The sequence below is a fragment of the Dreissena polymorpha genome, chromosome 13 (assembly GCF_020536995.1).
Source record: "Dreissena polymorpha isolate Duluth1 chromosome 13, UMN_Dpol_1.0, whole genome shotgun sequence".
Taxonomy (NCBI): Eukaryota; Metazoa; Mollusca; class Bivalvia; order Myida; family Dreissenidae; genus Dreissena; species Dreissena polymorpha.
Window position 1 is genome coordinate 21,984,513 of NC_068367.1, and position 68,707 is coordinate 22,053,219.

General features: G+C 34.2%; 3 protein-coding genes across 4 annotated transcripts; all 3 read right to left on the reverse strand.

Annotated features, from left to right (window-relative positions):
- Positions 1-29,932: 29,932 nt before the first annotated feature.
- Positions 29,933-36,555, reverse strand: LOC127856568 (E-selectin-like). 2 transcript variants are annotated; one of them, XR_008038123.1, is made up of 6 exons: positions 36,454-36,555; positions 36,039-36,141; positions 35,401-35,516; positions 33,661-33,696; positions 32,603-32,782; positions 29,933-31,251 (listed from the first exon to the last, which is right to left on the reverse strand). XR_008038123.1 is itself a non-coding variant. In XM_052392864.1 (6 exons), the coding sequence occupies exons 1-6, from the start codon at positions 36,283-36,285 to the stop codon at positions 31,208-31,210; spliced, it is 492 nt and encodes a 163-aa protein (XP_052248824.1). In that variant the 5' UTR covers positions 36,286-36,477; the 3' UTR covers positions 29,933-31,207. The 2 variants fall into 2 exon arrangements, 1 of the variants encoding a protein (XP_052248824.1); XM_052392864.1 differs by having other exon boundaries at positions 36,273-36,477.
- Positions 36,556-47,059: 10,504 nt separating this feature from the next.
- On the reverse strand, positions 47,060-59,583 carry LOC127856420 (sushi domain-containing protein 4-like). Its single transcript, XM_052392618.1, has 9 exons — positions 59,523-59,583; positions 58,411-58,510; positions 57,975-58,090; positions 57,678-57,713; positions 54,017-54,196; positions 53,590-53,790; positions 53,135-53,305; positions 50,233-50,397; positions 47,060-49,815 (listed from the first exon to the last, which is right to left on the reverse strand). Exons 1-9 carry the CDS (start codon positions 59,542-59,544, stop codon positions 49,631-49,633), a joined length of 1,176 nt encoding a protein of 391 aa, XP_052248578.1. The 5' UTR covers positions 59,545-59,583; the 3' UTR covers positions 47,060-49,630.
- Positions 59,584-65,220: 5,637 nt separating this feature from the next.
- On the reverse strand, positions 65,221-67,852 carry LOC127855762 (uncharacterized). The gene is made up of 3 exons (XM_052391565.1): positions 66,902-67,852; positions 66,273-66,524; positions 65,221-65,943 (listed from the first exon to the last, which is right to left on the reverse strand). Exons 1-3 carry the CDS (start codon positions 67,768-67,770, stop codon positions 65,499-65,501), a joined length of 1,566 nt encoding a protein of 521 aa, XP_052247525.1. The 5' UTR covers positions 67,771-67,852; the 3' UTR covers positions 65,221-65,498.
- Between the last annotated feature and the right edge of the window lie 855 nt (positions 67,853-68,707).

Consider the following 68,707-nt stretch of genomic DNA (forward strand, 5'->3'; position numbering starts at 1 on the left):
CTTACATTCTTTTACGACATTCTCATTTGGAATTAGTTGCTCTTTCAGATGTAACTATATTTTAACTATTTCAGTGATTTATAAACAATTATTCAAGTGTGTCGATTATACCGCAAAGATAGCGTAGAATGTCCTTGAAAATTAGCGCACATTGTTGTTAAAATGCACATGTATGGCAGATGGCCAAGACATGTGAATATAACCCGCCTCATGGTAACAACATAACCGGTTTAAAAAAATCTGTCTGTTTGTAGAGAAAATGTTGTCAAAACAGCATTACATTGTGTAATATATTTTAAATGCTAGCAATATCGACACTGAACTGTAAAATGTGTTTGACGTCTTAAATTATCGATTACGTCCGACTTTTTACTTCTGACCATGGATTATTCGACAATTACCAATTATATACAAGTAGTTTCGCTTAGTTATCCATTGGCTAATTGATTATCTGCTCACAAAAGAAAGCAATTTTTCACGAATCAATAGTTTTACGGTTGAAGATCTTAACGTTTATAGCGACCATACACCAATTAGTTTTTCGATACATGCCAATTTTGATTATCCGGAAGGGATAAGTGAAAATTATGTGAAAATACAATGGGGTGTATCTAAACGGGATAAATTCAGAAGTGCTATTATTAGTCGACTAACCGAACTTAATAACTTGACATGTAGTCATAATAGTAATCTACAAAACAGGGAGTCTATAAATATTCTGCTTAACTCTTTTACAACAATAATGCGTGAAGTAGCCGATCCGTTGTTTTTAAACCATTCCTCGCATAAGAATGTTTCTTATAATGATGCAGCACATGTTAAGCATGCTGACAAACTGGTTCGATAATGAATGTGTTCAAGCTAAAAATATATATTTACAAGCGCTGCGAAATTTTAATTTCTGCAGAACACCAGAGAGTAGGCATTTACTTTGCGCACAAAAAGCAAATTATAAATCTTTAATAAATAAAAAGAAACGGTTGTTTGAAAATAATAAGCTTTGCGAGTTAGAGAAATTAAAGCAGCCTAAACCTCGAGAGTTTTGGAAGCATTTTAAAAACAATAAGAGTAGAAAGAGTAACAACATTTCTAATGATGATTTCTTTAAATATTTCTCTACACTAAGTAATGATATTTCGCAATGCTCAAATGACGAGGCTGAGCAATTTTGTCGCACAAATGATTTTAATAACTGTGATGTCTCGTTTCCGGAACTTGATAAACCAATCACCACTGACGAAATTGTAAATGCCGTTATGTTTTTGAAATCGCGCAAAGCATGTGGATATGATAATCTGCTTAACGAGTATTTCATGGAAAGCGTTGATATCATAGGATCACATTTGTGTGATATATTTAATGCTGTTTTAAACTCTGGGTATTTTCCCGATAAGTGGACCGAGGGGGTAATTGTACCTATACATAAAAAGGGGGATACGGAAAATGCTAGTAACTACCGAGGTGTAACACTTGTAAGCTGTTTGGCTAAATTATTTACAACTGTAATAAACAAGCGCGTTGAATCTTTTTGTAACGAAAATAATAGTATTTCGGACGCTCAGTTCGAATTTCGGAAGGGAAGATCAACAGTTGATGCCGTTTTTATACTCTTGTCGGCCATTCAAAAATATCTTAACCAAAATAAACGTCTTTATGTTATTTTTGTCGATATGTTTAAATGCTTTGACTCAATCTACCGCAATGCCGTTTGGTTAAAAATGTACAGATCCGGAATTCAAGGTAAATTGTTAAGAATCATACGAGATATGTATCAGAAAGTAAAATCTTGAGTAAAATCATGTAGCACCTATTCCGATTTTTTTGAATATGCAGTTGGCCTGAGGCAAGGTGAGGTACTCTCGCCGATTTTGTTTTCATTCTTTGTTAATGACCTTGAACTTTATTTACAAAATGAACCTAATTCTGGTTTATTAATAGACGATATTGTGTTAATGCTTTTACTTTTTGCAGATGATATGGCAATTTTTGCGAAATCGCCTGAGGAATTACAAACCAATATAAATCTTTTGCACTCATATTGTAAAACATGGGGACTTATTTTAAACACAGACAAAACAAAAATTATGGTTTTCAGAGAGAGGGGCAGACTGTAAGCAAATGCAAAATGGAGCTTCGATGGGAAAGAATTGATGGTTGTAGACGATTTTAATTATCTTGGTACTGTTTTCAACTACACTGGGAATTTTAAGCTGAATCAAGAATATCTAGCAGGTAAAGCTATTAAGGCATTGAATATACTACTGCAACATTGTAAAAAGTACGAACTGAAGCCAAATATATTGTGCCAACTCTTCGTTTCATTTGTTGGTTCTATTCTTAACTATTCAGCAGAGGTATGGGGATTTAAACAATCAAAAGAACTAGAGAGAATTCACCTTAAATTTTGCAAACGTATTTTAAAACTTAAAACTAATACATCTAATGCGGGCGTATATGGGGAATTAGGTCGGTACTCTCTGTTCATTTCTAGGTATCTAAAAATTATTAAATACTGGAGTAAAATTATACATACGGATAATATTATTATTAAAAAGGTTTATGAGCAAGCCAAGGAAGATTGTAACAATGGTTTTACAAATTGGGTTTCTAATGTAAAGTTATTGCTGAATAATTATGGTTTCACTTATATCTTCGAAGATGCTGACAATGTCGATTTTAAATCTTTTATCATCATTTTCAAACAACGTTTCATAGACAATTTCATTCAGGAATGGTCCCAGAACATGCAGACAAACCATGTTCTTACTAATTATGTCCTCTTTAAAAACATTTTCAACTACGAATCATACCTAGATTTACTACCAAGCAGCTTTAGACTGTTCTTTTGTAGACTAAGACTGTCGGTCCACCCCCTAAGAATACAAACGGGTAGATATGGTAGAAATAGAATTTATAGGGATCAGCGTTACTGTTTATGTTGTAATTCACAAGATATTGAAGATGAATTTCAGTTCATGCTTATATGTCCATTCTTAGATGAGATTCGCAAAAAATATGTACCAAAGTACTATTACCAACGCCCATCGATGTTTAAATTTTGGGAAATGTTGGGCATTGATAACTAGACCAAATTAATTAAAATTTCTATTTTTATTAAATACGCATTAAATAAAAAGAACACATTGTTAAATGTAAGTTCATCCTCTTAAATAATGAAACTTAAAAATTCTGAACTAACACAATTTATTTGATTAAAATATTCAAATGTTATATTTTTATAGTAAAGACCAGGTATACCGTATGTACTTTGCTACACACCGTATGTGCTGAAATAATATATTATATGAAGTAATGTACTTTATTGTATACCGTTTGTACTAAAACTATGTATTATATGAGTAACGTGACATGAATCTAAATCATGATTTGTTTTTTGTTATACTGACGATGTACATTGTGCAAGTCAAAATAAAACATATGTTCTGTTCTGTTCTAATTAATGGTTATGCATGAAGACAACGTGGTGTGGCTGCAATAATGGAGGCATCTGTGCATCAAGAACTATTTGTCTTAAACAATACCAAACACCAGTGATTTGTGAATGCTTTTTCAAGAAAAGAATATTATGATAATGTGATAATAAATGAATAAGGTAATATAGCGAATGCATATTATTATTATCGGCATTATCAATATTGTTAGAAAGTTTATTTTAATGAATTCCAATATAGTAATAGGAATGATTTTAATTTGTAAGAACATTCAACTTTGTTTTCTAATCTTATGCATCGTATACTGTATCTTATGTATTATTATTGTATTCTTATTATTTTTATCATTATTTTTATCATTATTATTATTATTATTATTATTATTATTATTATTATTATTATTATTATTATTATATTATTATTATTATTTTTTTATTATTATTATTATTATTATTATTATGTTAATTATGTCCAAATTGTATTTTGGGATGCATATTTTCAATCGGTCACATGATGGGAGATAAAATATGAAATGTTATGATACGCTCTTATCACTTACTGACATTTTTAAACTAATCATTTTTCGGGTGTGTACCATGCGAATGATAAACTGAAACGGACTAGCAATTACTTAATAGTAAATATAAGTGAATTGAGAAAATCGAAACATCGTTTTAATTGATATGATTGCTCACCTGCCTTAAATAACTAGAGTACAATTTTCTCATTTTAAGGTCACCTGTGTTTTATAATTACTGCTTGCTGAATAGTAGACCAACTGTTGTTTATGGTTGAACATAATCATTCTGTTTAAAACTACTCAATTTTCGTATTTATTTTGTTTTTGTTTTTTAATTAAAACATTGATCAGACAATTTATATACATTTATAATTGTAATAATTGCTAACCTTCCTTACGGAATATTGCCGCAATTACAGGGTTTCAATATAATTTTTAGGCTACATTTGGTCTACGTACAGAGGCTCATGTGTATATGTTAAGTACAATGGAATTATATGTATTTTTATATGCCCCCCCCCCCTCTCTCATTCCCGAAAGGAAGTAAAGGAAGGTTAAACGGAACTGTCATGGCCGTCTGTCAGTATGTCTGTCCGAATGTCTGTTTGATGATTCAAACTTGCTAGACGGCTTTTTCCTACACTTTAAAACGTACAACATTCCAACTTTAGTTCCTTCTTCCAAACATATACATGTGCGATTCTCAGCATCCTGCGTTAAAAAATTACAAAAGTTACCCATTCTTCAACTTAGAGATTCTATAATATTAAGATTATTAATATACTTTTTTTAGAAAATTTACTTTACTCAAACCGCGTTATGTTTGGTTTGTTATAAATCCCAAAGAAATACTATTTGGTATGTAACTACTTTTGCTGAAATATCATTATTACATCATGAAATTGTAACAGAAATTTGAAGAAGTTTCTTACAACATTAAATTATTGTTTATCCTTGTAAATAACGTTAGAAGTTGTACTTTAAACATTACTTGTAAATTTATATATTTATTCAAATCACATGTATGCAGACTATGAGCTTGTGTAAGCTTTATTGCTGAATGTATGTTGTTGTTGTTGTTTTATACAGTTACTTTTTTTTCTTATACAATCAAACTTTATTTAACTATTTTGTTTTCCAAAAAATATCTTACATTATTCATATACTTGAATTGATGTGTGTAAGTGTAACGATTACATCTAAACCATAGACCATTATCTTATTTTTTCTTAATGTGTTGTTCTGATATGTGCATCGCATGCGTTTATATTTATGCCTTAACGACCATATAAGTTGTTAATATATATTTTGTATAAGTATACATTTTATGAAATTATATACACATTATGTACTATAGTAAATAGTAGACGAAACGAATGCACATAGAGAAACTAAAATAAACATGATTTTAATTGTGGTTCAGCTCACATGGGCATAGATTGCTAAATGTGATCTATTGTTGTCAGTCTGTGTTCGTCGTGGCACGCCGTGCGTTGTAAACAGTTTGCATGTTTGAATATTTGATGCCTCAATTATGACATATTGTTTATTTAACATGTTCAGGCCGAAAGTGTAGCAAAAATGCAGGTCACAAGGTTAAAAATAGAAAAAGCCTTGATAAGGCAAATGTATCATTTAAGCGTGATCAATATTTATTTCTATATATTAAGCAAAGGATGACCTTGGGTCACATCGAATCAAAAATGAGATACCCCCGTTAAAATCTTGAAAACCTTATAATCAGATTACCAGGTCAAATATTTGCCTTAATCTTGATAAAACTGGCCTGTTTTTTAAACATACTTTTACGTTAAACATACCATTATTAAATTTTTGTCAAGTGGAATTAAGGGGTGAATTCCTTGGTCATTAGGTCAAATCTTAGGGAAAAAACACATTATAAACACGATAGGGACTCATTTGTTAATTAGTCTGAATGTTTGCCTTGATAATAACTAAGACAAATTTAATACTGGGTCACATGATATATAAGAAAATGTTTCGAGGCCAAACCAAAGAATTAGTGTACAACTTGACCTCAGGTAGGCGTTTAAGAGCCTTTAGGAACTTATTTGTGTGTGTGATTATGTAGGTTTGACATGGTATATAACTGTATAAATTCAATTATATTATGGCATACAGATATTTAATTAATAATAATTAATGTTGTAAGCGAACACATGGATGGGACCTTAGAAAATAGTTTACAATATGCAAAGAACGCGCTTGTTTATATGGCTTGGCAATGATAACCTTATTTTATTGAACTCTATTGCTTACTTCATGAGCATAGATTACACACTTGAAATGTATCTCTTATTATTTCTCAGTTTCACGAATGTCGCTTGATTAATTACAAAACTAACAGTAATTAAGTCGAAATAATCTGAAATTTATTTGACCTGATTTATGTGTTCATCATGTAAAATGTTCATGTATAAAATTCAGTGTCTTGTTAATGTTGTCGAGTTTTAATAAATTGTATAGACTATCTAAACTTATAATATATGTTTTCTTTATGATAATAGCTATGATTTGTATATTTACTAAATGAAATCGATAAAAAGTTAAACACATGTGTATAATTGATAATACTGTTATTTAAAAATATTTTTGATAGAGTTTAGAAATATTTGAACATATTAGTGTTTTTTCTATTTTGCTACAGCTGCCAAAATTTTAGATACTTATAAAACAATACTATTTTCTTGAAAATTATAAAGCAGCATTGTCGTATTTTCAAACGTCATTTTTCAAATGATATATTTAATTTGTTGTGTAAACTGAACGGAATTATGCACTTTAACAAAACATCTAAAATGAATTATTTGTTTTACAAAAATTGACTTACATTATTATCACACATAGCTATCCATCCATATTTAGAAATGCATTTGGGTTGTATTGATAAATTCGATAAAATATATTGTCAGACGAATTGTCGACTATTTGAAGAAGTTGTTTTAGTTTACTTGTCCAATGAATAACCATGTATAAAGGTGACCAATTTTTTCACAGATCAATGTTAATGTATCGAAGAACACAACAGGTTAATGTTCTAGTTATTTACAACTTGTTTCTCTGCTATCCCGCGTTGCAAGTGTTCATTCTTATTAAAATTAATTAATATTTGTATTTAAAAAAAGTACTTGTTAAGTAATTTTATAACGTTTATTGATAAATATTGCAACAATTCAGTCCAAGTAGATTGTATTATATTTTGATAATATATGGAACGTAAACATGCCCCGCCATCACTGATTTTACGTCCAATGGTGTTTTCAATGTCCGTGTGTATATGCATGTATCTTTTTATTAAACATTTTTCGTATGTTCTGATTCTTGACTTGAAAACCACGCTGTAAAGAAGAAAATAATCTTCAAATTACATGACAGGTATCCTAAGAATTATGAAACAGTTTAAGGGCACAAGCACCATATCGCTATGTCCTGATATGAATATCAGATATCAAATACAAGCGCATTATTTATAAAGCTAGAATGCGGTTTGTCGCACATATGAAAATATTATAATTTAAGGCAGTAACATAATCCGATGGATTGTGTCATATTACATGTGACATTGTGTGTCATGCGAACGAACTTACAAGTTTCCCTAATAAAGGCCCAACTTAAAAGTTAAATGTCAAATCTAAGAATAAAAGCTATATATGTTGTCTCAAACAGGAAATGTTGTATGTGCTAATGGTTATTATTTTGAGCGTCCCATGAAAAGAACATGGCTTAAAGTTTACGGTCAATGCCACACTTAAAATCGTATCAGATATGGAATACAGTCGTTGATCATATTTTGAGTTTAATTTCCCTAAAGGATGGACGGATTTTAAACTTGGCAAACTGCTGTTCGCAGTGAAAAAAGAGACAGAAAAATCGGGCTCCTAGGTCTTATATTAATGTCAGATTTAAAAGTGAAATACCAATAACATACATTGAAACTTAAGACTTCAAGACATTTTTATATGACATGTTCTAATGCACATTCATGTTAATAATCCGTTTTTGCACCAGGTTATATTTTATGTCAAATATCGGACTAGGATCTTTTGAATTTGATAGACGCATTATAATAGGAACCTGGTCTGTAGTTGGTCAAGGTCGAAAGTAGGCTAAAATAGCAAATAATTGCAAGAGCATAAAAAAGAATATTTGGATGTTTAGATAAATTAACATAGATGATCATTGTCGAAAAAAAATTCTTAAGAACCTTGCAATCGAAGTGAATTAGTTCATGTTATTGTTGTGCGAAAACTAATAACATTATTTAAACATGATCAAAGGCAGTTTATTTTTTCACATAATAATTTAAGATGGCTAGAGCAAGTTCAGCATACAAGAACCATAACTGCGCATAGTCCAAATGTTCATTTATTATGCGCATAGTTGATTTGATTGTCATGTTTTAAACTATTTATTGAAACTTTGAGATGCTTTATTGAGCCAACAAGAACATGTGTTCATAAGCACAGAATGTTCTAAATAAAATGACAAATATTGTTAACCACAATAATAATTAATACGTGATGAAAGCAGTTACAAATGATCAGGTTTTTTAGGCGGGGAAACACATGTCGGTGGAAACATTTGTAGCTGCAATACAAATTTTAGTTTTTTGTACGCATATTTCTTTATCAATTGTTTACAAAGAAATATATTTTTCGAAGAATAATACTATAATCAATTTGTTGTCACTAACTGTTTACATTAAAGGGACCGTCCAACAGATTAAAGCGTCGATAGACGCGAATCGATATTTTGGGGAACTACGAGGATTGCTTAGATAGCTAAGTAATACCTCTTAAGTTGACGTGAGCGTGGCAGGTCGAGTGGTAAAGTCGGGAGACATTTTACTCCAAGACTCCATGACTCTAGGGGTCAGTGGTTCGAGCCCTGTGGAGGTTAACGTTTTTTCTTCTTTTTTAAATTGTATTCGTATTTCTTACTGGAGATTTTTAGTTCAAATGTTTAAATTTATCAATATAAAGCAGTTAATGACAAGCTTTAATGCATCCCAAAATCTCTTGAACGGCCCCTTTAAGAATTGTTATTATGGCTTATATATGTGTGCAAGCTTGATGAATATAAAATAAATATATTTTTCTATGAATTGTTTTATTCGCATATGAATTCGATTTTCAGTATAGTTCATACAAAAAAAACAACGCTACACAAGATAACGCAAATAAGCGATCACTCACCATAGTATGTGTATTTCAATAAAGGGCAATATAAAAGCAGTAACATTAATTTTGATAAAAGTGTTTAAAGGATAAGTTTTACGAGTCTGTTAGTATGTCATATAGTAAACAATTGAAACGTTCTATGTGTTTATTTCATACAGTTATATATGCTTTAATTTTAAGGTCATATTAAGAATAAGATTCACGTATGAATATGATATCCGCATACATACGCTTTTACAGGCTTTGGTTAACATCCATTAGTGCATGTATATTATTTATAGAAACCTCAAGAACGTGGCGTAAAATTGTTTACCATTAATAACTATCGTGTGCCATACCAATCGACCGTTATAAATCATTTGAATCATTGAACGCATAAAGAATGTTCGTCTCAATAAAGATGTTCAATTAATCACATTTGCCTCCGGTGTGGAACTTCGAATTAAAAATGTAAACCGTACAGCTAAAGGTATTTGATTGCATCACACGCTTACGGCACATATTTTCATCGACTTTAAACCAAATAGTTTGAAACATTACCTCAGCTAAGCATCTATATAAGGGGGCGAAGAAACAACGAGCACTTTAAAAAAACGACACCATTTAATTAAACGAGCCCTTTCTACAATCAACGTTATAATATCGCGATCAATCGTGTGGCCAAAAGATGTGTAAAGATTTTGAGGTTGACGGACATGTAATATAACTTTGGTTTTTCGGTTAAAAAAGAATATACAGAAAGACTCGTGAAACGCATGTCAGAAATGTCCCAACGACTTTCGATGCGAAAGAAGCCCTGAAAACCTTAAGTTCGAGTTTTTTTCCTCTGACGGCCTTAACGTTGACCACCTTCTAGCGGGCCCCGGAGCACAATCTTGCACAGAGCGTCGAGACTGGTGACGTTTCAAGACCAATTAAAGTTTAGTCGTTTGATGGTCGCGTTTGATGGGGGTTGCCAACAAGGGCTACGGTTATGTTCGGGACGTTCTTGTTGGTCGGGTGATCTATGTAGAAGATGCGGAGCTGTCTTTAGACTTCGTACATACTTTATACCGTACAAGTAATTTACCGAAAGACATTTGATTTCACTGATTAAAACTTGCTAGATGCCTGTTGGTAATATGTCGAGCCGATTGTCAAAAATGCTTATACTTATTTGACGAGCTGTTTTTAGTGTGACAATGATCTAAGACCATGGAGTTATAAACCTTCTCAAAAGTGTGATAATTTAAGATTAACTATTTAAAAATTGCATGATGAATGATAAAGTTACAGTCATGACAAGCGTTATTTTGCCAAATATAAGCTTTGAACATAAATGTTACTTGAACCTATCAGATAGAGAGACGGTTCTTAAAACAATGGACAGTTTCCACATTGTTTACATTTGCGGTTAAACTTTTAAACTGCATGAAGAATAATTAAGTTTAATTTTCTTTAATATTCATTCATAGCTAAAAAAAGGGGTGGTTCGGGTGAACACAATTCGTAAGGTCGTAAGGATGCACACACGCATAACACTATTTACATCATGGTGATGTCAATTGTAATGCTCTCTTATTTCATTACATATCAAATAGTTTAAACCTATTTATTTTAGCTCGATTGCATCGAAAGCCTAAGGCTTATATAAACGCTCTCGAGTCCGTTTCCTGGGCCTAGAACCAGTACTTGGTGTCTTTGGGGGAGATCTTAAGAACGCTCCCACGGTGGGGATCGAACCCGTGACCTCCCGGTCGCTAGGCGGACACCATATCCATTACACCACGGTGACCTTAAACGCATGTATGCAGGTCAATTGCATATTGAATAACCCGATCATTCAACGAATTTAGGAGAAGTTGGCGAGCTTATTAATGAATAACATGGACGAGTTAAAAACATTAATTGTGTTTCTTTTTAAAATACTTTTTTCAAATACAAAACGTTGGGTATTTTATTCTGATGTTCTGCACGAAAACAACGTCTATGTGTACCAGATATTATAAGTTGACTGTATGGTAATACACGAGAATCGCTTTCGTTTCCTAGCCCGGAACAGCATGAAAACTAGGCTTATACGGCCAACGTCGCTAGCTACTTGAATATCTAGGCCAATACAACATTTGACCGATCAAAAGTCAAGATAAGCTCGACAAATACGATATTGGCCAATCGAATTTGGATATGTCCCGGCCAAGAGTAAAATTTTAAGACGCCATTTTGAGAACGCTTTTCATGCAATATGGTATAGAATTCCTCTGATAAGTTTGTCAAAATCATGTCTCTGGGGTCACAATTGGCCAACACCTGGTGGTAACTTGTTTTTATGATTTCTCTGCAACGTTTAAAATGTATTCCAACAATAGTTCTGCCATGTTCGAAAATGGTTTAAGAAACAACACAAAACCTTCTTAGAATAGGCTAGTTTTCAGACGTCTCAAGTAAGCGACTTATGGCTGTGGCCCTCTTGTTTTCACTCTTTAAAGTATAATTGTTCTTTCGGATTTGGTATTTCATATGGTTCAAAAGTGTTAATGTGATCAAAGCGTGATTGTTTCGGACTAATTTTCGTGTTAAACTTGTCTTGTTTATTTCATATTGGTAGTTTCATATATATATAAAAACTGGTTATATGGATCAAATCATTGAACTTTTTTTTTGTTGCCACTGTTTAGCTTTAATTTAAAATATCAATGCAATTACATGTAAATGGTATTTATATTATAAAGTACGATTTATATTATTTAATGTATTTGGGAATTTAATAGAAAAGTGTTGTTGATTTATTAAAGCGATGCTGTTCCAAGCGTACATGCTTACACGTTTCTTTCAGGGCCGTGGAGGGAATTAATTCCAAAACGATAAAATGTATAAATAACAAGTGGTTTTTTTCATGGAAACGTGCACATATTATTATTTACAAATTTTACACAATTTACCAGTAAAATCCTCCTACGTGCTCAAATCACAGGCTGGATATTGAAATACAAATGACTATTATTGCTAGGAAGTTAGAGTGTAACAAATGATGGGATAGCAGTAATCGTACAGCTAATGTAAAGTATGCATTATTTCGCCAACTTTTTGGTTTCTCTTGAATATACGGGTAATAACAGATATGTACTCAATACCATCGGACTCGCTTTGCCCTTTTGAGCAATGCGAAGGGGTTAAAGGGGCATCCTGACCCAAGTTTTTTATACAAAGAAACACTAAGGCGCGCATGGCATCTGGAGGATTACAGATTTAGACATTAATCCAATTAATTTTCTTGTCATTTATGATGACAGCTGTTATCGCACACTCTTTTCGTGTGCTTGATTATCTGTTTTTAGGGCGTTTCCAGTGTTATTTGCCTTAATGTTATTTTCTCAAGAAATATAGTTTTATATATAATATGGATATTGTCAATAGTATTTATGTTTTAAATAAACCCTTAAATAAAACGTGAGACGCAATGCGCATTAAATCGTTAGAACACTTCCTTGTTGATGTGTAAAAAATTATTGCCTCATAAAATTAACTTCCCAACGCAAAAGTCTTGTCATCTTTTTGACAGGGGTCAGATGCTGTGGCCGTATGTGTAAAAGTGCTCGGCAACCAGGTCTTTGTGTCAAGTCCGTATCCGGGACAGGTTAAGGAGATGTCGTTGGTACAGGGTATCTCCCGTTTCCCATACATTTACAAAGGTCTTACAGCGTTCGCAGTGCACAGCGTAGACTACATTGGCGGATTTGCAGGTGACCTCATTCCGCACATTGCAGGCTTTGCCGGTGGAATCGCTGAACTTTTCGGCCTTCATCATGAACGGACAGATTGCTCACCTCTGTTCCCCACAAGGTCCTCTCCTGTATATACTCCAACTACCAAGTGTACAATTTGCTGTGTAACATTAACAATGTAAAATAAGCCCACTGTATTGTTATAAGCCTGTGCATGTGCTAGCTATATTTCACATAAACACATACACACGTGAGTTAATTCGTGTCTCAAGTGTAGGTACATTTAGTACTAAGATTTAGTAGGTTGCAGTGTGATCATCACATACAAGTATTTTTTTTAACTTTGAATCAATATTCGTGCGGTCAGTTCTAAGCTAGTAAATATAAGGCTCACAATATACTTCTTCTTGTCTTGCCTCCTAAATGTACTCAACATTCTTAACGACCGAATTACTGCCGAGTGTGTCACGTTAAAAATAGCTCCACTTTAAACTGTTCCTTTTAAAACTTTCCTATTGAAAATATGAAAATAAATATAAAAAACGAATCAAGAATGTGATATTTTTCTTGGTAAAAAAAATGAGAAAAATGCAGCAGCAAAACAAAAACTAAATATTATTTACCTTAATGCCAACTTTAGTCCATTGCTTATAAAAATAAAGTTACAACGATATCTACAAATCCATTTTCTGTTCTTCCATCCATTTGTCAAAATCCATTTTCTGTTTTTCCATCCCTATTATCGAATTGTAAACTTTAAACCACACTATTTTTGAAAGCGTTTGTATTAAATGTTAACCTTTCTGACCGAAAACCCGATTTACAAAATCGTAATCCTGTCGCAGCGAATTAGATTTTATTCCTATATAAGTTAACAATTATGAATGACCCAATTCGAAATACGTTTATGATTGGTTCGATACTTTTAAAATATTTATAAAAAAATACTGTTAAAACCACCGCGTCAAATGTGTTATCCCTAAAATACTGAGAGAAACAAGATTATGTGATAGTATGTTTCGTCTGAGAAATGACGTCACACTAGATACGTCATAAATTGCGTAATAAAGTAAATGAATATGATAAATACGGAAAGCCGGCTCGGAAATATATTTTAAAGAAGAAAAAAGAATGATATATAATAAAACGATAACATTCATGATGCGTCTAAATAAGGTATTTGGTATTTTATTAATCGACAAAAGTAGTCCGTCACCGGAGAGCGACTGACGGATATTCGAGGTCACGTGGTCATCTAGCCTAATATCTTTTGGGATATTAGGTTACCTTGTTATCGGGCTGAGTTAAAAGCATGTAACAGGATAAGTCATGTTACGTGAACAAAGATACCAGATTTTAAGAGATCATTGCTCAATCAGGAAATGTATCTCAATAAATGCTAAAATTCCTAATTTACCAGAAATGATTGGAAATTTTGAATTTTAATATCATTTTCCTGATTATTAAATACATTTATTATATAATAAGCAGTTACATTTCAACATTTACTGTTCATATTTTTAACGTGTCATTGCCACCAATATCGACCATTTGTTATTGTCCGTTATCATAAAGCTACAATTAATCGTCTTTAAATAGTGTGACAGCATCCCTAAGACTACGATCGCAAGTCATGAACTATTGAAATAATAAAACCCAACTAAATATACGTTTAAATAAATTAATTTAAACCAACACATGTGTACCCCTAATGAAAATGTACTAATAAATGTAACTGATTGGAACTTTGGATATATGACACCCTATGTGCCAAACGTTCAATGTCGTTTAAGGTTTAAAGTTCAGTTTATTTACCAAATAGGTCAACGTAATGTAAATTTACATGACGAACGAACTTGAGGAGACCAGGTTGGCGACGTAAAATCCTTGTTCTGGTATGAATTCATTACAGGCATCAGTTTAACATCCATAACACTAAATCTTAAACACTAATGCGCACTAAAGTGCACTTATGTGGCGAAGGGCATTAGTGAACGCAGTGTGATAGGCATGTGGTGGCAATTAGTAAATAAAAAAGCAATAAATCCCTTAAATAGTCATAGTAGTTACGTAGAAATTACTGAAAATTCTTACAAGGTAGGCGCCATCATAATTATTCCGATTAGTGACTTGAATACCGTTTGGGTGGGGTCAGATTGAGCAAAATCGAACCATTCATCATTCAGATACCGGTTTCACAATGTTATCATTATTTATTTAGATGATGTTTTCCAGTTCACTGCCCTTATATCCGTAAAATGCACTCCATACAGCATCCGTCCAACGTCCGGACCTGCTGGTCAAACGGACAGTTCACTGCCGGACACTTCACGCTAGTGCAGGCGTAGCGACCGCCTTGCAGACATTCGCATGTGAGGCAAGGGTTCACTGGGTCCATGAACGTGCTTCCTGTGAATTAAAATGTACAAACGTGAATGTTTAGAAACATGAGTTTAGTCAAAAAAAAATTTTGCTTGTGTATATGAGAATACTGTCTAAAGAAGAAAATTATGCCGATTAGATGTTAAAAACATAGTAATCAAAATACACAAATACAAAGAAGGATTCGCTTTGCGACTATCTAACTTATGCACTTGAACTAATAAAGCAATGTGACTGCCCAAATACATGCAATATAAATGCATACGTATTTACGACTCATCATATTTTTATGTAATTAAATGTTTGAATATTCTAATGTTTGATATTTTTGTTTAATGCATCAACAGGTTATTCAAACGTAAAACTAACGTGTTTGCAAAATAACAATATTTTATAGGCAAACCTGTTTCGAACCCTTGACCGGCCTTGTAACAGCGCTCACTGTCGGCAGGTTTTGGCGCGAGGCTTAGAGTCTCCAGGCCCGCAGTAAAGAGCAGCGCCACTGCTACTAACAACAGACGTCGCATGGTGAGATATCCACACTTTTTAATGACCGATTAATAAAAAAAAGCCGTGTTTGAAGGGCGCGGTATGATAATCAATTATATGCGTGTCCTGATATTTTGCAGACGTAGTTACATTATGTAACGAATAGCGACAAACTTCGTGCTGAATATAACAAATTGAGACCTAATCTATATGTTTCGTCACGATGCGATTTACATCCTATAAAGGCATTAATTTTTAATCAACAACCAGTGAAGGCGCATCACTTGATACATTTGCACTATGAATGATACAATATGTTCGCTAATACACGGAAACAACGCGTAACCAGTAAATTGTAGTTCAGTAGTCATCCGATATTTTTCTTGAAACTTAACAAACATGTGTTATTAAATAAAATTTTCAATTTTTGCTCCGTATTTAATTGCGTTTGTATGTCAATATATTTATATGGCACAAATGACTTGAGAATTTCAAAACTTCCGATTAAAGGCTTTTTCGCTTACGTGAAATATATTTTCAAACTTGTTAATATTTTTTTAACGTTGTTCTCTTTTGCAGATTGTATATAGTATAGTCATACTGTTCTTAGTTTTATATGCGCTATTTGTGTAAACAAAAAAAATTTTTTTTGGTTATGTGCAAAACATGCTTACAATAACATATTTGATAAACTTACGGCTTACACAATAGTCTCAAGTTGCAACAACAGCGTAGTTGAAAACATGTTTCCATGTAAATACAGGATCGTAATCATGCTGCGTTTTGTTTTCTCGCATACTACGATTACATGCACTAATCAAACACGATACACATAGAGGATTTACACCAAATTACACCGTACAGTGTGCGTACTTCATATTTATGTGTCGCAGATTGATAATCACATATGAACAGTTACACAAATCCTTATTACACACATTCGTCTCTAGTTTCTTATACATTGCTAGTGCAGATACGCGTTTATTAACACGCTGGAATCTGATAAATATTGTTTTTAATTTCCTTGCCAGATGATGATTTTTAATTACTTGTTCTAGATTGCGATTAGGCTAACTTTATTTTACGAAATTATTTGATTTTAAGTGTTTATGGGGCTTTAACAACGTTTACATTTGTTTATGTTTTAACTGTATTTTAAAGCCACACACCTTGAAATGAAATACATGACATAGTAAATTTCAGTATAAATAAGAAACATATTTTATCTATGCCAATTTGAATATATCTGGTGGTTACAAGGTAGAAATCCGTCTCTTTTGCGCTTGAAAACTAAAAAAATAATCGCGTTTGTCGAAATGAACGTATTCGTCTTGAAATCCTACTTTAGGTTTTAAAAGCGGTACCGTTTGAAAAATGATAAATTACTTGCTAACTAGGCTATAGATTTAATTTTATCTATCTCAATTAGAATTTATCTGGTGGTTACAAGGTAGAAATCCGTCTCTTTTGCGCTTAAAACTTAAAAATAGTCACGTTTGTCGAAATGGACGTGTACGTATAGAAATCCTACTTTCGGTTTAAAAAAAACAACTTGCTAACTAGGCTATAGATTTAATGACAATTTTGCACACTTTCAAATTGCATCTATATGTATTGATTAACATGTTCTTCATTTCAAGGTGTGTGGCTTTAATATTTGTTATATAATCACTTATGTTGGAAATCGTGATTTCATTTCTACCCATCCATACTCCTGACCGTATGTTATTCGACAACGAACTATGCTAGAAGTTAATATTTAATAAACAACCCGGCCCATGCACAGAATGGGAGTAAAGCTCTGAATAATTAGTGTTATATATCATTAAGCCTGTCATCCGGATACTTATAACGGATGACACTTCGATAACAGAGAACAAAAAAGCCAGGTTCAAATGGTGAGTTCTTCATCTTTTGTGCATCCATGTCATGTGCATTTGGTGTTAAGATATGGAAGATTAATGGTATAGCACTTCGTATTGCGAAGAATCGGATAAAGGTGGATTATATGGAAAAACGATTACATTCAATCGATTCAGTCAGCATGAATTGGGTGATCAGTATATATTTCAACATAAATATACTTAGAAATAAATCAAGCACGTGCTTACTGTTCGAAATAAAAGATCAGTATGTCTTTAAATTTTACAACATGTTAAATTTGTAGTTTACTAACGGGAATGCAAAATTCGCTGAGCAATAGTATTATAGTAAGCAGCTTCGGACACTTGTCACACTCGAGGGCGCTTATTCTCGTACGTTATGTATACTATATTTGTTTTGCACTTTACACACAATGATGCATATATCGTTTGAACAATACAAGACGTTCTGATAAATCGGGCGGTTTAAAAGCAACGCACATAAAAGACGAAGGATGCGGGCCTACAGGCACACCGGAACGAACAGAAACAAAGCTACTTTCTGTACAGCAGTAGTGGCATGGTGTGATATATGCACTGGTATTGACCGATTGAAAAAAAAACACGTCTTTTTATGGTGTGGCCGTATGTATCATTTGTTTCAACGCCTCGATATGTTGGCATTATGCATCGGTTAATCAAATTAGGTTTACTCATAGTCGTGAGTAAATTTATCATTCACTGTTCTTAAAATACTATAAAATCCTCCATATCATTATCAACAACTTAACAGTTTATCTCATGATAAATTATAACACAATGACAAACTGTGAGTGTTTGTATTTGACAGGGCTTTCTACTCATAAATGCAAATAACTACTATTCTTTCGACCGTATGTCTCTTGTGCGCAACATAGATCGACCTTAATGGCACCGCTAAGTCCATCCTTCTCATATTCCTAAAGAACTTAAACGATACTAAATTCAGTATGTGTGACACGTCGTTATACGTATCATGAAACATGTACATGTGTGGCATGCGAATAGTGCAATATTATTAAAACACATCAGACGGTAAGCATAAACTCAACAGCACACAAGTGCACAGTTTACCTATATCATTCAAAAGCACAAACCTTAAGATTAACTGCGAGCGGGATACGTAACCCTTATCCTATTTTTTCTGTTTCTTTCTTCTTCTTTTAATGTCAATGGGACGTAAATGATTCATGACGCAAGACCGGTGTCTAGGTGCCTTCTTCACCTCATGAAACCTCTATTTGTAGAGAAATCTACACATAAGCAACTATCAAAATATCGTAAAGTGTAAGTAAAAAATAAGTATTATTTATCAAACCATGAAAATAGCTCATCGACAAAGTCATTTCGTAATTTAACGCAATAAAAAAAGCAAAACACGTATGAACCCGAGAAACCAACAACACACAGTAACATCCACCAACCTATGCCCCAATATAGCGTTAATTCATGATTATGCGAATGTTATGTACATTAATATGACGAAATTGTGCAGCAGCTGCAAAGCATCCATATCTAACCAGTAACAACAAACCGAAAGGCAACAAGGCTGCATCTTAATTTAAAATTCTAAGAATAACGTGTTACATGAAACATTCAGTACAAAACACAGCAAAAATAATACCTCTTGAACAATTTCACTGTGGTCGGAATTTAAACATACTAACAGCAATACATGTGGAGGAATAATTATCTCTTGGAAGTGAGAGTCTTAAGTATGATACACATAACATAGAATTAAAAATCGCATTAAAACACAATATGACCTTCATAGTAAAGTAATCAGTCCGTGTTAGGATACCATCTCACATGCACTAAAATACTGGACTGAAAATAAACTAACTTTCGACTTGTATCATTGCATTAGTAAATGTAAAAAATGTAACCGATTATTTAAAAACATATATTTATTAAGGGGCGGGAGGGCGATTTGATATCCCATTCTGTCCTATACTCCATAACTTATACCCGTCAAACACACACCGCGAATAGCAAATCAATCGATTTGCAAGTCATAAATAAATAAATAAACCCCCAAAAATGAGAAACCCGTGCTTTTCACCGCTTAACTCTGAACTAGAAACTCGTGCATTTTCGCGCTGAAATATTACCGTACATTCTCTTCTAAATAACCTGAACAATACCAAACCGATACAGTATTTATCAAACCAAAAATAATTTCATATCCTTACGTCTTGGTGCAATTGCTTACTTGAACATTATAAGACATTATATTATCTTCGAAAAGAAATAAGCCCCGAAATGAATAACCGTTAATTGACAATAAATTAGCACCTATGTCACATGATGAAATTGCCTAATTCTTATATACACAGTACATCAATCTTTATTGCCGATACACATTACTATTGGTTAAGTTGAGGCAAGATTCAATTGTGTTTGTCCACTTATAAATGCATGATAAAACTTTTTGAGGAAATACCTTATTACCATTTTTATTAAAAAATAGTCAACATGCTTCTTTAACTAACTATCAAAGAACACACATTGAAATAATATATGTTTTGTTGTAGTCCTCAAAGAAGAGAACTGAATCGTTATTATGCTTAATTATAAATAAGTTTATTCTTGCGCGGTTTATATCTTAGTGTATGCATATGGAGAAGTGTGCTTGCGAATCCGCATAGAGATTGATAAAGGCAGTGAGTGGCCTCACATCTCCAATCGTGATACATCGACTATCACCGGACCCTCCGGATTTATGCAATAAATCCCTTTCTGATCCAAAGTGCTCACACCTATATGGAAAGACCTGTTTCCGTTATGTATCATTATATCTTATATAGATCAGTGGTTTTCGTGAAGCATTCACTCTGCATCTAAACCGGGTGGATACATCTTTGTTACTTGCCTGCAATCACGTCATGTCCGTATTACACTAACAAAATATAACTCGTCAGTTCCTCTGGGATCAATAATGTAAACGTTATATATACTTAAAGCGTGTTCATGTATGTGCACCTGTGTGTTAAGTTACAATACTATAAAGGTAATAACGTACATGGTTTCTTTGTGTACGATAGGAAGGTGTCCGCTTCCACAGTTAACAGACGTATAAAGCGTGTTAAATGGGAACCAACCATCCAACGAATCAGGAAGTTAGTTTGAAAATGTATATTAAAACAAACTACGTCGTAATAGTTCGACGATCCAATATTTTAGTAAGAGTTCTACCAAGATTACCGTCCATTTAATTTTATTTTTCTGGTAAATTGGGAAAACATTATTGTAGCCCTTGTTAGTATAAAGGTGTATTGTGTAAAACACACTTTCCCGTGATGATAAATGGATTATTGTGTTGTCAATGAATACGTTGCTCAATCTGCTGTTTCGATACAATTAATCGGAAAAGTCATTGGAATGTCCAGATTAACTAGCAGAAGATGATTTTAATGTACAACGCGAGATTGCCTGTTTACCATATATGGAGCAATTGCTTCTGATACAAGTTTATAAAAAGCCTCCGAGACTTAAGTTATGCGTAAGCGTTTGTGATGTGATGTCAATCGTATTAGTTCGAAATATATAGTTACTAATATGCTTAAAATGAGTTGAGCAAATTACAGGAGTTGATTTCATGCAAATATAGCCTAAATCATGTGTTGTTAAACACAATTTAGATTGATGATCCGACTGAAAATCAACAATGTATGCGAAATAAATCGTATATTCTTGTATTGATTGAATTTTGCCGTATTTCTCAATGACGTGTATGATAGAATATCGCTATTCCACTGTGGGCGCATTGAAATATACATTGTACTAATGAAGAACTAATACAAAAATATAATGTATAATACTTTCATTAAATCTATTTAACTTCGATATAAATGAAACACGATTTTGTTTCTGTAATGTACTTTTAATTTAACACAGATGAGAAAATAAACGTATACGAACAATAATTATCACAACACAAGCTATCACAGATAATGCATATCGACATCAGTTGTACTATTCACGTAATGTACGTTGTAAGTTAGAATAGACACCTACATAGTTTGCAACCGTGTATAATTTAGTCGCATATGACGTTACACAATGATGGTATTCCAATGTTATCCTAAATTAGAAATCAATGTATTACATAAAATATGCATTTTTTCGTGCTTATAAATTGGCATTGTGGCATAGATAATGCAGTAACTAAATTAAATATAATTGCGCCAGGTTACGACACATGCATGAACTAAACAATTTATGATTATTGATAATTTCTTTAAATGAGTTTGAACTCTCGATATATAGATATTTTACTTGGAAACATTCAAACCAATGCGACAACTATATATTTTAAAATGTTTACGCAAAATACTTAAAATAAAGACGTCAGCATAAAACGAAAAAGTCGAATATCATAACCCATATTTTGAATTAATTTCTATAATCGAACCTCTTCGGCTCTTTTTCCAATGTCATAACCTGTTGTCATATTCATCTATTTTAAATATAATTTTGTATTCAGATAATCTCTTCTCAGGGGTTTGCCCAATGGCAAACACCCCTGCAAAAGGTTTGGTCACTTGCCTTAAATAAAGAACCAACTAATTGTATATAATGAAAATTCAATACTGCTCTTGCAACTGGAGTTTCACTTCTTTGTATTGAAACAAACGCACAGAAATTTCAAAAGTTAACATGCAAAGCTTGTTCAGTCAACGCAAACACATGCAACATGCATTTTGTTCATGGCAGTTAAAATTTGAACAGAACAATTTTCAAATAAATACATTACATACGCTATCTATCAGGAAATGAATACTTACAATTATTAAAATATGGAAAGGAGAATGCGAGTACGCAAATATATTTTTTGATTTTACGAAGTTATGTTAACACATATAAATTAATGTATTTAATCTGGCGATACCGACTTCTAGATCAAGGTATATTGGGACCATACGACTAAAAAGTAATTACCACTATAAAGTTTAGACAAAAGTATACAAGTAAAAAGGAATAAGTAATAAATATAATATACTATACAACGCGTTTGACAAGCTAACGTGGAGACTGAAAAAAGCTACTGATTACTATGCAACGACGTAACTAAATTGCCGTGTAATCAAGACTACCAGATTTTACTCAAAGACACACCGAAACAAGTGAATGATCATTTTTTTCAATGCATGTAATACAATGATATTTTGCAGTTTTGCCATATGTATACATGTGGCAGTCTTAAACAATATATACCGTATTCTATTACGAAAATTTAAATTGTATACACTCGTATTGCACCCGAAGGGATGAAACGTGCAGGTTCATATTGAGATTATTAAATTACAAAATACAAAACACTATAGCAGAAATACTTTTTTCCGATAACAATAAATATCAATATTTTGATTTAGACATGTCGTAAGACTATTGCATTCACACATTTGATTCGTTGTTACGAATATAGAATTAACTTATTCACTGTCATTTCAGTGCATTTACACATTTATGGTAAATCAATTTATAATGATTTGAAAGAAACACATATTTATTTGTTTTAAATACCTTGTTAATACCTGCTTGCTAATAAAAACGTACCCTTGCAAGTCGACCTATTCAAACAATTCACAAAACAGACGTAAACAGTTTTTTTTGCGTATGATACGACTTGTGTAAATCGCTTGTATCGGAATTTTTATTTTTGTATCAACTCCATATCACTTAAGAATTCAGAATATCGCATCGATGTGAAAGAACATTGATGACGAGCCTTCATTTCACAGCCGGTGCATCTAGATGTTGGCAGAAATCGCATCCTATGGTGCGTTTCCCGAAGTTTCCTGGATAGGAAATGAGTCAACTAGGGGACTGTCTGATTGAGAGGAAGTCGCTTAGCCACTCAGGTTGATACCACTGTCTGACGCAGCTGGGTTACGGACAACGACGTTGTTACTGAAATCAACGCTTACATGGACTTGAACTGAAATAATTTTTGACAATGCTGACAGAGTTAGTTCCCTTCATTTTGAACGTAACAAAAATGTATGTAAAATTTGTACTATTCAAACGAAATCAAGAAAGGGGTCTACCCCACATAGAAACAATCTGTGGAGGAAAGAACTAGTGCATGCGCAATTAGTTCCCTTTACTGGCAATAATTAATCTTATTGTGTAATGTGTTATCCATTCAACCAAAGCTATAGTATGAATGAGGTTTTAAGAAAGCCAAGATCATGTTAGCCAAAATGGGAAAAATGCAAATTTTCCCTAAGAAGTCAGTACCAATATATACAAATCGCCAATTAACGCAAAACGTTAATTCCATCTGATATCATCAATTTTAAGTGCTACAACGATATATTGCCAAATGATGATTTGCATCGTCCATACCGCAAACTAACTAAAATGGTCTTACCAACGTTTTGAGCTGGCGAGTCTGTTGTCGATTGAGCCTCCCGTACTTTAGGACTTTCCTCCTCTGTGTGTGGCTGGGGTGTGATAGCATCCAAAGAAATGGAGCGCACTCGATGAATTGAGCCGGGCAACATGGAGTGGCGTTGATCTTCAAATCCTGTGATATCGTGAGCGGCTTAACATGGCAAAACGTATGTATGCGTTAAAGCGAGATTATACGATTTTCATATTTGTTAAAATGTAATATATAGATAAAAATGTGTTACAATAACACAAAATAGGCAAGACAAATTATACATTGTAGACGAATTTTATAAAATGTAGCACAGGCAAATTAGCGCCCCGAGTCGATTGTGACGTAGATACGTACATATTTTCCTACAATAACCGAAACATTCGTCTTTTTATAAGGATCAGAGTTACTGTTCGTGTGTCATATGAATAAATTTAGATTCACGTCGTACATGCATGATTTACCTGCTGGCGAATTCGACTGTACAGACATTTTCGATTTGAGAATTCAATATCTGGCTTATTTCGCATTTTTCGACGCATGTTCTTAACTTTTATTTAAATTTATTTTGAAATATATGTTTAATAAGTTTTTTACACATTTAATATAAATTCATAAATATTTGACATAATCGTATAATCTCGCTTTAAACATCGTTTTGTTGATGAAAACTGTCAAAATATATGTAGTTTATTAACAAATTGTTTTCTTGTTTTCCATAGTTAACAGTTTTAAAACGGAAACATGATTAGTAAGGACCCCTTTTGTCCACACAACGCACCCACGAGTAGCCTGATCAATTGAAAATATATATTTAGACATAATGCAACAAAGTTTATCTTAAAAATATATGCATTAACTTTGTGCAACTCTTACGGAATAGAATGACTCTTGTTAACTGACTATTTATTTATTTCAGATGGACGACTGTGTATTCTGCAAGAAACCTCTCACACACTTTCCTACTGTAAAGCTACGTAAGAAAGGAAGCGAGTCAATAAACAAATCCAGTGCTGAGCGACAGTCAAATATTTACGTATCAATAGGACAAGAAGTTCATGTTGAATGCAGAAAAGATTTCATACACAACAGAAACACTGCTAATATTTCTGACCGGAACAATAACGGAAGTTCGTATAAGTGCTTAACAAAATCTTTGTGTGTATTTGACTTCAAACAAAAATTCACATTTTGCTTGCAAGATGCAAAGTATAACCATAGAAAACGTGGATACTATGTTTACCAGTTAGAATTTTTTGAATTCCTGAAAACATTTGAGCGTGTTTGTTGGCAACGAAATAACCAGTAGGCGCATGATATATCCTGCAGAATTGCAAGCATAATTGATCTTCCAGCGGCCGATGCCTTATATCACGATTTTGACCTCAATATCATTCCCGGTCCCGGTAGACCTGCATCAGCAGACACAACAGAGGCGTTAAAAATGTTGTTGCTTACATAGAGGTAATTGAGGAATGTGTATTGACAATGACTAAACGTATTCATGTAATGGAGGGCACATGTGTGGATCGTGCTTTCTCATACAATCATATGAAGACAACGTAATAACCAGTAGGCGCATGATGTCTCCTGCAGAATTGCAAGCATAATTAATCTTCCAGCGGCCGATGCCTTATATCACGATTTTGACCTCAATATCATTCCCGGTCCCGGTAGACCTGCATCAGCAGACACAACAGAAGCGTTAAAAATGTTGTTTCTTACATAGAGGTAATGGAGGAATGTGTACTGACAATTACTAAACGTATTCATGTAATGGAGGGCACATGTGGGGATCGTGCTTTCTCATACAAACATATGAAGACAAAGACCATTCTGCAGCAATACATACTTTCGGGAATCCTGAAACCAAGGTCACAATGAAACGGAAAGCATCAGAAATAATTCATGACTTTTCAAATAACACACAAGGGCTTTCTGAAGAGGAACAAATGTACAGAATAATTAAAGCAGCGGCGAAGTTAATAAAGACTGACATCAATTCAATACATAGGAAACCAACAAGAAATGTTGCCCACCGTACTGCACAGTATCATCTTAAGCGGAAAACAAAGCGATCCTACCCACAAGTTTACGTATATTGCTTTCAGTATAACGCTGTGGGAGTGACGTAGATTTCAAGTAAGCGTCAATTGGACAAGCCGTTATATAGGCATGTAGATCAAGCAGTGTATTGGCGCCTTTACAGATAGGCCTTGCAGTTCAGTTGCATCTCTTTGGTACTAGGTATTTGGTGGATTTACTTACCATATGTTTTTGTGCGTCATATTTTGAAGTTTGACGATTTGAATCGAATGCAGAAGCATCATTGAACACAACTTTTACGGGAAAATTTCTTCAGTTCGTTGTAGACATTGTAGACCATAATGTCAGTACGTTTGATTGTCATGGAACCTTTCACGGAATGGGGATAGTAGCGTGTACAGCACCCGGGTCGAACGTTAGCTCGCAAATCCCTAGAGCGAACATATCACTCAGTAATCTATCAGACATAGGAATAATTTCAATCAAACATTTCAAGTGACACGACAACCCAAAACTAGAGAAAGTTTATTTTCTTGAACTCCTTGAAACCACTGCAATATCTGAACAGAAACATGAACATAAGTTAATTGGCCTTTTTAAAGTTACGCGTCCAAGCTGGTCGGGTTTAAAAGGGCCTTTTCACGTTTGGGTAAATTGACAAAATTGAAAAAAGTTGTCTCAGATTCGCAAATTTTCGTCGTAGTTATGATATTTGTGTGGAAACAGTAATATTGAACATTAACCACGCTCTTAAATAGCCATTATATTCATCTTTTGACTATTTAAAAACGCGAAAATTATAAAGCGTTGCAACGCGAAACGAATTAATAATTTGGAGAGTTTTGTTGTTGTCGTTAAATTGTGTAAAACTACGAGGATTGCTTATATCAAGTATAAAATACATCTGTCGTTGTATATGGAAGGATGGCCGAGTGGTCTAAGTCGTAAACTTTTTACTCCAGGACTCCAGGGATCAGTGCTTCGAGCCCTGCTGGGGACACTTTTTTTTCCTTTTTTAATTTTATTCTTAATTGTTGTACTGGAGATTTTATATCCAATGTTTACATTTATCAATATAAAGCATTTAATGACAAACTTCAAAACATGTCAAAATCTGTGAAAAGGCCCCTTTAAAGCAGATGTATAGCAAGCGAGAAAACGCTCTGAGTCCTGACAAATGTTTTGTCACGTACTTACATATGATAAACTTAAGTCCAAGTGATATGTCTTGTATAAATTCGACACTGCACATTGTATGTGAGCAATCGAAGAGATATGGATTGACACCAGTAGTCACTTTTGATCAGCTATTATTTCAGAAAGCAACAGAAATTTAAACTTTGTCTGAAAGTGAATGTCTATTGAAAAACATTGTTCTCAGATTGGGTGCATTTCACACGGAAATGAGTTTTCTGGGATCAGTTGTTTACCTCATGTCGGGTACCGGTTTACAGGAGGTACTTCTGGCAATTTACGCGACAAATGCAATAACGCATATGATATCAAGAAAGGCAGTGTCACTTGCGACAAGGGGTCATTTTAAAGTGGACAGTGCTCTGAATGCTATTTTGCTATCAAAAATATACACGTGTGAGTTATTTTTAGACGAAACTTGTGACGACAAAAACATAAGTACTGAAGAAGAACATCAAGAAGATGGAAGACATGGTGTCGATCGGAATGGAAACACTGATTGCGATCCTAACCTATATTATGCTTGTCCAACAGAATTTAGAAACTTTTCTAAATTGTATCAAACATTGTAAAACAACATTTTTTTGAAACAGGAAGTGTGTCGAAATGCAAGTCTGAAAGTGGTTTCCAAAAAGATTAACGCACTGAGAGAGCATCATTATCATAGAACAGCAAGATTATGGTTTCAATACGTGGAAATGTTTGCGATACTCCACCTGTTTATACGGGCTGAGAGAACCGGTGATTGGCTTTGACATCTTAATTCCATATAAAAAATGATGCCATACCTTGCTGCATCAAGCCACTATCTGTAGTTGAAACATGCCGACGTTTATCTATATAGTATGATGAGATTGAATAAATCTCACCCAGATATTCACCATCAGTTTTTGCAAGGACACCCCAATGTGCAACGGACTTATAAGTATTGGGGAAGGCTGTCAACCGCTCTTATCATTGAACAGGTGTTGCTGTCCACACACATTTCAAGGTGATTCGTCTTCCTATGTCATCGATGGCGGATCGTTGATACAGAAAATACCTTGGAAGAACGATGGAACATTTGAAACCATATTTGAACAATATTACCAATAGTTGGCTTAAAAGTATTCAAACACAACAGTTGTTTTTGATGGCTATACCAGTGGACCAACCACCAAGGATATAACACATGTTTGCCGTAATATGGGAATAGTAGGTACACCGGTGAGATTCACGAGCGACACACCATTTCGATCAAACAAAAGAATTGTTCCTAAAAAATAATGAAAACAAACAATACTTCATAAATTTATTGGGAACTTACCTTGGGGAAAAAGAGACACATGTGAAGCATGCAGAAAGTGACGCTGATGTACTAATAGTTGATTAAGCCATACGAAATGCTTCTGTGTTACCATACAAAAGAATAATCTCATTAAATTGTCCTTATGTCAGAAACAAAACAATCTAAATAAAAAACAAACAAACTGTTGGATACACATAAATTGCAAAATTTGTTGTCGATGCCAATTTGCAATCTGCTGCCATTTCTTTATGCTCTGACCGGATGTGACACGACGTCAAGCGTATATGGACTTGACTTATCCTCGGGTCTAAAAATGCTGCGCAAAATTCAAAAACTACAAGATGTGTGCCAATTCTTCATGGCCAGCCAATCAAAAGCAGAATTTAAATAGAACGGTGGAACAGCTCTGATAATTCTCATCGATGGAAAAAACGGATCAAAATCTCGATTTTCTAAGGTATCAAATGTTCACAACAAACTTTTTTTTCGAGTACATCTTGCGTTCAAGAGCACACACTTCCGCAGACATCGGCAGCAGCATATTATAGCCATCGTGTATATTTTCAGTCTCAAATATGGATTTGCAATAAAAACGTCCGATCAGAAGATTTGGATTGGGAACGTGAGAGCTAGAGGTATACGCCAGTGAAAACTAACCGACAACTGCTGCACCTAAAAGTCTATCGAACATTATAAGATGCAACTGTAAAGCTAACTGAAAAAAAACGTTGTTCGCGTCGAAATCACGGTCTGGATTGTTCCACGGCGCATGGATTCTGCCGAGAAGCTAGTTGCACGACCTCCTGCAATATTTAGTCTGCTGACGAAATTGAAGAAGATGGACATTTAAATTAAATTACTTGCACATCTTAGTTATTATTAGTTATTAAATAGGTACATATGAACGTTAATTATATTAATTTAATATTTATATGCAACCCGTGTCAAATTCACTAAGCAAACGGAGACATACTTGTCATTTTTTAAATGTGTTTTGTACGCAAGTTCAAGTGGATGGGGTAATTTGCTTTATCAAGATTACATTTAATGTACGATCTTAACCGCTGTAATGCGTTGAAAGTTCAATTATTGTTTTAAATTAAATGTTTATTCTTATTTATTATTTTTAAATAAAATGTTTTTTCTTATTTATTGTTTTAGACTATTAAAATGCATTGCAAATAAAATCAGTATAATTCATAATGTAAGACAAACTCATAATAAACATGGATTTTTCTTATTTCTTTATTGTCATTAAATTGAACGAAACGTCTCAAAAATGCCATTTTTTGGAGTGCAACTTTTTTCAGAGTTACGTCATCTACGATAGTTTATGGAAATACAAAGAACAACTTTGTTGCAATTAGTCCGAAACAAGGTGGGACATAATAATATAAGTTTGTTGGACTAAGTGGATGATTGAAATTCTATATGCCTCTTTTAAGCGCTTAATGTATAACATGGATTAGTTATAATTACACTTAATTAAATGCAATTCACACGAATATCACATAATCACAACAATTAATCAATTGGGCACAGAAAGCATTATGTATGGATAGATGATGATTTTAGTTTAAAGTATGGAATTATTACCGTCTTTAAGCATATTCGTTTCCTCTAGTGTCGAATGTCTTCTACGAAGCGTTCGCTTCTTTTTCTTACGCTTTCTGATCCCTACCAACAGCGTAACGAAACAAACAACAATAACAGCGGAGAGAGTTACTGCAAGACCTATCGTCACTGCGCTATGTCCTACAATGCACGTGAATGTTGTAAAATGCGTCAGCACTTGCAAGTACCAAGGTGCACAATCGGGGTTTTCAGGGCTTTACACACGGGCTTGACAGAATGTAAACACAACGTTAAGAACTTTATTTTTTGCAAATATCTCAAGTTATTGAAATACATTTGCAAAAATCTTTAGTGTATAAAAGACAGTTTTTCTTGCAGCTTTTGCCGATATCTTAAGGTATAAGAATAAATCCTTGAATACGTCTGAAATCGGTGATCAGAGTTCATGTTGCGTGAAGCAAAATCGTGCAGTATGTATGGAATTGTTGAACAAGAACACATACTTAATAAATAAAGTAATTCTGTTGTATTTCACATTGCCATAAGCAGCTTAAAAATCTGTCTTTTGCACTTATTGAAATTCTTAAGAAAAATTGTTTTAAAAAGTGATTCGGAAAAAAGCAGCACTTACCGGTGTGTTTATAATTCTATTAAAGTTTAATTGGGAAACCAACGAAGTCACGTGATCCTGCACCCTGAGTACATGTTGACAAAATGAACACATGTAAACACATGGTTGTAATAATGTTAAGTACCAGAAAGTGTATTTCATGTTTTCTTGAGCATCGCTGACAATATCCCTGGAATATATTTTTTTAACACTCCCTTCGATAGTAAGGGAAAATCCCTGACTTTTGTTCAAGTAAACTTTCTACAAGTACATGTGTTAGTATATGAGATACCAGAAGTGCTTTCATTCGGTAGGCAAGCGGGAAAATAACGTTGGAAGTCCATTCTCCATCCAAGGAACAAGTCCTACTCTGTTTTCCGTGAAAACTGAATCCTTTCTCGCAATGTTAGGTTGCGGTCGTGCCTGGAGGATGTTTATTGATTTGGACGTTCAGTTGTCATCGGCCATTGAATACTTCGGGCAGCGCAAGACAGGTTATCTCTGTGATACAATGTCTAAATGATTAACTGTGAATAAAGATGAAAAAATTTACAAATACTACTCTTATGTTACAATAGCCCATATGGTCTTACTATTAAAACTGTACATTACAAACTTATTCTATTACTATTAGCTTTAAGGATTTTCATTACTTCAAATATAAATGCCTACTATCATGTACATATTCTTATTAATGTATGCATAGTCTTTTTATGCTCCCCCCCCAAAAAAAAAATTGGGGGGAGCATATAGTCACCGCTTCGTCTGTCTGTGTGTCCGTGTGTCAAGACGTCCGTCCGTCCGTGCACAATTTTGTCCGGGCTATCTCAGCAACTAATGACCGGAATTCAATTAAACTTTATGGCAAGCTTCACTACCAAGAGGAGATGTGCATATAATCAGCCGGTTCTGGTCGGATGATTATTCACAGAGTTATGGCCCTTTGAAATTTCCATTTACTGTACATATAGTGCAATTCTTTTCCGGGCTATTTCTCAGCAACTAATGACCGGAATTTAATTAAACTTTATGGGAAGCTTCACTACCAAGAGGAGATTTGCATATTATCAGGGGGTTCTGGTCGGATGATTTTTCACAGAGTTATGGTCCTTTGAAATTATCCATTAACTGTACATAGTGCAATTCTTGTCCGGGCTATTTCTCAGCAACTAATGACCGGAATTCAATGAAACTTAATGGGAAGCTTCACTACCAAGAGGGGATGTGCGTATTATCAGCCGGTTCTGGTCGGATGATTTTTCACAGAGTTATGGCCCTTTGAAATTTTCCATTGTACATATAGTGCAATTCTTGTCCGGGCTATTCTCAGCAACTTATTACGGGAAGTCAATGAAACTTTATGGCAAGCTTCACTACCAACAGGAGATGTGCATATTATCAGCCGGTTCTGGTCGGAGGATTTTTTACAGAGTTATGGCCCTTTGAAATTTTCAATTGTATATAGTTCAATTCTTGTCCGAGCTATTTCTCAGCAACTTATCACGGGATTTCAACTAAACTTTTTGGGAAGCTTCACTACCAACAGGAGATGTGCAAATTTTAAGCCGGTCATGGTCGGATGATTTTTCACAGAGTTATGGCCCTTTGAAATTTTCTATAAACTGTACATATAGTGCAATTCTTGTCCGGGCTATTTCTCTCCAACTACTGACTAGAATTCAATGAAGTTTTATGGGAAGCTACACTACCTTGAGGAGATGCGAATATTTTGTCCAAAGTAATGCCCCTCAAGACGTTTCCTTTTATTGAATATATAGTGCAAAATTGTGACAAAAAACCTTTGGGGAGCATCACCCGTCTCCGACGGTTTCTTGTTACAGTCTAGAAATACCTTTACACTCTGGAAGGGTCCCACGCCAAATACCATAATCTCCGCACTGGAGAGCTGTGCTGCAAGACAATCGGTAACCATAGTAACAGGATGCCCTCAATGTGGTGTTGTAAGGTACCTTACTCAACATAGTACCGTAGCTTCCATTTGCAGGAGGGGTAGGAACTCGGCACCCTGCGACTGAAAAAGCGTGTCGCGTGATCATTTGTTGGTAATTTAAGTTCACAGCTAGCTCGCAATAAAACAATAACATAAACAATTGTATTTTAGAAACTTAACTTATTTTTAGTTAGTTTAAATTGTGGTTTTCATAAATATTTGATATCAGATCGGTATTTTTGGGCGCAGCATGCAAGCGTCAATACGACTTATAACCTTGCAAAAGATTTAATGAATTTCATATTTTTAGAAGATTTGTAAAAATACCAATAGTACTAAAAGGCAACTTGCGACTTAAATAACTTGGGAAATTATTGTGTATGTTCATGTATAGGAACTACGTATTGTTTTTGCATCAAAAATGCCTATACAATATGTAAATACGGTAATTAAAAAATGGGAGACCTTTTGACCTTCATATAATATTTTTAATCAACGAATCAAAATTCTTTTATAACTTATATACTTGAGCTAGATTGTACAAGTAATATAATATATTATAGAAATACTACAAAAAGTACAATACTATGAACAAGAGCTGTGTTTGTGAAACACAATGCCCCCTACTGCGCCGCCACAATTTTGACCTTTGATCTTTAAGGATGACCTTGACTTTTCACCACTCAAAATGTGCAGCTCAGTGATATACACATGCATGCCAAATATCAAGTGGCTATCTTTAATATTGCAAAGTTATGACCAAGGTTAAAGTTTTGGGACACACACACACATTATATAATGACACACACCTACGATGCCACACACATACAACGACAAACAGACAGGCCAAAAAATATACCCCCGATCATTCGATCCGGGGGCATAAAAATGATTGGTACTAAAGGATTTTAAAAATGAAAAGAAGAGTTTGCATTTTCAGTAGTTAGTTAGTTAGTTACCTCGTTCCTTTTCCTGATCTCGCCTGTGTCGTAGGTCTGCAACAATTATATAGAGAACAATAGGTTAGTGTTGATTATAGATCAGGTTTATTATGCGAGGCTTAGACAACAAAAGCACTTTTTATTCAGTAAACCTTTTTATTAAATGAAAATTTATTTAACTGGATAATTTCGCTGCCTTTTTTACGTCATTTTGTCGAAAAAAATCATTTTGGGGTTTATAGCAGAAATTTAACCAACGGGGCTTTATTCAACCGAATTCGCTGTAAAAGTGGGATAAATACTTTTATATACGCTTCATTTCAACAAATATAATGAGTTAAACTGCTAATGAATGTGCTAAATGTCATAAATCAACTTGCTTCAGTGTTGTTAATCTTGTTTGCACATCATTGTTTGACCTATGTTTGTCAGTTTAGTATTCCTTTTTTTAATTTTAGACGCTTTGGAATGTATCATTTATCGTGGATGGAGTAACATTCCATCGTTTTGCAATTAGAATATATATTTTATGCATTAGCGAACATGTAGTATGGGTTTTGAGTTAGATTTTAGTCGCAAGGTAATTTTGGATGAATGTGAATACTTGCTTTCATTCTATAAGCATATCATTGAAAGTTAAGGCGAGAAAATGAGAATTTCAAAGAACAATCGTTCCGTAAAATATAAGTTGAAGTGTATAAAAATGCTCTGTGTTTTGTGCAATCATACAATAAAATGTAAACCTTCGTAATGTTTTTTCAAGCCTGCTAGCGGAAAGTTCGATATAGAAGTAATATCAATCCAGTGAATGTGCGTGCGTGCGTGTAAATGCGTGTGCGCGCTTGTCCAGCTTTGCCAAACTGCAGCTGTTAAACAAATCGTGCAATTTTGAAGCATTTTCTAGCAAATGTTCGTCATTATGTAAGATCAATCTCCCTACATGAAATATCAATGTTACTCTTAGAAACCAATTTGCAATTTTCCGAACGAAAATAGGTGTCATTCACGAGCCAAATTTGAAATTTGCCACTCACGACTAAAATCATCGTCGGATACCCACGTTCGACCCATTCCGCTATTCTCCATTTATCGATGCTGGAGAGTAACGGAATGAATTAGTCGTGGGTATCCGACGATGGACTAAAATAAGTACTTTTAAAAAGATTTAATTTATCTGGAGAGGATTTTTTAGCGCGTGGGCACATGAACAAATAACACTTATTGCAAAAGGTACAACATTTGCATGACAGTACTTGTTATTGAACTAATTAGTGTTTTTTTGAACGTCTGCATATTGAACGCACACATTATGATTTAAAAGGTGTTTACAAGAAATTATTGAATAAATGTTAATGTGTGTATCTGTTTGTATCTCTCATGCCATGCAATAAGTGTTATCGCAACAATTGATTTTTATGATTCGTAAGACCTGTTTATTTTTAATTTCATATTGTTAAAATGTATTGGCTTAGCAACATTTAATTCAAATTTATTTACCACACAATTAATTTAAATTTATATTCCGTGTACCATAGTCAAACTACAGTAGTTAATAAGTTTTAAGGATCCACACCAGGTTAACAATAAAACATATTTAAGTAAAATAACGCTAAATAGTGTGAACTTTATGCATTTTATTTACCTTCATTTAATAAAAAGGAAATGTTGTTTTAAAAATGAAATTGACGGGAATTCAAATATGATTGTTGGTGTTTAATTTTGAGTTTAATTTACTAATGATTACTAGAAAAGAATTACCATAACAGAACGCCGAGCAGTTATTCACGTGGAATGCAGAGAAACAGTCGTCCTGGATATCAGAACATCGTCGACAAAATCTAAACGCCATGTCGCAGTATTGGTCTGTTCGGTTCCTTAAATACAGTCAACAGATTATATGCATATCTTGCAATTTGTCTTATTTTAACTACTACCATATGGATACCGATTCCATCCTATCGCTTTAGATCGCCATGGCTTAGTGGAGATGGATTCCACCTAGCGAACGCGAGGACAGGGGTTCAAACCCTTCTGCGTAGGCGATCTCGCAAAATACGTCAAATACTGGTCTTTCACGGAAACGGATTCGAGAACGTTTAAATAAGCCTTAAGCTTTCGAAGCAATTTCTCTAAATAAATTACTTTAAACTTACGCGATTTGCATATGGGATGCGTTGTTAACTAGAAACATAAAAAATATGTGCCAATTTCGTTTGCTCTCATTAGTCGAACCTGCATTCTTACTCATCATTATTGAAATACAAAGAATGTTCTTTTATTTCTGGTACACTTATGCGTTAGAATGCGATAATCTTATTCACATATAAACCAAGTCTTGCTATATATGTTTTATTTGTCTTAACCTGTACAACTTTCTTCCAAACTATGTCACTTACAAATTGCAGCTGTCCCCATAACAATAATATGCTGTCGTTTCAACATCTCGTAGAGTAACCTTGTCCACTCCCAAAGAAAGAAGTATGAGAAAGCCCAATCGCCCTGAAAATTGCAATGTGTATGCGTTTTCTTTTCTTCTTAAGAGATGTTTACCTATTGTAATTATTTAATATCTTAACGTTCTTGCAAATAACACCTTACCATATTATATCTTTATTATAATTTCATCTCACCTCTATAGTTCATTGTCCCAGTCGATTAATATGAATTGACACTCAATGACCTCGTATTTTTTAATACTTTATCATGACTAAAGCGTATCAAAAAAAGTTTTCGAACAGACAGAAGTCAAAGAAAAAAGTCAAAAACTTATCTACATATGTTAACGTTACACAATAAAAAATAAAGCAGTACATTTTGTCACAGAAGATGCTTTTATCCATTGTGCATCGGTTTATCAGTTCACATTTCATCCTAAATGTAAGCCGAATGTTGGATTACAAGCAGTGTTATCCCATACTTGCTTCAGTCTACGTTTAACAAACCGGAAATTCCATTCTTGAATGGGTATTATAAACCTTCTGGGATCCCACAATATTTCGAATGATATCTTAAAGAGAGTATTAACGATTTTTATATGTGTTAAATTGTTATATATTGATAAAAATATGTTACAATAACACAACATAGGCAAGAACAATTATACATTGAAGACGAATTTCATAAAATTAAGCAAAGACAAATTAACGCCCCGAACCGATTGTGACGAAAATATTTCCTACAATAACCGAAGAATTCGTCTTTTACTTAGGATCGGATTTAGTGCTCGTGTGTAGTATGAATTGATATCGTTACAGAAAATTAAAATGATCCGTAAAACAAAAGTGTGTCTTTGTGTCGTATGAACGAATCTGCACTAAAGCTAAATTTAGAATCACATCGTACATGCATGGTATACATGCTGGCGAATTCGACTGTACAGACCAGAATTCAATATCTGGCTTATTTCGCATTTTTCGACACGTGTTCTTCGTAACTTTTATTGTAATTTATATTGGTTTAAAATTTATTATATTAAAATTAATATTGAAATATACCTATAATAAGTTGTTTACACATTTAATATAAATTCCTTTATATTTGACAAAACCACGCATACTCTCTTTAAATAAAGGTGGTATATATATATATATATATATATATATATATATATATATATATATATATATATATATATATATATATATATAAAATTTAACAGTTTAACAAACCGGAAATTCCATTTTATTCAGCTAATTATAAACCTTCTAGAATCCCAAAATAATTCCAATGAAAACTTTAATAAAGGTGACGGACGGACGGACAGACAGACAGGCAGGCAGGCAGGCAGGCAGAATCAATTCGCCTCTAAAAACCGAGATGATTAATCAAAGCGCTGAAGGCATTGCAGTTGTACGCACTTTGAACGTATTTATTATTCCTTACAGTCACCGGACATGAAGTTCGACTTTTGAACACCAATGTAATTTACTTTTGATTGTCTACAGTGTTGAGATTTTTAATAAGGAGGAAAATGCCATTGATAAGCAATCTCTCATAATTTTATGCAGGGTTCTCACAAACTCCACTCATGATTACAAAGATGAAAGAGAAATTCAACGTATATCTAAGTTGGCGCTCGGGAAAATTCTGTGAGTCTAACAAAGAATGAACCACACCTTATTTCAAATTATAAATATATTAGTTTTAACGAGCTTTGTATTTAATTCTCGATCAAACCAAATTAAAAAATAACATATATTTTAAGCCTGAAATTAAATGCCTTATTTTATGTGTTTCCATTTCATTTTTAGTTGGTAGCGTTAGCGGCCGACTTAATTTACAGAGCATGTTTTGCAAATCAGTATGTGCTTAGCTAGCTTAGCTATGCTAAGGACTGTAACTCACTATGCTAGGAACGATTACCTCTGCCTGTCTGCACTGCAGTCGACGAATGCTTAGGAGCGTCTGCTATACTACTGCAGTGGGTGTATTTACCAGCTTGTAAGTCGATATTAGCCAGTCTAGTGTTTATCATTGGAATCTGTACATGTTGGGCGCTTTCAAGGAAAACGGGCTTAATGCATGTCAAATAAGATTAGCCTGTGCACACTGATAAGCCTGTGCAATGCGCACAAGCTTATCAAAGACGACAACAGCGAACAACTTCGCCAATATTATTTATCAACAGAAATGTTGCACGTGTTGAGTATTCAGCTGATACGTTGCAATTATGGATTATACATACATGTCAAATAATATCCGTTCAAATAAACAATCTTTGATATTTAATGTTTTGATTTCAACAATGTTAAGTTTTAAGGTTTAGACATCTCACATGTTCATCTTGTGCATTGTCCAATTTAAAATGTTCAATGAATAAAAAATTAAATGTTCAAAATGTAAATATAAATTTACTTTTATTTTTAAATCGCATACACAACGCACAAAACTTTGTCACAACTCTAACGCTTCTTTACAAAGGTAACTGCTAAAGTATAAAAATTTGCAACAGTAACTTTAACGAACTTCCGATTTCCACTGTGAGCATGTAAACACGAGATTATTCATCGCGTACCATTACCTCATGCAATATTATGAGTTGACAATTGAACAGTTGGAAAGTTTGCATGAAATTTACACGCGGTGGGAGCGACAAAATTATTTTTCGTCTTAGCCAGGAACCAATGCCTCGCTTACGGGCCGAGAACCATTGTAAATGTAAACAATGATTCTTCTGGTGCACAGGTGTTAGGCGCGTGGCCAAGTCACTTTAACACCAGGGCTTAACACTAAGGCACGTCCGAACGACATTCACTGCCTGTACCTAGGTCCGGGCTATCCAATGTCCCAGGAACATGCCCGACCGGTCGTATGTATTTTGGGCGGGATTATATGTTCTATATCAATAAACTGTGTTTTAAATAAGCTTTTCAAAGATGCAGAAATCTTAACACAGTATGATCAGATGACAATTAAATCCCAGTGACGTTGGAGACAACAAACGGATCGTATCTCGAAATATATTTGGACCCCCCTGATTAGAATCAAAAAGAGGCCGACAATTCAGAAAATCCCGGCGGTTTTCCTGGAAAAACACGTCAGTACATATTTTTAAACAGAATTCCGCTAGATACGGTTTTTGATTGATTTCCTCGAAGTGTCGTGTTTTCTCGATTAAAATACCTTTTAAACTAAAAGCCGGGATCGCCCAGGATCGTCCGGGATCAATGAAGGTAAAAAACTCGACATCAACGCAAAGTTACCATAAAATTATGAGTTTTTTTCAAATTTTAAATAATTTTAATTTGTTTGATCTATTAACAGTGTTTTGACAATCTTTTTTACGCAATTCAATTAGCAAAACTAATATTAATGGTTGATCCCGGCTTTAAGTCGAGAGTTAACCCAATCTCCACGCAGAGTTGTCGTTCCTTGCTCTCACTGTAACCGTCGTGCAAGAGATCGGAGTTAACCCTGTAGGTCAGAATACACTAAATAGTTTCCTTATATAATTCAATGTGAAAGCGACAACTTTAGTCCAAAATAAATGCAACATTTTGCACATAGAGACCCCGATAACCTTACCTTTTCTTAAAGGCCATTCTAAGCGGAATCGATTTATGCAATAAAAAAGATATGTCATGTACAGTGCAAGAAAGAACTTGACACAAATCAAAATCGACTGTTTTTGCAACTTTTTTTCCGGCCGTTTCTTAGTGGAGTGTAACCTTTTTCATGGCGATGGTTTACTATAGTCTTCAAGTTTATCATATTTCAGGGATTCAGTAGTGAACAACTATTCATGTCCTACCATTATCTCCGAAAGATAACACCCGAATACAAGATAAAAGTGAAAAACATGCCTTCCTGTCAACTATGGTATTTTTTTAGAGAGTACAGCCCTTCATAAAACGGTTATTTAGTGTACCGTAACCTATAAAACAACGTTTACTATTAACATCGCGAAAAATAAGTATTTATCGATACTTATGAACCTATTTGCTATGTGCATGCCAAATTTCCGACCGATCTTTCACGTAGAAATGCTTTAAAATGCATTTTATTATAACGCCTGGTAAGCCATCTGGCTTTCGCGGTAGGAGCTTTGATTATTGAATGGCACGTTGGAGTAAAAAAGATAACCCTTGACAATAAAAATCGGTCATAATACTGGAATATTGTTACAAGTTATTTAGAAAAAGAAGTAAACAACTATCAAAACATGTTTATGAGTTATTTCAGCACAAATTGTTGCGATCTGAGATGCTCAAGACGAGATTGTGTACGTTTTTATTTCTTATTTTCCTTTAAAAACGCATTTCTTTTCTTAAAAACTCGCTAGGCCTCTTAAATTCATGAAACAAACGCAGTTACTCCGTGAAACTTGCCAAAACGCGTTAAATCCCGCCCCAAAAATGGTGAATTTCTGTAAATACAGCTCCTTTGTGACTGGGCCTGGTTTGCCTTTAGGTCAGAATACACTAAGTAGTTTCCCTATATAATTCAATGTGAAAGCGACAACTTTAGGCCAAAATAAATGCAACCTTTTGCACATAGAGACCCCGAGAACCGTACGTTTTCTGAAAGGCCATTCTAAGCGGAATCGATTTATGCAATAAAAAAGATATGTCATGTACAATGCAAGAAAGAATCAAAATCGACAGTTTTTGCTACTTTTTTTTCGGCCGTTTCTTAGTGGAGTGTAACCTTTTCAGTGCAATGGTTTACTATAGTCTTCAAGTTTATCATATATCAGGGATTCAGTAGTGAACACCTATTCATGCCCTACCATTATCTCCGAAAGATAACACCTTAATACTAGATAAAAGTGTAAAACATGCCTTCCTGTCAACTTTGGTATTTTTTTAGAGAGTAGCCCTCATGAAACGGTTATTTAGTGTACTGTAACCTGTACAATTGTAACGACTACCGTAACACGTTATTTTGCGACACCTAAGATTCACTTACCATTTGTCGTCAGACAGCAACCGCGGCAATCTATGTAAAAAAGGTTTTAACATTCATGTCGTTGTTTAAGTTTGGCTTTACGGGTGGGGATGGAGGTTCCTCGGATAAGTAAAGAAAAGGGAAGGAGGAAAGTAATAGAAAGTATGAGGGAAAAAAAACAAGGAAATTTCTCCCGAAATGGCGTGAAGATTACAAATAGATGTCTTAAGTAGTTGAATAATGAATTTATTAGCAGTAGTAAGGTAAGCTAATAAGAATGATTGAATCATAATTGCGCATCTCCAAGCACAAGAAAATACAAGTTGAATGATTAATATAAAGGTTTTGATAATATTTGGGTCAGGGCACATGAAAGATTGGTCAGGGCTAGAAGTTCTGCATTACTAGCCCGAATGGGCTAGTTGAAAAAAAGTATGTGTTAAGCCCTGAACACTATCAATATGTCATAAAACAACATTTTTCATCATTTTGACCAAAACTATATATATATACAAGGTATTTATCTCTTGACACAGGAAAATCACCTACATCAACATTTTTAAGCCATTAAGTATCTAAATGGCAGCCATTAAGTATCTAAATGGCGGTCGATTTTTATAAACAATGTACCATTTTGTTGGGAAAGGTTGCCTCGTGACGACAAATGACGGCTACTTGCCAACATAAACTACAAGAAAACAATTCTCAACTCGTAGAAATGCTAGGTCGGCTCCCGTCTGACCGAACGTTCAGTGCCGAGTAAAAGTTTCGAAATACCCCAGCTACCGAAAATAATCCGCATTAGTACAATAAACAAATAGGAGTTCATTAACTAACAACACAGATTTTTCTTTTTGTCCACACCAAACAATAATATAATCGTTATGTTTGAAAAAAAGCGATATCAGCCAGATATTTGATTCTGAAATCGAAAATAGCTGTACAGTCGAATTCGCCAGCATGTATATTATGCATGTACGATGTGAATCCAAACTTAGTTTAACCGTTCGTTATAAATTCCTGCAACGATATATATTCATACAACACACGAACACTAACTCTGGTCTCTATAAAAAGACGAATGTTTCGGTTATTGTAGGAAAACATGTTCCACACAATCGGCTTGGGCGCTTATTGGTCTTTGCTGCATTTTATGAAATTCGTATTTAATGTATATATTTTTCTTGCCTATTTTGTATTATTGTAACATATTTAATCAACATATTACAATTTAACACATATAAAAAATCGAATAATCTCGCTTTAAACAATATCCCCTAATAACATTTGTTGATTGTCTGAATAGTAATTGTCTTGGATACTGTAACGCTAATAAGGTAATAAGCACGTTAAACATTAGCTCATGCACGCTTTTATCATGTACAGCAGGCTGTTTCATTTCAAATGCCCATAAACACATGTAATTATGTGTAAATAACGGCATTGATCAATTTTAACATATCAAACTAGAAGTGGCGCGGCAGAGGCCGACGCGTATCTCCACGCCGCATAGATGTTATATTTGAAGGCAATTTTGGGTGGGCAAGGCCTATGTTGGGATGGGTAATGTGGACATGGATGATCGGTATAGACCGTGTTGTCATAAGAGATGTTCAGTATTAATTTGAAGTCAATTGGTGAATTAAAATAAGAAGTTATGTTCAAACAAAATTGTGGATGGTCGTGGTCGGTCGCCGTCGCACATATACTCATAGCTAACATGTGTGTAAGTTTCAAGGTTCTAGTGCTAATAGTGCAAGAGGAGATAATGGCCGAATGGACGGACAGAAAGATGGCGACCATTACAATATCCCCACGATTTTAAAAGCCAAAGGGATAACAATTACTCTGTGGTCATTTCTATCGGGGCTAATATGTGATGGTACGTACGTATCATACTTTAAGTGACCATCGTTAATCATGTAATGTAAATTGACATGACTAAAGAACTTGAGGATACCAAGTTGGCGCCATAAACTTCTTGTTTTGGTATGATTGTATTATAGGCATCAGTTTAAAATCCATAAATCTGAATCTTTTACACTACTGCGTATGCAACTAAAGTGCACTTCTGTGGCGAGGAACATTTGTGAATCTACTGGGAAAGGCGTGGTGTGGCAATAGGTTAGCTAACACGTTTATTTTTACACAAATACATGTTCACGGTCATAGTAACATAGTAACTACTGAATATGCTTGCAAGGTAGGTGCCAACATAAATATTCCGAATAGTGAATGAAATACCGTTTGGATCTTCATTCAGACACCGGTTTCACAATGTTATCATTATTTATTTAGATGATGATTTTCAGTTCACTACCCTGATGTCCGTCAAATGCACTCCATACAGCAGCCGTCCACCGTCCGGACCTGCTGGTCAAACGGACAGTTCACTGCCGGACATTTCACGCTAGTGCAGGCGTAGCGACCACCTTGCAGACATTCGCATGTGAGGCAAGGGTTCACTGGGTCCATGAACGTGCTTCCTGTAAATCTAAATGTACAGACGTTACTTTTTAGAAACATAAGTTTAGTCCAACAAAATGTTTTCCTTGTGTATGTGCAAAACATTTTAAGAAGAAAATTATGCCGACAAGATGTTATACACATAGTTATTAAATATAAAAATACAATTTATGATGCGCTTTGCGACTATCTGAATTGTGACAACGTTCTTATCAGGTTAACAAATAGTATTGACGAAATACAATGCTTGAACTAATGAAGCAATGACTGCCGAAATACAGATAATATAATTGCGTACGTATTTCCGACTCCATATATTTTTCTGTAATTAAACGTTTGAATATTTTAATGTTTGATATTTTTGTTTAATTACTCAACAGGTTATACACATGAAGAACTAACATATTTTGCGAAATTAGAATATTTTAAAGGCAAACCTGTTTCGAACCCATGACCGGCCTTGTAACAGCGCTCACTGTCGGGAGGTTTTGGCGCGAGGCTCAGAGTCTCCAGGCCCGCCGGAACGAGCAGCGTCACTGCTACAAACAGCAGACGTCGCATCGTGAGATATCCACACTTTTAAAGACCAATTGATAAAAAATGCGTGTCTGAATGGCGCGATAAGATAATCAATAATATGCGTGCCCTGAAATTTCACTGACATTACCTAATTGACTATGTGTAACGAATAGCGGCAAACATAGTATGAATTTAATCAGTTTGAAAACGTTAAAAATTTTCGTAAAGATGCCATTTACATACGTTTTAGTACGTTGAAGTTAATTTTTTAATAATCTAACAATGAAGGCGCTTTTAAGTTCATACATTTGAACGATGCGGGATAAAATCTGGTCTGCTATTTGTGCAAACAAACCAATACATTAGTGGTCGATAGTCATCTTATATTTTTCTTTAAACTTAACAGAGACGTGTCATTCAGTAAAATGAATGTTTTACCTCTGTAATTCATTGTAATTTATGTCAATATAGTTATATCACACTTTATCAAAGACTTAAGTATTTTACGGTTTATGATTTAAGGCTTTTACGCTTAAGTACCCTGAAATATATTTTAAAATGAGATATTATGTTTTCTTAATGAAGCTGTCTTTTGCATATTTGATACATTATATGTAAACTGTTTTTAGTTTTACACGCAATATTTGTGAAAACAAAAAAACAAAACTTTTGAGTTTTTGTGTAAAACTGGCGGGCAATAACATTTTTACAGTGTGTCATGTTGCAAGAACAGGTAGTTGGAAACATGTTTACATACGGGATTGTTACCACGCTTTATTTTGTTTGCTCGCAGTAATACGATTACACACACTAATCAAACACATATACATAGAATAATTACACCCATGTACATCAAACCGAGTTCATATTTATGTGTCGGAGATTGATAATCGTATGCGACCAGTTTCGATGATGTTTAAAACACACATTCATTACCATTTTCATATACATTTATAGTGCAGATAGGCGTTTATTTAAATCCGGGAATCTAATACATGTATACAAAATGTTAAAAGACTTTATTACAAAAGGATGATTTAATAATCATTATATTATTTTAAAGATACTTGTTCCAGATTGCAAATCGACACAACTTTTTGTCACAGATTCAAAAATACAAAAACAGTGCACATTATATAGCTAAACTAAATATTATTAACATCACTGACTGAGATATGTAGTGAACAAAAAACGTGTTTTTATAATAATTCACCGTTTGAAATTAATTACATTTTAAAGCGTCCAATATGCCAATCAATAGAGTTATCTTGAGTGTTCCTCTAGCTTTCGCTTCAATTCGTACAAATACATGCATATTATATATAATATTAAATACGTATTAGCCCATGTACTTGTCTAGATAAGCAAGATTTATAAGCGGTACCATTTTCATTCGGACGACTCTTAAAATTCCCGCTAGGGTAAACATTTTTTAAATATTTTTTAATGTTGATACATGTATACTCGAGCTCTTAAATTTCGTTCAATCTATCGAGTTGAGTATTATACTGACAAACAAAAAAAAACTTCTTGGTGTCGGTTACGATATTCAGAGCATACAATTAGGTATTACCAAGGGGCCAAATGAAGCCATTCAAGATTTCTAGCGGAGACGCACCGAACAAGGTATTCAACTAACAACAAACAAGAACAGGCGCATAGGCTTTGCAACACGCAGTTCCATTGCACTAAGTCTAGTACGTGTGTATGTGTACTCAATCATAATGTGCCGACGCGGAGTCTTTTCTACAATGATGAACTTGAATTTAAATTACCTGCGATGCTTATGCAGTGTACCGTTTTTTATGTCAGCATTCGTCGCAGAGTAAATTGGTTTAGAGTAATTATGGTCGATGCGGCTTCATTCGGCACTGTCCGGTTTAATTTGTTTCCTTGTTGTCTTTTTTTTTCATTTGAAATAATCAGTGTGTTTTTTTAATAATATGTATACTATAGGATAGTTTTCTAGCTTATTAACCTTTTATTTACTAAAAAAGAGTATAAATGTTATGGATTTTATATGAGCTCATATTGTGCAATGAATTGTATAATATATTTCATTATTGTATTCGCTTTATGACCGGCTTACTATTACACCGTTGTATTCGTTGGGGATTGTTCAACTATTCGCATTCAAATAACAAAAATCACCACGTAGAGATATCATCACTTACCCTATTTCAAATATTTTCCAGCTGAAAATTGTCCCCCACACGTCTTTTTTAGTTTATTTGTATTGTTTTTCCGGAGCCGAAGTGCATCTCACAGAATATCCATCCAACTTCCGTTGTTTTCACTTTCGTTATTAAAAACTCCGTGTAAAATAAGTATAATAATGTTTATTCGCTCAAGAATAAACTGTCTTATTCAACGCAAACGCTATTTTCCTAAGGGATCGCCGAACTCCAAACCCCAATTTTATAACCCATCCTACCCTGTCTACTGTAACACATGGACTCGTCCACTAAGTACAATACCACTGCCCGTGCAAATTGTCGGTCTTTTACTAGCTCGTCGCATCACAGTGTAGGTCGCGCTATGGTTTACAAGTTTACATTTTTCCGCTGTGAGGCGGAAGGCCCGCTGCCTGCGGCCGTGGTCCTTTTTGGCATAATTTCCACGAACACTCTTCCCGCTTGTCACGGGGATAGCGCCGTTTTCGGAAGAACCTGTATAATACAATTGATCCCAGCCTTGACATTATTATGCCAAACGTTTAAGATAATAAATTGCGTAGTTAAACTGTTTGGCGTTTGGCGTTGAATAATGGTATATTAGATATAAATACAGTTCTTAATTTCTCTTCACTACTGACAATGCATGTATCATTTTTGTAAAAAAATACCAAAAGGTTGCATATAGGTGTTGTTATTTCAATAGACGACATCACAGTTTAGGTAAAATTGTCAACAAAAAATTGTGTGATACTTGCATAAATAACATAAAAATAACATGGCCTCAGTTACGTGTATAGGTGTGCTTTGCACATATACAAATAAAAATCATACAACACAAGTTTGTAATGAGTTAACTTTCTAAACACAGCTTTGTTTGGTATACGTTTACTCATTTTATAATCAAACAATTTAAATTTATCATACATCGTAAAAGATATGCAAACAGCGAAAAACAATTTTAAAAACATCTTTCTTCCATATCACAAGATTGTAAATATACACGATGATGCAGACATTTCATTTTTTTCCAAATATCATATCTATCAGATCATTTTGTTAAAATCGGTATGAAAGAGACACACATGTACAATACTTCACATCCTGACGTCATTAACCTGTGTTCTTATGAAATAAATCATTCACTGACCATTCTTTATCTAGCCGCCCAATTTTGTCTGTACAGTATTATTGCAAATTTAAAACGATAAACACACTGAATATTTCAACAAACATGCAGTATCACAGGTACATGTACCCTTCTGTCTGACAAATACATGTACATGTTCAAACGATAACAATTAACCAAAACCACTTACAACAAAATACACACACGTTTCTGAAACATTTGACAGCAGTACATTTTTAGATTGCAAAAATACATATCTTCTGAAACGAAACTAGAAAAACGCTATGTTTGCTTGCGTCCGTGAAAAAATAAAATAAAATAATTGAACTTCCTTGATAATAACTTTATCAAAATCATATATAGAAGAAGCTATAATTTAATGAATCTGATCGTTTTTGTATTTGTGTGTGTAAATGTCCATACTTTAATTTATCTAGTAAATATCTTTTTCTGAAAGAGGTTCGGTAAAGAAATTTAGATAAAAGTAAACACTGCTTTAGTACACATTTAGTACCTAAAGCAGTTTTGGTAAAAATGCAATTACACATACCCTGACGTATCTGCACTGCCTCATTAACTGGGGCCTGTATTCAGCTGATAATTACTTGTGAGAACACTTTCTGTACTTGACCATAATTATCAGGAATCAGATTCGAGTATATCTGTCCGGTAAAAAAATAAACGGCTGTCAACATTGAATACTATTAATTTGAATGTGTGTGAGTAAATGTTGTTGTTTTCTAACATAATATGCGTAGAAAATTACAACCAACATGGGCACTAACATATAATATTTAAACCTTCCAAGAAAGTAAAAAGTAAAAAATAAAACAAAAATCACAGGCAGATTGTTTCTTTTTGCACATGTCAAACTACTCATTTAATGATAAGTGAATACTTATAATATTTGATAAATAAGTTATTGATATTAATTTGCTGATAAAGCACTTTAAAGTGATATTATGCGCTTTTTTTACTGTTGAATTAAGCTGAAAAGAATTAACAGGTCAAAAGAGTTAGTTAAAATGTGGTAACTAACCATTTATCTGCAACTCATCTTGCTACCACTTGTTTATAAAAAAAACATATTAAATATTTTACATGACTGTCCCAGTCCTCTAAGCCGAGCGGAACTGTCTTTTTATTAGGATCGGAATAAGTGTTCGTGTGTCGTATGAACAGATATCGTTGCAGGAAATTAAAATGATTCGTAAAACAACAATGTGGCTTTGTGTCAAATGAACGAATCTGCACTAAAACTAAATTTAGATTCACATCGTATATGCATGATCAGTTGTCAAACGAAAGTACGGTTGATATTCCAATGCATTATTTTTCTCTTTCCGTGATAATGTATTAGTATGTTGATGCTGCATTAACAAATATAAGTGTATATGAAGTGAAAACACCAAAAATAAACAACGGTTGCGATAGACACCTATAAACATAGCAAATACTGTTAGATGCGCATAATATCACTTTAATATACAGAAGTGAAACTTCAGCTGCTGGAGCAGTATTGCATTCTAATTATATACAATTAGTTGGTCCTTTTTTAAGGCAAGTGACCATTTGCCAAAACAGCAAAAACAGCACAATACAAAACAACATAAACACATATAAGAATAAAGCCGGGGTCACTGCCTTTGAACGGTCAATGCAAAGCATTGGGGTTTAAATCGGTTTTAGAGCGCTCAACCTCGTACGTGGCCCAGCAATATTCACGATACATATAAGTGTAAATTAAATTATAATATATAATAAAATACTCACATTAAACAATAATAAAAGGGAATTAAAACGCATTCAATTTAATTACCAATGAATTACTCAATGGTAGGAAATAGACCAGAGCAACAGAGTTACAACACTTTGAGGAACGATTAAATGAAATTACGAACAAGTGTCGACTACATCCCTTCTTTTTAGAAATAGATTTAAGAATATAGCATCATAAAGTAAATATAATAGATAGTTAAGTCACATTAATACTAAAAATCAACGAATCAATGCGTCGTGCTTCCGACGCTGCCCGAAGCCATCTCGCGTTCGCTCGTAAATGTTCAGATATCGTGGTGGGAAATTCACATGGACTATATGGTGGCACAAAAAATAAAAATGAGAATTTTGTATCTCGTTATATCTATGTTACAGGACTACATCTAGAGTTGAAACTTGGGCTATTGCTTAAAGGGACACTGATTGTTTACGTGTTAACTTTATTTTAAAAAATATTGTTCGAAATATTCGTTGATTTTGAGTGTATATGGGCTTTTAATTATAACGGCAGTTACATTTTATAGTGATCTTTTCTTCATTGCACAACCGGCTGGATGTTGGTTGAATTCTCATTCAATAGGGCGTTACCGCCAGTCTCCTGGATTGGATATTTGTCACCATGGCTCACACAGGAGCCAGAGGAATTTGCTGATCCACGTAGATTGATGCCGCTGTCTGACTTAGTTGTGTTATGAATGGCGACATTTACTTTAACGTTCACTTAAATAAATATTAATATTTTCTGTAAACATTGACACGAAACGATTCTATTTATTTAAAATAAGTGTTTATTATATTATCACAGAAACAGTACTGCTTTCGAAAATGTTTTCCTTGTACAGATCAGATAATAATCAATCATGCTGTCCTCATTTGTGTCACATTCAGCGCAGTCCTATATGACACTTTTTAAATAAGTGAAAATTATACTCATATTTAAGAACAATAATTATAATATACATTTAAACCTCTCCAATAAATGCACTCATACTTTTGCACGAGTTTGCTTTGTAATATACTATCATTACTTATATCTCAGATTATACCGCCGTTGTTTTATCGTATATGCCGACCATATAATGATACATTTGTCTAATATACATCTTTCATATCTACTAAAACCTAATATACGCTTACCAACGTTCGGCGTCGGCAGGTTTGTTGCTGATCTGGCTTCTCGAATCCCACGACTTTGCCCCTCTGAAAGTTGATGGGGTATGATATCGCCCAAAGAGACAGAGCGCCCGGGTGAACGTGAGCAAGAAATTATTGAGCTTGCTTCAGATCCTGTGCTATCAGGGGCTGAAAATATAAAACTTATCCGATAAGTATGGTACATTTTACGTATACACATGCAAACATATGTGTAGGTTATGTATATAAAGAATACTAGGTTAGCGTTGAATACAGAGAAGTTTATGTTGCGAGGCTTAGAACGCCGGGAGCGCGAGCCTTGGCGAGCGCTTTCGGTGTTCGAGCCGAGCAACATAAACTTCTCTGTATTCAACGCTTATCCTAGTATTCTATTTATCCCATTTGATTTTTTTCAACGTGACATTTAATATAAATAGATCTAATAACCTTAACAATAATTTTAATTCAGTCTTAAAAGCGCTTAAAATCTTACAAATGTAACCATGCGTAGTGATATACATGTATTTGTTCTGGTACGCAAAATAGTCTTTAAAAAAATCACACAAAAGCTGTAAAACAAGTAAAAATATCACCATATGCCTCGACTCAATTTTACGCAGTATGCGAATTGAAACACATTACGACCGCGAAAAAAAGATTTTACTTTACTATAATTCATTTTATTTTCGAAAGAAAATTATCAAAATCCAATATGGCGGCGATTGCTCCTGACAAAATGATGTTGCTGTCAACATACATGTACACCATCGACGACCTAGTTCTGGCTACCATAACTTTAAATGTCGCTTTTTATGATTTTTGACTGGCGCGACTTTGTACAGGTCTGTCAATACTATATAAACTGTACGCTGAAGTTTCTTTAGCTATCGACGACCTTGACAATTTTGACGAGTAAACAGACAATTGCAGCGACTGACACTTTATTTGACTTAATATTCAGGGCAATACGTTTTCCGACTTCGGACGACGAATTTTAAGGACGCGCAGAACGTGTTTTTTTATATAATGTTATGGGTATGCCGTGTGTGATCCGATGCATCAATCATTTCCCCGAGAACAAGGAACGATAAAAGTACAAACAAAAACCAAAACACGTTAGAACTAGTATCTTACCTTTAATTGTCCTTTAAAATCCATCTAATAATCCATTTAACTCAATAATTGACGATTTTGCATCTAGGGTCTTTAATAATTATTTTAGCATAGTTAAATAAGACCCTTATGCCATCCAATCAAATGAGTTTATGAACTCAATAAACTTTCTTCTTCGTCACACGCTACGTCATGTACTCTACATTACTGCTGTTCAAATGAACCGGGGCAGTTTATCTAATAATAGCTGTTGGTAAACTCGGTTGCAGGTGTCTGCATACAAACATAATTATGTTTAAACTTGCACAATGTTTTATTTATCTATGGTAAATGCCCTTATTGTACAAGAAAATAATTTAATATATAAATACACAAAGAATGGAAAACATTCCAATACACAACAGATAAATAATACCCGTGTACAAAATGGGACGTTCCCAATTCCAATGTGGTGCTGTTTTTACCATATTATACTTTACACAGCTCTATGCCTAACGTGAATTAAATAGGAAAGCAAACATTGCAGATTATTTATGAATTGTGCGATATGTGTATGGCTTGTTGTACATTCTTAATTTTTAAGTTAAATGTCAAAAGTATATGCATGGATTATAAACAATGCACATTACACGAAATAAGGAAAATGTGATCAATTGGCAATTCAGATGTCGAAATGTACAGTACATGTAGAAAACATGTGAAATAAGTCGCGTTTATAATTAATCGTCAAAAAAAATGGGGAAAAGGACGCAAGAAGTATGTCATTTTATGACGCCATCAATCAGCTGATTCATTATACGGATGGCGTAAAATTATGTCATATGACTAGATTTAAAGTTTGAAGGTCGTATAATATTGAAGCTTAAGTTTTCTCGACTTTGTTTCTTATAAAAAATCATTCGGTGGTAAAGTAAATATAAATAAAAAATAATAAAACAAAAATCGTGTAATTTTATATTTTATTTCCACATTTCTTTTGGTGAATATGTCATATATATATTTTTCTGCAAAATATGCACATTTTCTTCCAATGGGTGACCTAAAATTCGACCAATGAACCAAACAATATCGACCTAATTTTAGCGCCTATCGCATGACGTCATTTGAAAAGTAGTCCGTGCACGCGACAGGTATATTCCACATTGTTGAAGACAGACAAGTATATTCCACAACGTGTTATACCGTCAATGTCGCGGTGAAAGTGGGATAAATTATGTATATACGTGTATGTATGTCACCCCCTTTTAAATCCTCAGTTCAGACCGTTAAATCGTAAGATATTTACTGACTTTCATAATGTGAACAAAGCAAACATAAATTCGTTAAGAAGTCCATTTTAACTATAAAATTTTGCATAAACAGTTAATTCATAGTTTGCAGATGTCAGGCCATTTAAATAGGAATGCCAAACAAATACATATATTGTCATTATTATCACTCTATGAGAAATATTAATATCATGAATTGTATAAATAAAGTGTAAATGCAATATTTGTAAATTCAATCTCTAACAAAAAATAAAAAAATGGGTTGTCGCAAGATATTACACATGTGCGAGTTCCCAGGATGTCATACTTTAATAACTAAATAAGTAACTGGACACAATCTGTACCACCAAGGGAAACAAAGCTTTAGGCGAATAATCTTCCAATTATACGACTTTCTATATCTTCAAATAGAGTATTATTGATTTGTTTACAAGAAGCCGCTTATTGTCAGACAGAAGAGCTTCCAATCCTAATTGAAGACTAAATATCCATGCTTTATACTATGTTTTGATTGGAATATTTACCGTCTTGAAGCATAATCGTTTCTTCTGGGTCGGGCTTTGTCGAACTCCTTCTTCGCTGTCGCTTCTTTTTCCTGCGCTTTCGTATTAATACCACAATACAAAGGGCAATGAAGCTCACAGCAACAGTGGGGATTGTAATTGTGAGAGCTGTTGTTATTGTGGTAAGATGCACTACAATACATTTAAACAAAGTACCATTAGATAAACTGAACACATTTAAACACGTGCATGTAACAATATTGAAATGTTAATCTAAAATAATTGGAAACATGAGGATTATTGTTGATCTTGTTTTGAAGACCTTTGAGGCCACTGCCAATATTACTGGAATGTGTATCACTAAAGTATTAATAGACATAAATAATAATATCGCCAGACTTGTGTGTCCTGTCTGTAGACACCAACAACTTTTTAATTGTTTTAATAGCTTTTACGAAGAATTATGCCATAAGCACCTTCATCCGGAATGCAGGCGAGGTATTGAGTGTGAGGCGTCCATTTTCCGTCCAAAGTACACGTCCTGTCCGGATCTCCATGAAAGCGGAACCCATGTTCGCAATGCACTGATCCTGTCGTGCCCGGCGAGTGCGTACTGTTTTGGACACTCATGTGCCATATGCCATGAAATATTTCGGGCAGTGACGGGCATGTTATCTCTGTGGCAAAAGTATTTATGATTACATGGGTGCATGGAGAAATTCTGCAATATTGTTTCATATGGTCTGTTTGAATTGTGATCGAAAAACAATTTAATTTGGAGTATATTTTCAAAAGTAATTATCAACATATAACATTCTAAAGTATTAAATAATTTATAAATAATACGTCCATAATAAAAGCATATAGAGTCAAATAACCCAGTCTTATACTTTGTGTAAGTACCTATACACTCGGGTGCAGTCCCGAGCCAAATGCCATAATCCCCACATTGTAGTTGTGGACTGCCAGACAAGCGGTAACCACGGTCACAGGATGACCTTAATGTCGTGTTATGAGCTAGAAGACTCAAAGTAGTTTCAAATTTTCCGTTTGCTGGTGGGGTGGGTAAGCGGCATCCTGCCACTGAAAATTGAGTGATATCGAAGCGATCATCTTTTAGCGATAAAGGTATAAGTCAGGTATAAGGGTCCGTGTATATACCGTCTTTTCCTTTTTCGTTTTGAATTCGACACAACGAAACATGACAATTAATGCATATTAGTTCATATTCCGATTGTCTAATAACCGAAACAAAAACAAAGTACGAAACAAAATTAACTTCTTTATATCGTTTTACGTTGTACTAATTATATAACAAAATACGAAATGTATTCCCTCTTCAAATTTCGTTTCAATCTTCAGGTAACGAAAACCAATGATTAAAATTTGGTCCCGTTTACCAGTCTTGGTCTGATTTTACGGTTGACAAAAAACGAAAAACGAATGGCGCTGTTCAATGATCTGTAAATAAACATTTTTTATAGATATTTGCTTTGTGCTGCTATCTTGTGGAGGTAACTCATTCGTGACTTTTGCGCGTACTTTTTTCCCTTACATAAGAATAAATCACTTATTTCGATCCGCATGGCTTCTTATGCGCATTTTTCGGGGAGGAAAAGACAAGCCGTAATGGAAGAAGACGTGAATATTTTCAGTTGTTTTTCCAAATAATGTATTTTTCCAAATTGAAATGAGCATAATCTGAAATCTTTATGTTTGCCAACGAACAGGTATTGTATGTCGATCCAACCGAATTGATAGGGTTATAATTAGCCTCTTATGACACTTCTAGTTCTTCGCCCTTATACTATGCAAATTCAGTACTAATTTTACAAAACAAACTCGTTTTAGTCCGATAATAAGGGGCGGGTCTTTACATTTTAAGAGCTGTAATACTCCTTCCCCGTATTCCAATTTTTATTACACATTAGACCCGAATTATGTTATAAGAAGCACAATAATAGGCAGCGGCTGCTAAAATGCCCCCTCCGTTTTATTTTTTAACATCACCTTACATAATAGAATGTTAAGTTGTATTAGTACTGCCAATATTGAAAGAAAGAACAGGACCAACGGAGAATAAATAAAAATTTGTTTGAATCTTATGAAATGGTTAAGTGCAAGGTTTCATAAGGAAGGCGAATAGCATGCGTCACGTCTATAGAAACTACTTGCACGCGTTGAAACGTTCCGTTTTAGACCCTGGTTGTCTCCTAAAATGAAACTCGAATACCATTATAAAAAGCTTGTATATCTGTAACTATACGTGTATGATTTGCTGAGTCGAGGATATATATGAGTTTCAATGCTTCTTTTATTGATTAGTTCTTCAAGGTGGTGGTGTCCGTGAGCAGGGAAAAGGAACGCGCATTTAAGCAAGCGTTGGTTTGCGTGATCTGTTAAAGTACATGCGATAGTCGAAAAATGTATTATTTTATTGCTTTTATACACATCCAGTTCATTAAAACAGTCATTTGAAAAGTGGAAAAAAACGTACCAAAAAATCCGTAATTCATAAAATTAATTATTTGTAACAATGTCATAGTTGTAACCGATATGGTATTTTAAATAATGGATTTTAATACGCGTTGATTTTTCTATTAATATAATGTAATTGTCTTGTAAAGAGTTTCAAATATTTGCATAAATGTTATAAGCAAACTTTCTTTATCCTATAAAGGAAGCACCACAGATAATCATCCTGAAACACTTTTAAAAGAACGCAGTTCGTTTATCTATTGCTTAAAGTGACATTATGGGCATTTTTCACTGTTGAATTGAGCTGAAAAGAATAAACAGGTCAGAAGAGTTAGTTAAAATGTGATTACTGACCAATTGCTTCCAGTTGTTTATAAAAATATATATTATGTTCGATATCTTACGTGACTCACCCATTCCTCTAAGCTGAAATGATCCGTAAAAAAAATGTGTCTTTGTGTCGTATGAGCGAATCTGCGCTAAAACTCAATTTAGGTTCACATCGTACATGCATGATCAGTTGTCAAACGAAAGTACGGTTGATATTCAAATGCATTATTTTTCTGTTTCCGGGATATTGTTTTAGTATTTTGATGCGGCATTATCAAATATAAATTTATATGAAGTGAAAACACCAAAAATGAACAACGGTTGCGATATACACCTATAAACTGTTAGATGCCCATAATATCACTTTAAGGCAGTAAAACCTATTCTCTGAACTTTATAAATCTATAAAGTGTATAATTCATGACCAGTGTCGCACCATGTATTTGCAACTTGTTGCAAATCACTGGTTGGATGCAAGACGTGCGTGGTACGAGAGTCAACCAAGACGGTTCACGACTTGCCGTTACAGGGCTTCACGAGGCAATCTATGCTCTCAGAGGAATTGTTCACCATACTAATTAAATTTATATGTTTAGCAATAATGTGGTGCAATTTTCATTTGTTAAAAAGATAAAAATACAATAGAGTAAATAATTCAATTGTTTAAATTACTTTAAGATAAAAAAATCCTTAAAAAATATCTTTATTGTGCCATTATTATCAAAATGCGTGTGATACATGTACTCAAATCAAATGATTTTAAACAAAAGCAGATGTACATTTGTATCATAACTTAATGTTACTAGATCTATCTATTTCCCCATTAGTGAAGCCAACCATAGCTGTCCGAAGACTCGACTATTCTTCTTCTACAATTGTATACATTTATGTATTTAAAAAATAATAAGATCTAAGGGATAAAACTGCGCAAGACGATCACGATCTCCCCAAAACAGCGGAGCGCCCCTCGTTTTCCGTATACCGTTTAATCAATTCAAGAACGGTAAATGGAAACAGTCACTGTGTTTCAATTTTTATATGTGGATTTTTGTATAATTAAAATTGAAACGAAATATGAATAGGGAAATGAGATTTGTGTTTTGTTTTGTTATGAATACACCGAAAAACGATACAAAGAACTCACCTTTGTTTTGGTTTTTTGTTTTTGTTCCGGTTATAAGAAAATCGGAATATGAAATAATATACGTTGATTCTTGTTTTTCGTTGTGTCGAATGCAAAATAAAAATGGAAAAGACGGTATATACACGGACCTTTAAGCTAGCACGCAAAATATACCGTAATACAAAACACACCATGAATACGCCACGCCACATTCGAAATATCAAAATAATAGTAATTGATTTAACTGACATAAAGATAACAATTATTTTAATACAATTTTAGATAGTTTACAATGTCATGCATAACTGGGCATTCAAATCGTTAAATAATATTGCCACAAGCGATTGCACTGCACATGTGACTGGAAACATCGCCTTATATGCAAATGATACGCAAGTCAGGTTGTGTTGTATTACCCAAACTCTCTCAACAATGCTAATACGAATGGTGGAAATGTTGGATGTTATGGGTAAACATTAAATAAAACACTCGGATAACCCTTTGAATGTAACATATTTGTTTAATGTCTTCAGGTTCGTTATGCATACTAAATTTTACTCACAATGTCACAGCTCATAAACAAAAATTAAGCAAAACCGCGTATAATTATTTCAAGACAAAAATATAATTTACCTCGTTCCTTTTCCTTCTCACGTCTATAGTGAAGATCTGCAATAAAAGTGTAAACTATATATTATGCTACCTTCATACACCGGCAAACCGCTTACTGGTATTACAGACGTCAGTGATAACGTTAAAGTACACATAAAAAATCATACATTGATTGATGTTGAAATGAAATATACAATAACTATATGCATAAGTATTAAAACGATACTTTTCTGAGTTAGTGTTTTCGATGTGCATCTCTTATCGAATTACACCTTCCAGTTAGATCTGAGTACATAACATTGACTTGATCGTTATTACCGTAGCAAAACGCTGTACAGTTCTGTACGTGTCTTATTGTAAAGCATTCATCCTGGATGTCAGCGCAGCGTCGACAGAACTTGAAGGCCGCGTCACAATATTGGTCTGCACCATTCCTAAAATCGCCGAAAACGTAAATTAACATTGTGCTAACCCCCAGTTGTATCTACTTGGAGCAAGCTTTACAATTAAGCATCACGCTATTGAAATGCATTCACACAAATAAATACTTCGCATCATACACAAAACTCAAAAACATGATAGGCAGCGTGATAATTGAAAAGAGCAAATTAGCGTCAACATTCGAAGTTCCATTAAATGTATGTTGTATCATTAAAAACACATTCATTGTTTATAATATTTACGAGTTCTCAAAAGCGAACGATTTACGAGATTAGTTCTACCTTCAACTTTTTACCAAATCCTAATCACTTACTCATTGCAGATGTCCCCAAAGCAATAATGTGCTTCCGGTTTTGAACCGCGTAGTTCAACTCCTACTGCTAAAAAGAATAGTACCCAAAGGAAAAGCTTTCCTGCAAAATGAAACAAAGTAACTGCATGAATTTAGTTTTTTTCCCAATTGGGAGCATATTCAAAATAAAATGATGTTTCTATTTAATTTTAGCAGCATTTTACTGTGTTTGAAAACAGCTGTTATTTTCCTAACAAATCAACAACCTTCAATAAGAAGAACCAACAAACTTTTTTTAACACGTATTTAGTAATGTTTTCCTTGGTACGATGCAATTGTGCACTGCTGAATTAACTTTTTTAATTCGACAAATACTGATCAGCATTCCCTTTTCCACTAAATACATGCATTTTGTATATTAAATTTTCGTCAAATTTGACCAAATTATCTTCATATTTTACCTGCATGGTTGAGTGCCGTTTCGTTAAACGTTATTCAAGTGTCAAGTATGGACAAACACTTGTTTATATTACAAGAAGAAACCATAAACCAATATAAACACTAAACTGTTTCCCTTAGTTACATAGCTTAATCAGCAACGATTTCGGATTAACAAGATCAATTATTTATTATTTTTGCCTAGGTCAGGAGCGCGTGTTCCAACCACAACGGTAAACGGACATCTAGAACAGCCAAAGATGTATGTTTATTTAAGTTTATGAGGTCCTTCTGCGTATGCAGCTGCATTGTGTTTGCATCCGTAGTGTCCCCGCATTCCTATCGAATTAACTTTCAAGAATCACGAAAGTTGGGACGAATTATAATGATGAATGATAACTTTTGTTGTGGGTGGAAGCCGGAATACCAAGAGGAAAGTACCTAATAATAAAGCAATAATAAAACGCCAACAACCCACAACGAACTAAATTAATTTTTACATAATTACATGTCAATTAGCGTTATTTAAACTATGATCCGCTTCAAGATTCGTTTGAAACCGATCAAATATTAGCGCAATTTCCATTAAAATAATCAGCAAGAACAATAGGATCCAACTGACCCTTATCACACCTGTTTAAATTATTAAATATGATGGTTTTTCGTCCGTAAGTATCTGTTAGTAACGTACATACCATCCAATAATCCAATACGCATTTTCACATGGATCCAATTCGATATGGAAATTTAAAGCTGGGAAGCCAAAATATTTTAATCTGGGATACCAGATTGTGAAGTTCTCAAATGGAAAGACCAGATTATTCAAACATTGTTTGGGATCCCAGTAGGTATTTATATTCAAAAGTCATCGGGGAAATAACTATTTAAATGGGCCGTCCAACAGATTTTGGCATGTATTCATGGTATTGAAGCATGCCATTAAATGCTTTATATTGATTAATTTAAACATTTGACCTAAAAATCTCCAGTAAAAAAAAACAAGAATACAATTTTAAAAAAGGAAAAAAGTAACCCTCAACAGGGCTCGAACCACTGACCCCCTGGAGTAAAAAGTCTCCCACCTGGGCCACTCGACCATCCATGCTAATGCTTAGATCGGATGTATTTTTTAAATATATATAAGCAATCCTCGTAGTTTCCCAAAATATAACTACAACAACAGAACTTTCTAAATTATTCAATTGTTTCGCGTCGCACAACGTTTCATAATTTTCAGGTTTTCAAATCGTCAAAAGATGCATATAATGAATTTAAGAGCATGGTAAATGGTCAGTATTGCTATTTCCTCAAAAATATCATAACAAAAACGAAAATGTGCGAATCCGAAACAACTTTTTTTTTATTTTGTCAATTTTCCAAAACGTTGGACGGCCCCTTTAAACGATCTGCTCAGTAACATACAAAAAATATTTATGCTATATGATTTTCGATATTTGACACGGTTAATCATATATGCCTGTGTCACCTGTATTCAAAATTATTCAAAATATTGTACAGGCATTGAAAAATAATTTTTCATTATTATGTTTGTATGATTTTTTTTTAATTTCAACAATGTACGGAGAATAATAATCCCTATTAGGTCAAGTTTATTTAGTTTAATAACTAATAATTATCGCACATATTTTTATACCTGGTCTTTATTAGCTATGTATGAAAATCATAATCTACCATCTAGTTTCACGCGCTTTGAATATTGTATATAAAACGACATGTAGCATTTAGTCCTTTCGGTGTGTGTGTTTATTGTTCAACATGCTTCAAAATTGCAATTTATATAATATAATCGAAAATCGCATATACCGGTAACTACTGAAAAATATATACCTCATATATCACACACGCCGGTAATTTCGTCTTGCGTAGGTTGTCGCTATGCTTCAGATTTCGCCCGCACGCAGTCGCCACACGGAGCAGTCTCTATACTACGTGGTTCTTTCTCGACAGCAGTTGAAGTCCTAAAATGCAGCACGAGAAATCGACATCCTGTTTGAAGAAAACCCCTGCCCGAAGACCTGCGTGTTTTGGTCAAGCAGAAACGTTTTACCGAGCACGCAAACGCCACACAAAGCCTCCGCTGAATCGACGGTTGCTGAGACCTTCCAACCAGATACTCCACGACTGCTGCGAGAGCGGATACAGCAGAAAGTGGCGGCACCCGTGCAGACCGGATCTAGATTAGTATAATCATAGTAGATCGTTTCGGGTAAACTTTGATTTGTAGAGGCGTCGTACAGACCGGATCTCAGATCTAGATTGGTTCAATACTTGATGTGGTATGTGATACTAATAGACCATGTACATTTATTTTAATCCTTATGTTTCGATTGTCGAAAAATTTTATAAGAGTAGCTTTAGTTTATAGCAACGCCGTAGAGGTAGGATGTATAATAGTGAAATGTCGTTTTAAAGTGGGCTTTTCACAGATTTTGGCATGTATTAAAGTTTGTCATAAAATGCGTTAGATTGATATTATGTAAACATTATCTAAAAGGCTCTAGTAAAAATCAAGAATAAAATTAAAGAAAGAAAAAAAGTAAACCTCAACTGGGCTCGAACCACTGCCATGGAGTAAAAGTCTATTGCTTAGACCATTCGGCCATTCGTGCTCATACGATGAATGGTGTTTTTTAAACTTTATATAAACAATCCTCGTAAGGTCAAAAATTTTAACGACAACAACTAAACTCTCCAAATTATTAAATCGTTTCGCGTTGCAACGCTTTTTAATTTTCAGGGTTTTAAATCGTCAAAATATGCATATATTGATATTTTAGAGCATTGTATAATTATGTTGAGTATCATAACTACAATGAAAATTTGCGATTCTGAAACTTTTTTTTATTTTGTCATTTTACCAAAACGTGAAAAGGTCCCTTTAAGGATATCAATGATATGCTATGCTTTGTGGAACTAGATAAGGCCATTAGTTAAGTAGTGCAGATTTAAATAAATAGTTTTAATATAATATATCATATAAGTAACGCCATGTTCCACGGAGACATTCGTTAAGACCAGATCTTGTATTCAATTAGCGAAAGTTTATTATATTTTTATTTTGAGATTTTATATGTAGTCTTTTATATTTTTGTGAATGTAAGTTATTAGAAAACGAGCACAGAATATTAGATTGTTCAACATGAGTTTGGGACACATTTACGTAGACAAAGCCACTGCTGTTTCGTGACAATAATTTACCAAATTCTGTTACTATTTATCACAAATTCTCAGGTATGAAACTCTGTGCAATGACCTTTCAATCTCCACGCAGAGTTGTCGTTCCATGCTCTCACATAAAATCTCTGCCATCACAAGAAAATCCAACCTGATTTGGTAGGATTGTATTTTTATTTTCTAACAGATTTAACGCGATACAAAATGCTCATTTTTTGTGTCACAATATATTCCATGTGCACTTCCAGCTACGATATCCGAATATTTACGAGCGAACGCGAGATTGGCTTGGGCAGCTTCGGAAGCACGACGTAGTTCTCATGAATATGCGGTTTCTTTGGTGGCGATGACAAACAGCCTTGTAATTTTACAGATAGCTTCCATAATTACCATATGTTATGGGCCGCTCCAATTAGTGATAATCGTTAATTTGTGACAAACTACATTCCCTTCTAATTTGCTACTAATTCGAATCCATTTATCATTTCCTGCATTATTAATCACTTGTTCACGTACTTATTTCAAATGTAATGTTTTAACATTTTCAACAAAAACATAACAATATGAGATGATTAACCCCCCCCCCCCCCCCACTAGATTTATAACCTTAACATAAATGACACAGCCATCAGGCATATTACAACTTAAAGAATTATTTAGGCAGAACCAGATCCGCTATTTGCTGAGAATTTATGAAAAATCACCAGTACTAGTATTTTCATAGAAGAGTTTTCTCAGAGATCGCGAACGACATAGGTGCCCAAAAAGTTGTGCGATAAAATAAATTTATAATACATGTTCAAGTGAAGGAGTTTTGAAGGAAAAACGTCGAAAATTAGGAAACCATGGATGCAACTACAACGTTTGCTAGTAATGTTACCTTGATAAACGTTACAGAACAAGAGACGTTCAACGCGACGTCATCAAACTTTTCGGGTGGAGGTTTCCGCCGGTCGGTTTCTATGGGGACACGAGTTTGCTGCTCTGGAGGGTGATTCCGCCGATTCTTATTTCATTTGGAACGATCGGAAACGCTATGGCTATTGTCGTGCTGCTTCGTCAGAAGAAGATGACGTCAACGGCGGTGTTCCTGTTTGCTCTGGCGCTTTGAGATACGCTCATGTTGTTCAGCGCACTTCTGCCAGAGTGAGTGCGCTATACCTGAGGCGTTGACACCTGGTTGCTGAGTAACACCGGGTGTAAAATGAAAGTATACCGTACCTACTGCAGCATCCAACTCTCCTCGAGGCTTATCGTGGCTGTCACACTTCAGAGAACAGCTTGCGTGCTGTTCCCGCACAAAGTGAGACTGGGCTGTTCCCCACAAAACGCTGGGTTGATCATCGTCACCATTGTGCTAGCCGTGTTCGGAATTAATATAATAATACTCGTGATGTCTGATGTGAATGGATACAAGGGCTTCAAGTGTTCTCCATCAACTTAGGATAACTATGACCTAAATGACTACGTTTACCAGTGGATCGACTTCACGTTAATTTTCGGCGCGCCGTTCCCGCTGCTACTCATGGGCAACGTCATCATCGTAGTGTAGCTCGCGCGCTCCCGTTCAAGACGTCAGCGGATGAACATTTCCGGTAAGGCGCGCGACACGCGTCCAGTGTCGATGCTCATGCATGATTTTCCTGTGCGTGCTGTTCTTCCTGACGATTACACCGCTGTCTGTCGGTATGGTGTACTCCCCCTACCAGAGAAAGAAGCTCCAGGCGCTCGCGTCAGTTGATCCTTACACGGCCTGGCACGACTTCCAGTACTTTCAGTTCCTTTACGATGTTGTCGTTTTGGTCAGCTACTTCAACGCCACCTTCAACTTTGCCATCTACGTGTTCAGCGTCTCGAAGTTCCGCACAGAACTGAGGAGCCTGCTTTGCTGTAGAGCAAAACAAGGCACCTGCCTTTTTGAAAGCTTTTTTCCTACGCTAAAAATATTCCGTAGATCTACATACATAATAGGGAAAAGTTGTTTCGATTTCATGTCAAATATAAATGATTTTGTTAATAAAGTTTAATAATATTTAACATGTTTGTCACTTGCATGCGGTGTTTCGTGCACCCAACGTTTATGTTATAATTGGTTAATGTGACGCCAAACGATTTGCTGTTCAAAATATGGGCTAGATGGTTTGAAATAGTTTTGACATGTTTTCAATGCCAGAATTATAGGGACCGTCAACCACAAACGATTAAAAAAGAAACGTTCTAAAATACCGTATTTTGTTTACGATTATTAGTTTATATTGATTAAAATATAACGACTGGTATATTACATAACTCGATAAAGTTGTTAAGTTTTCATATTTTCAGTATATTCGGTAATAAAATGTTACTGGGTACATGTACCAGGAACTATAAGTTAACGCAAGTAGATTGATCATCATCTTCACGTGGTAAACCCAGGAATGCAAATTTTGCATGCGTATTGAATTGTATATATTTTATATATAAAATGATCAATCTACTTGCATTATTTATTGTGTGTATATCGTTATGTCACCTATTTTCGCAATGTACTTTCGATTTCACATCGCGAAATTTTATTACCGAATATACTGAAAATATTAACTTTTTTCAAGTAACGTAATATACCAGTCGTGATATTTTAATCAATATATAGAGAGAATATTTGTTGGATTCGGTGGATTATCGATTTTAATTCACGAGACTAGTGATCATAGAAAATAATATTGCGCCACGAGTGAAAATATATATTTTCTATGATCACGAGTTTCAAAGTTTATATACATTGTTAAAGAGTTTAATTAAATAATTTCGATGCGATAATGACGTCATTTCGTCAAAAAATGACGTCATTTCACAGTAAACAGTGTGTTTTATAGATAATTTTTACTGTTAATGTTCACTGTTGTAAATAGGTAATTTATAGAGGATATTTGTTGGTTTCGGTAGCATATCGAATTTAATTCACGAGTGATCATAGAAATTTATATTTTCACGAGTGGCGTAGCCACGAGTGAAAATATTTTTTTCTATGATCACGAGTGAATTAAATTCGATATGCTACCGAAACCAACAAATTTTCTTTTTATTTTATGCTTATTTTTGTAGTTTTGTTAATTTTCCGAATTTGCCTCATTAAGTTTCCCCGTGGGGTGCCTCAATTTTTAGAACGCACAAAGAACTTACTACACAAGAAAATAGTTCACATCTGTAAAAAGTGTATTACTATTAAAATCAATGTTTTATTCAACATATATCTTTTTCATACTTTATACATTCAATATTATTACAAACAATAGTTTAATTTAAATTATTATGAAATTAATAGTGTTGCATATACTGGCGTAGTAATTTGTGTATTCAACTGATCTCAAAGTTACGAAAGTGCTCGCCATGTTGAACAACACTTTTACGACTTGCTGGATTAATAACACATAACTGGATTAAACTAGGAACGCAAACATATTTCAACAGTGTTTTTGTGATAAATGGTTTCGATATCAATCACTGTCACTCTCTGCAATAAGATGGATTTGCTTGTAGTGTCGCTGTACAGGGGAATCTGCGGTTACCGCCGGTGTACGGGATGGAGATTGCCTCTGGTGATTGACTACGTTCTGTGTCTGGGAAAGGCCCATGTAAGATTCAGAGTTGTGAAAATTAAATGTTACATTGCCCTGGAAATGTGAGTTGACAAAAAATCCTCGGGCCATCGGAAAATCACTTGATGCAGGTGTGGCTGACGCAGTGGCAGTGGCTGTGCGGTTGTGCTTTTCAACTGACTGGTTTGAATGAGAAAGTATTTTTGAAATATTTTTTGACTGTTCCTTGTTCAAACTGTTGTAATTATTTAAGCTGTTAATATTTCTGTGCCCTGAAATCTGTATTATTTGATGAGCAGGAACATTCTCGTCATTCAGCTTCTGAATCAAGTGCTTTCTTGCACTGAAAAAAGTTTATTTCTATGGTAAAAATAAAATCAATATTCAACGGTACACATGACATATTACATAAGATATAAGTTGTAATTGTTTTGTGTGCTCTTTAAACACTTCAATAAATACATGGTGGTCTGTCAAGTACTGGATGTAGTGGAACCGGAAAGTAGAGGAATAGTACTAGTCGAGTACAGGAGATTTTATGAATTAAAATTTTGAGTGTAGTAGCATGTAAATTGGCCAAACAACACCTATTTAATAAATGGGAGGTAAGTGATTTTTATTATATATTTTAGTCTTGTTATGAAAGTAGTGTACATAATATGGGGTTTTGACCTGTATGGGGTGATTCTTGGCTCTTGAATACCAGCATCTGTTTTCATCTCGGTCATTATGCTGTATAGCTTGTTTATTCCCATGGCAGACTTCCTGAACCAGCATTGCTGTGTCTTGTTGCCAGGAGTTAAGAAGAAGGGGCTGTCTTCTGTCATCATGTCAACAGGGCGTTTGTCGGCATATAGCTTGTAGAGATGCACCGGATCTCTGTCAGGTTGTTCGGGAACTGCATATGCCCGTGGCTTGACTTTCCTATGAATAGTTAAAATGTGTGTTGCATTAAATGTTTTGTTTAAATTAAATACTATTCCACCAAAAGTGATGTCTACTGTATATTAATAATACAAATAAGAATTATATTGTAAAAAAAGGTCTATAAATTCACTTGTGATAATAGAAAATATATATTTTCAATTGTGGCTTCGCCACTCGTAAAAATAATAATTTCTATGATCACTCGTGAAATAAAATCGATATTCTACCTTAACCAACAAATATCCTCAATGTTTGTATTATTTTTACTAAAGAAAAATTCCATTTAAATATTTTATAAACAGTACCAGTTTTTATATAAATAAAAAATTATCAATTCAGATTTGTGTACAAATATATTAAAGTAGGAAAATCACCTTATATCCCTAGGATTTTCACCAGTACGGGTTTTTGTCTGACGCTCAGTGTCGAAGGTGATGAATTCTTCACCAGTTTCAAAATCGATTCCAAGGCTGACATCACCCCAGCATAGGGTGTGAATTTCCTTGCCGGTTCTCATCCCAAAATGGGTTGTACATATAAGCCACAGTGAGTGTAATAGAGCTATTGGGCTTGATTCTCCCAGAGTTTTAGCTGCGTACATAGCTTCAATATGTTCATTTGTTAATGCCTGGGCTTGATGCGGTTTATTTCCATAACCTTCTTTTTTCAGAGCTTTTTGTTTACTTTTTAATACTTCCCTCACTTTGGCAAATTCAGGGTCATTTATCAAAGAGTGCTTGTAGTTCATGTGCCTTAAATGCCTGTCGATTGAGCTTAAAAATGCCCTCAAAGATGTGGGTTCATACTCTGATCCATCTTTTTTAGTCACACCCAACAAAAACTTGCAGACCAGAGGGTTCAATTCATGAGGAGGTATATTTTCAATATTTCTTGCCTCATTTTTGTGACTTTTTAGGAAAGTTTTGAAAAGTCTGATGTCATTGTCGGTTTTCTTTTTTGTATTTAAATTTTCGTTTTCAAGCAGAAAGCTATCCACACTTACAGATCTGAAATTCCTTGTTGGTGTTGATGTTGGGTTTTGTTCTTTTTCTTCCTGTGTTGATGCTGTTACCAGTGGATGTGGGGCTGATGTTGCTGCTCCTGCTGTTGGTGCTGCTGATGTTATTTCTTGTGATTTTGAAGCGCTGTCATCATCTTGTTCATTCATTTCATTAAAAAAGTCATCAAAGTCAAAGATATTTGAGAAAAGAAGATTTATTTCATTGTTTTCCAATTCATCCATTGTTGTTAAAGAGTTAAGCAGCAGACGAAATAATTATGTTTAAGGGAGGTAAATGTGTGTTTCAGGTTCAAGTAGACTAGTCTCCCTTAAATGAAAATTGCAATTGAGGCTCACCATGGGGTTATTGGGGAAGTAGTTCCAGTATCTAACTGAAACAGTGAAAAATAACGATATTTTTCACTGTTATGTTTCACTGTTTGAAACAGTGAAATACCACTTTTACTTCACTGATATTTCTCTATAAACCACCGGAAAGCATAAAATAAATCAGTTTTAATTCACTGATATTTCTTTATAAACCACCGGAAAGCATAAAATAAAAACTAATAATTATAAAAAAATACGTTTTTTTTTCTTTCTTTTCTTCGCTTGTGGATTTCGGTCCTTTTAATGTTTTATAAACACGACGTGTTAACGGAAGAAATCGCACAGGTTTTTGTTGTTAAGGTGTTATTCTATTGATGTATTTATATTGAAATTGTTAAATTTTTTATAAATTGTTACTTCGTATGGCAAAGTAATTATTTTCCAGTAAAATTATTATTGCTGAATATGTGTTCAAATTTTGTTTGCGCATTAGTTTGTTCGTGTGGCTCTGGAATGTTTAAGTTATATTATTATTTTTAGAGGGTTAATATAAAAGTGTTCCTAGGAATATAATTTGCGTACATGGGTCATTTCATAAGTTTTTATTGGGTTGCGTCCCTTTTATTTACGAGATGGTATTAGGGAAGTTGTAAATTGGAATAGCCATTAGATAACACATACATTCAAACGGATAAACGTTATTTTGTCTGAAGTCGTATAATTGATCTACATATTTGTTACGTCTTTCGAACACTCTTTGTTCAAGAAGGTCATTTTTGACTGACTTGTTTGATTATTCTTATTGTTCGAAATCACAATTTCGCAGTTGTGGTCACAATATACTAAATAG

Excerpts from the sequence above, each read along its gene's own strand:
- LOC127856568 (XM_052392864.1), bottom strand. Across the intron at positions 35,517-36,038 it reads TATGGGGACAGCTGCAATTT|GAACCGAACAGACCAATACT; the intron begins GTAAGTGACATA and ends ACTGTATTTAAG. Across the intron at positions 31,252-32,602 it reads GACCCTTCCAGAGTGTAAAG|AGATAACCTGTCTTGCGCTG; the intron begins GTATTTCTAGAC and ends ATTGTATCACAG.
- LOC127856420 (XM_052392618.1), bottom strand. The coding sequence starts at position 59,544 with ATGCGTATTGGATTATTGGATG. Across the intron at positions 53,306-53,589 it reads CGCCTGCATTCCGGATGAAG|TGCATCTTACCACAATAACA; the intron begins GTGCTTATGGCA and ends AATGTATTGTAG. Across the intron at positions 49,816-50,232 it reads CCTGCCGACGCCGAACGTTG|TGAACGTTAAAGTAAATGTC; the intron begins GTAAGCGTATAT and ends TATTTATTTAAG.
- LOC127855762 (XM_052391565.1), bottom strand. The coding sequence starts at position 67,770 with ATGGATGAATTGGAAAACAATGAAATAAATCTTCTTTTCTCAAATATC. Across the intron at positions 66,525-66,901 it reads GAAAATCCTAGGGATATAAG|GAAAGTCAAGCCACGGGCAT; the intron begins GTGATTTTCCTA and ends AACTATTCATAG. Across the intron at positions 65,944-66,272 it reads CCAAGAATCACCCCATACAG|TGCAAGAAAGCACTTGATTC; the intron begins GTCAAAACCCCA and ends AACTTTTTTCAG.